Source organism: Miscanthus floridulus, chromosome 15, assembly GCF_019320115.1.
Source record: "Miscanthus floridulus cultivar M001 chromosome 15, ASM1932011v1, whole genome shotgun sequence".
NCBI classification, from domain to species: domain Eukaryota; kingdom Viridiplantae; phylum Streptophyta; class Magnoliopsida; order Poales; family Poaceae; genus Miscanthus; species Miscanthus floridulus.
The window spans coordinates 51,698,889-51,759,836 of record NC_089594.1 but is presented as its reverse complement, the minus strand read 5'-3'; the positions used below and the strand labels follow the sequence as shown (position 1 = coordinate 51,759,836).

The 60,948-nt window shown below is 44.5% G+C and overlaps 1 protein-coding gene and 1 non-coding gene across 2 annotated transcripts; both read right to left on the bottom strand.

Annotated features, from left to right (window-relative positions):
• Positions 1-2,774: 2,774 nt before the first annotated feature.
• LOC136508773 (E3 ubiquitin-protein ligase RGLG2-like) lies at positions 2,775-29,338 on the bottom strand. The gene is made up of 12 exons (XM_066503553.1): positions 29,208-29,338; positions 28,510-29,022; positions 14,682-14,766; positions 14,465-14,605; positions 14,277-14,390; positions 14,020-14,117; positions 13,812-13,891; positions 6,283-6,388; positions 6,073-6,200; positions 5,762-5,966; positions 3,229-3,285; positions 2,775-3,133 (listed from the first exon to the last, which is right to left on the bottom strand). The coding sequence occupies exons 1-12, from the start codon at positions 29,220-29,222 to the stop codon at positions 3,053-3,055; spliced, it is 1,623 nt and encodes a 540-aa protein (XP_066359650.1). The 5' UTR covers positions 29,223-29,338; the 3' UTR covers positions 2,775-3,052.
• Positions 29,339-50,381: 21,043 nt separating this feature from the next.
• LOC136509682 (small nucleolar RNA R71) lies at positions 50,382-50,490 on the bottom strand. Its single transcript, XR_010772432.1, has one exon. It is a non-coding gene; the product is annotated as a small nucleolar RNA R71 (small nucleolar RNA).
• Positions 50,491-60,948: the final 10,458 nt, after the last annotated feature.

The following is a 60,948-nucleotide window of genomic DNA, read 5'->3' as shown; positions in this document are numbered from 1 at the left end:
TAGCAAAAAGAGAGTAGCAAGTGTGCATCCATCCTTCTCATTAGGATTGTTGTGGTTAAGTGAGAGTTCTTGCTTGTTACTCTTGGTGATCGCCATTACCTAGATGACTTGGTGGTGATTGGGAGGTTGGTGATCATCCAGCGGAGCTTGTGGATGACCCAACTCAAGTTGTGAGCGGTTGTGGGTGATTCACCGCGATGGAGTGTTGAAGAATCAACCCGTAGAGAGCACTTGATCCTTGCGTGGATCAAGGGGGAGCTACACCCTTGCGCGGGTGCTCTATTGAGGACTAGTGGGGAGTGGCGACCCTCCGATACCTTGGCAAAACATCGCCGCATTCCTCCTTCTCTCTTTACTTTGAGCAATTCAATTCTTATCTTTACATCCATAGAATTGCCATGCTAGAGTAGGATTGGAATTTAGGGTGCAAAACTTTTGTGCGGTAGAACATTAGAAACACTTTCTAGGCACAAGGGGTGAAGTGGGCTAAGTGTAGGGTTTAATTATTGTAAAGAATTTTAAAATTAGCCCAATTCACCCCTCTCTTAGGCATCTTGATCCTTTCACTAAGCTAGTACTGGTTTGCCAAAACCGGCCAAGCCGGTTCTACTGCTGTGGTTGCAGGTGTGCAGGATGAATCGGCTATGCTGGTTCTGGAGGCTGGCTAGGCTAGTGTTCTAGGGGATTCTCCAAATCGTCTCAAATTTTTCTCTGGTGAGCTTAGGGTCGATTTGGATGATTAGAAGACTTGCATTATAAATTATCCATGATCCAAGTGTCGAGGTTGAGAGTATTCGACGAAGTATATTTAAGTTCTTGCACATGAGCTACATCAAAGAGCTGCCGAAAACTTGTTGCTTAAGTGCTTGGATTTTGATGAAGCAAAGGTTTTGCTATGGGAGACATTCATGTCATCAAAGGGGTACTGCTTTATGCTGGGAGTTGCAAATTACTTTACAAAGGACGTTGCAAGGTGATCGTCTATCGAGAAAAGTCCAAGTGATGCCCAAGCAAAATGGCCGATATACACATATCGCTCTTAGAATAATATGGCCGATGTATACATCACCCTTAGATGCTGGATAGCCGATGAGTTGGACATCGTTTCTATTTGTTGCTTTTACGTTTTCATGTTTACATAGACCTCACCTAAAAACTAGGAGGGATATGTTGTCAACCAAAAGTGGCCAAAGTATATCATGGATTCTGTCATCATGTTTCTATCGTCGAGACAGTCAGAAAACATATTTGGATCATCTCATTTGAAGCTCAGATGAAGAAAACAACGTTTTAGGGGCTGACTTAGCCGAAACCGGCCTAGCCGGTTCCCAAAAAGAGGGCCAGGCTGGAGTTTCTAGCTTTGTCAAATGTAAGAATGGATTGCACCATTGTGTTTCTTCATTGAGCTAATTAAAAAACATATATGGATTGCTCCGTTTGGAGTCCGAATGAATTAATTAAAATTTTCGGAAGATTTTCTGCATTGGACGCCTGTCTGGCCCCTTGAAAACCGGCCTGGCTGGTTTGAGACCCAGCCAGAGTGGTTTTCCTGTCCTATTCCAAATCGATTGGTTTCCAAATCAGGTTTAGATCTATTTTTGGCGTGGGACACTTGAGATTACGTGTTGGATTGTTTCCTATTGAGAGAAGACCCCTTTATATAAACGAGAGGATCACACGGTCGATTGAGACATCCAACATCCAATTACTTTTTTTAATTCTACTACTCTTTTTGCCCTCTTCCAACCCTATGTTGTTGTTCATCACTTGGTTCGATGATCAAGGATGGCGCTCTAGACTTGCTGGTCGATCTAAAGCAACCCAGCGATGTTCTTATCCCTACGGGGTCCCTCCTGGACGACAACTTCGGTTCCTTTACTAGTTTGCCTAGAAACTAGCTATTCTTTGTCACACATGCACGACTGGTGACCCTATGTTGGTTTGTTCGCAAAGCTTGCGTGCTTCACCCCGTAAGTGTGATATCCTTACTGCATTCTTCGGTCCGTGACGACCTGAACGATCTAGCCCTAGTTAGTATGTGATCCAATTCGACATTAACAGGGCTCACGATATTGGGTGTCATAAAGTTAACCACAATACCGACGATGTTGGGTGTCAAAAGTTTAACCAAAATAGAGCAGTGTTGTTGGGGTTATTCCTTGATGTTTGCATCAGCTTGTGCACCCGATTAAAATGACTCAAATCAAGCTTCTGCACCCGATTAAAGAATTGCACGATATATAGAATATATTATATGTCAGTTATATACTCGTATGATATCGATTCAATGTTGAATATTATTGTTTTCCGGACTACTTCTATACGTTGCTCGCTGCAGTTGAATTGTATTAATTGTAAATTATGTGTTATAATTCATTACAAATTATGTGTTACAAGTGTGGTTTATAAATGTGAGTTACAAATTAAATCTTACCAAAAATTGTTAGATTGCTTAATAGTGATCTATAGTTTCAATGATGGCTGTATATCATGGAATTCTTTTTGCTTGTGTGTTCATACGTCATGAGATTCTACATATGTTTTGCCCGTAACAACGCATGACACTGAATTAGTACTTCCATAAAGGCAGCCTCACTTATGTTTACCATACAATTACTAACTTTTTATGCAAAATATCCACATGAACAAGTCATATCCACTAATATGTATTTAGTTGTCGACATTAGCAGTCCACATCATCCACTGATTCATTTATGATTGTCTCTCTTTATACAAGCTAAGTTATCCATACTAACAAGTAAAATACCATCCAATTTCCAGCCAAACCATATCCATCCTTCAACATTATCTGTGATCCACGCAGCAAAGTAGGACATCTGTTCAATAATTCGATAATGGAAGGAACCTCCCATCTACCAACGCACAATGTAGGAACAAGATACAAGCAAACAACAATTATCCTCCATTTTTTCTACGGCTGATTTATTAAATTAATTCACACTACATCATTAACAGTCTAATAGAGTTTTATTTCAAAGGATTCTACTCCTAGCATGTGCTTCCGTTAAACCTAGTTTCACCCCAAAAATAATTAGTACAATTTTACTCTCGTGTCAATGGGCCTTCGACAGATGGGGCAATCTGCGACTTGCGGTCCACATTCCGAACATGTCTGCATGAAAAGAGAAACAAAAAATCAATTAAAAATCTTGAAGAAAGAATTATGTATGAAGCAGCAAATATACAGTGAAGTGTTGCACGTTTCACCTGGTGACCACAACCAAATGCCATGTCCCGGGGTTTGGAAAGGCAAACTGGGCACATCTACAGAGAGTAAGACCAAGAATTTGTAATTAGATACTGTATTAGTTAAATAACAATAAGTCGACCCATGCACCTGTAATGTAGCAGAAAATCTACACCGTTCCTTATTACAGCTCATTATAGTACCAACATGTGGGCCCTAAAGATAATTGGTTAAATAAATTCCAGTGGCACTTGAGGAATTTATCGAAGAATAAAACATAGGAAGTGCTAAGCGGAACTTACAGCAAATAAAACAAAGTATAAAATAAATCCATAGGAGGAAATTACCAAGGAGCCAAAACATAGAGTACACATAGGACGTGTGGCACACCCTACTTTTGATGGCTCAATTAGCAAGGGCGGTTAGGGCACTCTCAATGGAGTATTAATGATAGTTTCTATCCCTATTAAATCACTTCAACTAAACAAAATGCTGATGTGGCAGTCTAATAAACGAGGAAAGTGAAGGAGAACAAAAGAAATCGTTTCTCAGGAGAGAAATCACGTCTTCCCTCGCAACGAGGCAGGATGAAACGATGATTTCGCCATTGGGAACAAACCGGTAGTTTCTATGCGAGTCGCTCGTGTCGCGCGCTTCTATCCCTATTAAATAACTTGCCAACAACAATAACAACAAAGCATTTAAGTCCCAAACAAGTTAGGGTAGGCTAGAGTTAAAACCCAACAGAAGCAAAGGTTCAGGCGCGTGAATAGTTATCTTCCAAGCACTCCTATCTAAGCCTAAGTCTTTAGGTATATTCCATCGTTTCAAGTCTCATTTTATTGCCTCTACCCAAGTCAACTTCGGTCTTCCTCTGCCTCTCTTCACGTTACTATCCTGGCTTAGGATTCCACTACGCACCGGTACCTCTGGAGGTCTCCGTTGGACATGTCCAAGCCAACTCAATCAGTGTTGAACAAGCTTTTCTTCAATTGGTGCTACCCCTAATCTATCACGTATATCATCGTTCTGAACTCGATCCCTTCTTGTATGACCGCAAATTCAACGCAACATACGCATTTCCGCGACACTTATCTGTTGAACATGTCGTCTTTTCGTAGACCAACATTCTGCACCATACAATATAGTAGGTCTAATCACCGTCCTATAAAACTTGCTTTTTAGCTTCTGTGATACCCTTTTGTCACATAGAACACCAGATGCTTGCCGCCACTTCATCCACCCTGCTTTGATTCTATGGCTAACATCTTCATCAATATCCCCGTCTCTCTGTAGCATTGATCCTAAATATCGAAAGATACCCTTCCTAGGCACTACTTGACCTTCTAAACTAATATCTTTCTTCTCTCGAGTAGTAGTGCCGAAGTCACATCTCATATACTCAGTTTTAGTTCTACTGAGTCTAAAACCTTTGGACTCCAAAGTCTCCCGCCATAACTCCAGTTTCTGATTCACTCCTATCCGGCTTTCATCAACTAGCACTACATCGTCCGCGAAAAGCATACACCAAAGGATGTCCCCTTGTATGTCCCTTGTAACCTCATCCATCACTAAGGCAAACAAATAAGGACTCAAAGCTGACCCTTGATGTAGTCATATCCTAATCGGGAAGTCATCCGTGTCTCTATCACCGAACTCTAGTCACAACATTGTCGTACATGTCCTTAATGAGCCCGACGTACTTCGTTGGGACTTTATGTTTGTCCAAAGCCCACCACATAACATTCCTTGGTATTTTATCATAAGCCTTCTCCAATTCAATAAAAACCATGTATTGATCCTTCTTCTTCTCCCTAGACCGCTCCATAACTTGTCTTATTAAGAAAATGACTTCCATGGTTGACCTTCCGGGCATGAAACCAAATTGGTTCATAGAGACCCGCGTTATTGTTCTCAAGCGATGCTCGATAACTCTCTCCTATAGCTTCATAGTATGGCTCATCAACTTAATTCTCTGGTAATTAATACAACTTTGAATATCCCCTTTATTCTTGTAGATCGGTACCAATATACTTCTCCTCCACTCATCAGGCATCTTGTTCGATCGAAAAATATGGTTGAACAGCTTGGTTAGTCATATTATAGCTATGTCCCCGAGGCATCTCCACACCTCGATTGGGATACCATCCGGTCCCATCGCCTTACCTCCTTTCATCCTTTTCAACGCCTCTCTGACCTCAGATTCTTAGATTCTTCCGCACAAAGCGCCTATTGGTGTCATATGGATTTTTCAGTGCTCGGAGCAATGCACGGGCATAGACCTAGTTAATCTAATAATTTGCACCAATAAAGTGAACATGTTACTGCTCTAAAAATCACAACTAAGTTTCTTCCTCTAGGCTAGATTCCACTGTAACCCAAGGTTTAAATTCTACATTATCAAACAAAAATTGTTCTAGTTTCCATACTAATAACGAATCAGAAATTTCAAATATTATGGAACAATTTTCTCATATGTTACTAGAAAAAATGGACAATTTTCCCTTTTTGTGATTTAACAAAACTACCCTACAAGGTTGAAGGAAGTTGTACCTGGGGTTCTAAAACTCTACTTTCGGCAGCTGACGGGGATGTAACTGATGCTGTGATAGTTGAATCTACAGTTGGCTCCTCCCTAGGATGAGAAGGCACACTTCGATAGCTATTTGCCTGAGATGGTTCTGCTCTTGAAACTGTGCTATAACTTGCAAAGGGGGGAGGAAGTGGAATCCGCTCAGATGACTCTCCAATTCGACGTCTGATTAGAGAAAAACAAAGATAAAAGAGTGAATTAGGCCCACATTAACTGGGAAACAAATATGAAATATGTGAATGTAAATGGTCTTCCTCATGTTTCTCCATACCCTAAAATTCCAAGCTCTAATGTTGCCTTGTATTGCAATGGAATTTCCATTAGTGCTGAAAGGGCGAACTCTGTCTCCTTTTTGCTATGACTTATCTTTTTCGACATGATCGCAGTGAAGTTGACAAACTACGAGAGCAAGTGTTGAAAATACTATTACTTATTTTGGTTAACAAGCCAAAAATAATATTCATGCAGTTCTGGGACCTACCTGGAAATTGTCAAAAGACCTAGCTGGTATGTTGTCATCAAATTCCTTCATCATATCCCATGGACCATCTCCAACTCCAACAAGAATTATAGACAATGGGAATTCGCTATGAAAAAAAGGAACAAAAAAATTCAAGGTGTTGATGCAATGTAAACGTGACCAGTGTTGTTGAAATACAGTATGAAAAAATGGATCATGTTCTTGGAGCCACTCATAAGAAAGGTCTAAGATGTCTTGCTGAAAACTAATAAACCACGGAATCAACTATAAAACCACTTTCTCATAGCATTGTGACTGCACTATCAACTTGGTATAGCATTACAACAAATACTTTTAGTGCCAAACATGTTGGGGTAGGCTAGAGATGAATCCCAATAATCTAGTCAACTTTCATCTATTCTCAACATCTTGTTACTCTATTAGTGACTCCAAGAAATGCTGAGTAACACAACAAACAAATCTGACTAAATCCTGAGAGCATTATTATTGTCGTTTCAAAGTCAGTAGTTGAGTAACAAAACAAAGAAATCTGATTAAACCCAGAGCCTTTTAGCATCATAATATGTAGTCATAGTCAGAGTTAGATGCTCCAAAACTAAGAAATCCCAATGATATCTTGATTAGATTATAACAAGTTTCATGTAAACATGTGTTGTGTAATATTCTAGTATTTAATCATAAGCTAATTAGGCAAGAAGCTATCCAAGGCGGTAGGACCGAGCGCTCCCAAGACCACCGCCGCCGCCGCCCTCCTGCTCGCAAGAGGCCTCATGGCCCCAGACCCAGCCCCAGCCCTGCGCGCCCACGACCTAGCAGCGGCCTCCTGGCCGCCTCTGCAGCAACCTCCGCACACCTCCGCAACGACCTCCACCGCGGCCACATGCCCCTGTGTCCTGCGCTTGTGCCGCTAGACGTAGGCCCACACGGCCGCATGCCTCTTCCCCAGCCCCTGCGCACAGCTTGCGCGGCCCCACACGCCCACACTCGTCCCTCGACGCGGCCCCGCGTGCTTCTCCTCTGCCCTCGAGTACCTACGCAAATATGAGTCCCCTGATGGTCTGCACCTCCTGTCGCTGCTGAAGGACTGGGATTTCTCTCTAGGTAAGAGATTCCAAGCTGAAGTCCCTCAAGTTCTATTCTTAGGTGCATCACCCATCGTCATCTCCAAATGGCTCCTTCCTCATGTTTGTGGTTTTCTGAAAATACCCGTTTCGTTTGACTGAAGAGTCAGTTGCTATGGCTCTTCATTGTTGCCTGGGTGGCTCTCCTGCTTGATTTCATGTTTCCTATCTGCAAGATCGGCTTTTCCGCTTTTTTGTTGCCACACAAGCATGTTGGCTTGTTGGTTCGTGCTCTTAACAGGACTACCACTGATCACTTTGACATCTACTTCCACATGTGGCGTGATGTTGGTGAAAACTGGGAACTCCAACAGAAAAAATGGGAAAAAGAATAGAAGGATAGCTGGTCAACTGTGATCAGCCGTAAAAACAAACGCAAGATGTCTTCCAAGAGTGTTTCCTTCCATAAAAAGCTTCTTCAAGATTCTTCGGTTCATAAACCTCGTCCGAGGGAGCTTTTGGTGGTCATCAAGATTGGTGCTATCTTGTTATCTTCTACCCTGTTATAAGGGACTCCTGCAATGTTTATGGGAAAGCTTCAGTTTCTTCAGATGCTCCTGTCGAGCATGCCTTCTTCTCCTACTCTTCGACGGCAAGGCTGACTGATGTCCCAATCCAGGAGCTTTTTCAAAATCTCAAAAGAGATCTCCACGTTAACCTCAATCTTGATCATTTCAAAATCTCAAAAGAGATCTCCACGTTAACCTCAATCTTGATCATGTCGCCAACACCCAACCATCAGCAAGGTTTAATGACAGGCCTCCTCTACAAGGTGAACACTTCAGTTTTTTATCAAGTCATGCAACCCGCCTTTGTTTTAGATAGAGTCCGGCTCATCTTGTTAAAGATTGCTCAGGGCAAATTAGATGTTGGTTCTGCTTCAGTTATGGGCATCGAGCCAAATCCTGCTTTAAGAGGCTTAGTGGCACTAGAGTTACATGGGTCCCTAAGCTCAAACAACAAGATAGACTACAGAATGAAGACAATCAGTTAGTTAACATTAGTAACCCACACTATTTTGAGGGGCCTACCTTCTCAATTGAACCTCAAAGGTTTCAAAATACTACTCAACTGGCTTGGCCTCAAGGTTCTGTTCAGTACTCAGAGCAAGCTCAGCAACAAAATCAGGCCTCTAACCTCTGCAAGGGGACAAGGATCATCATCTGCATCTACTATGCAAGTACAACAATTTGACAACCAAATGTTTGCGCAAATTGAAGCCGCATGGAGGGAAATCTGTTGATTCTTGGAGTATGAAAAAAGCTCTAGAAAGCGTGACTGCAGGCTCTCCCTTCCCAAAGGTCATGCCATAAAAAACAAGATACTCCATCTTGCAAAGAGACCATTGCTATACCTTTAAACTGATTTTGGAGCTTTAAAATGTCACACCACCAGAAGGAGCCTCTGAAGGTGCCACGAGGAAAGGGCAAACGACCTCTTGTGTAATACTTATCCCACACTAGCTCCACCCAGGGAACTTGAACTCTGTTGTAGAATTTATGAAGGTGCTTTAATAAAAGACTTTCATTCTGAACTTTCAGATTTAGAATGAAAGTTTGGTGACAGTTCAGAATCTACTTATCCCACACAGCAGCATGGCCACCTTCTTATTTATGGACGACCATTTGCCATGCTGCCTTTGGTGGCTTTTTGTTGTTAACATCTGAACCTCCATAGACAATGTTTTCTGAATTTGTCAATTTGTTTTATCACAATTTTAGAAACTGCACATTGCAAAAGTTGGAAGTACTGTAAGGACAGCATTGGTAAGCTCCTCCTGCCTTACTCAAAAAGGAGAAAGCCACAAGCCTTCTTTAACATTTGCAGAATAGAGGCCAAAGATCAGCAATTGTAGGCTTGGTTAGACTTAAGGGAAGGCTTAGTTAGGTAAAGAACAGGCTGCCTTTTGAGCAACCAAGTGTGCTAGCTAAAACATCCAATCTGTCATCCGGCACATTGATGAGGCATGATGGATTTATCGAAGTTTACCCTCAGACCAGCAGATTGAGCAAAAGAAGTGAGTAGCTCTTTCAGGTCATTTAGCTCATAAATATCTCCCTTCATGAAAATAAAATATCTCTCTTCATGAAAATAAGGGTGTCATCTGCATATTGTAAGATTGGAAAATCTTCATCACTTGCCAGGGGTATTGGAAGAGTCAACAGACCACTGCTTCTAGCCGAGCTAAACTCTAACCACCTAGGAGGAGGGCAGTCAAGAATGATATAGCCCTTGAGCTCCCGCCATAGACAACAGACGGCGCTCCTCGCCAGCTATGATTAGGGCGCTAGCTAATTTTGGAGCTACTCCATCAAAGACACACCCATTACGATGGTTCCATAGAGTCCAAGCTCCAAGCATAACGAGAGAGTTAATTCCTTGCCTCCTCAACCCATCAGCGGTGTTGCTAGCTTTCCCCCACCAAGCAAGAAAAAGGATACTTCTAAGGGGACAAGGACTGAAGAAAGCCACATTGCTCTTCGATGAATATAAACAAAGAATGGGCCACAATACCCCTGTGATGCAATGCAACCTTGAACAGCTGGTCAAACCTAGAGAGGGGTTGGAGCACTTGTCAAGATCCTTCACCACTGAGGACATTGACACAATTATCAAACAAATGCCTGCTGATAAAGCTCTAGGCCCAGATGGTTTTAATGGCCATTTTATCAAGAGTTGTTGGGATATTATAAAAGAAGATTTCTACACTCTCTGCTTTGACTTCTTTAATGGTTCCCTAGACCTGGAAACTATAAATTGTTCCTTCATTACTTTGATTCCCAAAATGAACAACCCAGATGGACGTGGGCGAACAGGGGAACCATGTGCGTGCAAGGCAGAGGACAAGAAGAGGAGAAGGTGTCTGCGCGACACAGAGGAAGACAGGGGGTGCACGGTCGAGTATCGGCGGCACAGGGAATGAGCAAAGGAGAAGGGGTTGGGTGCCGTCGAGCGCGGGAGGAGATGGACCCTCGGCCGAGGGTCGACGGCACGGGGAGGCGAGCGGATGCGGCCGGGGAGGCGGCGGCCCAGTGAAGAGTTGAAGCAGAGGAAGAGGAGCTAGGAAAAAACCTAGCCGTCCGATACCATGTAGAAAGTTACAGGGAGAACACCTCACACCCATTAGGGAGGGGTGACTTTCATATATATATAGCCACAAGGCCGTCAATACATTTACAATTAGACCCCTAGATATATACATATCTAACAGTTCAATATGCTGATGACACTATTACGAACCATGGGGATAAGAGAGCATAAGCACTCCATAGTGGAGATGGCTATAGATAGAGAGCCTCATGTGCCATATGGGCCCATAGTATAAGAGCCTTCAAACACATAACACCCCCCTCCCCCTTGAAACTCAAGGTGGAAGCAGAGGATTGGAAGCATTGAGTTTGATGAAGTGAAGCTGATGCTGCTCTCGGGTTTGTGCTTTAGTCAAAAAGTCAGCCAATTGCAACTCTGGAGGCACATACTGGAGAGCAATAGTTTTCTAATTACAATGTAACCGACTAAAGAAGGCATCCACACCAATATGCTTTGTAAGTTCACGCTTCATAGGATCATTGGCAATTTGTATGGCTCCTGTATTATCAGAGAGAAGAGGTGTGACAACATCACAAGAAATGCCAAAATCAGCCAACAACCATCAAAGCCATACAATCTTTGCAGTAGTAGTAGCAAGGGCTTGAAGTTCAGCCTCCGTACTAGAATGAGATACAGCTGCTTGCTTCTTGGACTTCCATGCAATAAGAGAAGAGCCAAGAAGAATGCACTAACCAGTGATGGAATGTCGATCTGTTGGGTCACTCGCCCAAGTGGAATCCGAGTAAGCATGAAGCTGAAGTGTACTATCACGAGCATAGAATAAACTTTGAGATGATACCCCCCCCCCCCCCCCCCGGTAAGTAACGCAGTACGCGAAGTAATGTCCAAAATGAACAGAAGTTGGGGGGCACACAAACTGACTCAAAATATGGACTGAATGGGCAATGAGGCCTGGTGACTGAGATAAACAAGGCTGCCTACAATATGCCGAAATCGAGAAGGATCCTCAAGAAGTACCCCATCAGTGGATGGCTGCCTTTAGTGTTGGGCGTCACCTTGGTTCCTCCCCTAGCTGCCACCCTCTTTATGGTCTCCACTAGCTCTAGTTATCTTCTATATATACTCTGTAACCTTGTCATCAATCAATGAATCCAGGCAAATGTTCATCTTCTCTCAAAAACCAGGAGCCTTTATCACAGAGACAAACCTCTCAAACCAAGCACGAGGAACGACGAAGACGATAGACATATCTTTGGCGGAGCATCAACACCTGGATGTGGTTGCATATAAACTTCCTTATTCAAATCACCATGAAGAAAGGCATTCATCACCATGAAGAAAGGCATTCTTGACATCCAGCTGAGAGATAGTCTAGGAAAAAGCAACAGCTACTGCAATCAAAGTACGGACAGTAATTATATAGATCGTGGGTGAATTAGATTAGTCTAATCCTAACCCTAATCCATGGCTTTGATACCATGTTACGACCTTAGGGATCTGAGAGCATAAGCACTCCATAGGTGGAGATGGGTACATATAGAGTCTCATGGGCCATATGAGCCTATAGTATAAGAGCCTTCATACACATAACAGACACCATCTTAATCATGAAAGCATCTCAACGGGAGCTCTTCACCTTGAAGGGATTGTTGGAATCATTCTCTCAATCAACTAGGCTCCGGGTTAATTATAAGAAGCTTGTTTGGTCCCTACAAATCTTTCCTCTAAGAGAGCCCAATGAGTTTTTTGCTGCAAACTTGAGTTTGTCCCATTCACCTACCTAGAACTGTCGATGGGTACTACCAAACCCAGGTTTGATCATTTTGGCTTCATCAGAACAAAACAGAAAGAAGGCTTACAGCTACATCAAATCTTCTAACACATGCAGGAAGGCTGGAATTGCTCTTCTTTGCCAACATACACAATGTGCAATCTGCATGTGCCAGTAACAGTTCTTGAGTACATTGATAGAGCTAGAAGGCATTGTTTATGGAGAGGGTCAGACAGCAATGCCAAGATGAAGTCTCTGGTTGCGCAGAAAAAATGTTGTAAACCCAAAAGGAAAGGAGGCCTTGGCATCATTAATCTAAGAAGTCAAAACACAACCCTTCTGCTTAAGCATTTGAAAAAATTCTATGACAAGAAGAAGATCCCTTGGGTGAAACTTGTCTGACATGCGCATTATTCCAATGGTGAAATCCCACATGCAACAAGTGACAAAGGCTCTTTTTGATGGAGAGACATCTTCAAACGTTGAAATCTCTTCAGAGGAATTGCTAACTGCAACATTGGAAATGGCACCACTGTATTATTCTAGCCTGATATGTGGAATGATAATATCATGCAAATCAAGTAGCCCAGGCTTTTCTGTTTTGCTAAGCGCAGGTAGCTTAATTCTTGCTGAATAACAATTTTGAGTCACAGTTCCACCTTCCTCTATCTGAACAAGCCTATCGGGAGTATCAAAATCTTCAAGATTATATTCAAACAATACAAGTGCAACATGGCACAAAAGATTATTGGCGCTTTATTTGGGGGAGTAATATCTACACATCTTCTAAATTCTACAACTTCCCATACAGAAATGCCCAGCCACCTGCCCCGTTTATTTGGATTTGGGATTCTAAGTGCTCCAATAAACTCAGAGTCTTCTCCTAGTTACTTCTTATGGATAGGCTAAATACAAGGAACATTTTAAGGAAGGAAAAACATAAGCTGGAAGAAAACAATTACAACTATGTTCTCTGCAATACCAATGTGGAAGAAACTGCTTTTCACTTGTTCTTCAGCTGAACCTTCAGTCGAGCTTGTTGGTAGCACCTAGGCATCCAATGGGATTTTGCATGTGATTTTTTCTAGATGTTGATACAAGCCAAGCAACAATTTCCAAATCCTTGCTTTATGGAGATCTTCAACATTGCTGCTTGGCAGATTTGGAAACAAAGAAATAACTTCATCTTTGATAAGGGCCGCCCTTCCTTAGATTCTTGGAAGTTCAACTTTTGTGAGGAAGTGCCACTTCAGGCCCATAGAATCTGTGATGCTAAGCGTCCTGATTCTGTATAGATTCCCTAGCCTAGTTTACTTGCCTCTCTCAGGGTTCTAGTTTTCGCCTTTTGTTGTTTGCTTGTACAGCTTTGTGTGCCTTGTACAGCTTCTTTTCTTTTTCTAAATAAAAGCTTACAGTGGGGGCTTCCCCTGCTGTACTACTTCTAAAAAAAATTCTAGTATTTGGCCAAAAAAAAAAATGCAGCACTGCCTTATAAATTCATGTCTTCTGTTGTCAAGCACTATTGAAACATAAAACCCACGTACATATTCATTGCTACATAACATAAATCATTATTTCATTATTACCTTGCTTGTACAATAGCATCAACTGTCATTTGCTCCTGGGTGCTTAACTGACCAAATTCAGTATCTACACTTCTTGTGACCTGTACAATGATAGCTTCAGAAAAAGCCATAATAATAGACAAATATGTTTCATTTTTTCCTCATTCACAATAATCAATAATCTGAAACAGAAATATCAGTAAAAAAGGAGGAATGTACCAGGGCATACCTGCCCATCAGCAATAATTACTAAAACATGGTATTGGCCACAACTTTGCTCCACAATGGTTGTGGCCATTTCAACTATTGGGGCGAATGATGTAGGACCTTGAAAATGCCAAAAATTACATGTTGGAGAGTCGGTATTAGTTACTATAAATAAAGGTGGTGAGGATCCTATGGGACTACACACAACTGTTCCCAGATTCAAATTATATCCATGATTCAACTGGTCACTACATATTTCCAAATTAACAAGAAACATACCAGAAAGGCGAAGGTGAGGTACAATCTCTCTGTATCGAGCTAAAGCTTCTTGAAAACCATTGCATGGTCTTTCGTCAGGATAGAAGGCAAATACATCTTGGTCATGAGTAGACGCTGCATTATTCAAACTGAAAACTATTAGACATGTACAAATTCACCTTATACTAATAAAAGTAGCAGCCCATTACCATCTCCAAAACCAAAGCAAGGAATTAAATTATCCTCGTCAAAAGCAGATAAGGTTTTCCCAATGATGGATATTGCCTGTTCATAAGGATTTGGGTTGTCACTGATATTGTGTAGGCTCATGCCATTGAAGGATTTCTTTCCTGTAAATAAAGATAGTCATGAATCAAGATTCAATAACAAATGTTCTCTCTTTGCACACAAGTGCAGACAAACTACCTGTCCATTCATTACTCTTTGTGAAATCAATTCCTATGATTAAATTAGAAGACTCAAGACCAGCTTGTGCTAATGCTTCAATAACCTGCATTTTCAGTACAACATGTTAGGACTTAATGACCTTGTCTTTCACACATCAGATATGGATTTATGTATACATGTGGTAAGTGGTTGACAGATGATAACACATGAGCATGGACTGGGACATTTACATAATACTCTACAAGTCATAAATAAGTTATGTTTTACGCATCCATATGGTCAACACAGCACTGAATACAAATTGTTGTAGTATATTCAAACATATTAATGTTATACAAGTAGAAACTACTAATCGACACCAATGTACTCATATTATTTTCCAAATATTCAAACACAACAAACTCCGCCTATGGTGGGGCGCCTTTGGTGTCCCAGCATAGCAGGTCCCAAGCCCTGGTAAAGGAGGAGGGTTGTGTTAGGCGTGGCGAGCCAATGTAAAAACTTAGCCACTTAAATGGAGATGAAACCCGAAAGAAAATCGTTGGGGCGTAACCCTCTTAGCGACGCGCCATATCGGAACCCGGGTATGGTGTTAAATGGGCAAGGGCCGGGTCGTCACCCCCGTGACGCGCCGTGTCGTGATCTGGGCATGGTGTCAAGTAACCAAGGATCGGATCGTCGCTTCCTTAGTGGCGCGCTACATCGACGCCCGGGTGTAGTGAAAAATGAGCAATGGTCTTTGCATCAGAGTCGATGGGTGCGAAGGATAAGGAAGCTAGTCGAACCAACTAGGATCCATTTAGGTAGTTGGAATGTAGGGTCACTTACAGGTAAGTTAAGAGAATTAGTTGATACCGCGACTAGGAGGCGTGTAAATATATTATGCGTTCAAGAGACTAAATGGAAGGGTCAGAAGGCGAAGGAGGTGGACAATACAGGTTTCAAGCTTTGGTACACAGGGACAGTCGTGAATAGAAATGGAGTAGGAGTTTTGATTGATAAGAGCCTCAAGAATGGTGTGGTGGGAGTGAGAAGGCAAGGAGATAGGATTATCTTAGTCAAGCTTGTCGTGGGTGATATGGTCTTGAACGTAATTAGTGCGTATGCCCCCCAAGTAGGCCTCGACGAGAGTGCTAAGAGACAGTTCTGGGAAGACTTAGATGGCCTGGTTAGAGCTATACCTAGTAGTGAGAAGCTTTTTATAGGAGTAGATCTTAATGGGCATGTAGGTACTACAAGCGCAGGTTTTGAGGCAGTTCATGGAGGTTTTGGGTATGGTAGTAGGAATCAGGAGGGGGAGGAAGTTCTGGACTTCGCGGTAGCTTTTGACCTGATGATAGCCAACACTTTCTTTAGAAAGAGAGAATCTCATCTAGTGACCTTCAGTAGCGGACAACACTGTAGCCAGATTGACTTTGTTCCTCGCAAGAAGAAAGGACAAACGAGCATGCTTGGATTGCAAGGTGATACCAGGGGAGTGTGTTGTTTCTCAACATAAGCTTTTGGTGGTAGATTTTCGTTTTCAGGTGCGTGCCCGTAGGGATAAACAAGCTAAGATTGAAAGAACAAAGTGGTGGAAACTGAAAGGGGAGACGTCAGAGGTATTTAGGGAAAGGGCTATCAAAGAGGGCTCTTGGAAGGAAGAAGACGACATAAACAATATGTGGGACAAGATGGCAACCAACATTCGGAAGGTAGCCTCAGAGGTGTGTGGAGTAACCAAAGGAAGGGGACACGAGGCCTAAAGATACTTGGTGGTGGAACGAGGAAGTCCAAAGGGCTATTAAGGAGAAGAAAAAATGCTATAGACGCTTGTACCATGACAGGAGTGTGGACAACATAGAGAAGTATAAGGTGGCAAAGAAGACTGCAAAGCGAGCTGTAAGTGTGGCAAAGGGTAGAGCGTATGAGGATCTTTACCAACATTTAAGTACGAATGAAGGAGAGAAGGACATTTATAGGATGGCTAGGGTTCGTGAGAGAGACACGGGACTTCAACCAAGTTAAGTGCATTAAGGATGAAAGGGAGCATCTCTTGGTAAAGGAGGATGAGATCCGACATCGATGGCAAGAATATTTTGACAAATTGTTCAATGGTGAGAATATGGACACAACCTTTCAGTTGGATGACTCTTTTGATGACATCAATAGGCGCTTTGTGCGGAGAATCCAAGAATCTGATGTCAGAGAGGCGTTGAAAAGGATGAAAGGAGGTAAGACGATAGGACCGGATGGTATCCCAATCGAGGTGTGGAGATGCCTCGGGGACATAGCTGTAGTATGGTTAACCAAGCTGTTCAACCATATTTTTCGATCGAACAAGATGCCTGATGAGTGGAGGAGAAGTATATTGGTACCGATCTACAAGAATAAAGGGGATATTCAAAGTTGTACAAATTACCGGGGAATTAAGTTGATGAGCCATACTATGAAGCTATGGGAGAGAGTTATCGAGCATCGCTTGAGAGCAATAACGCGGGTCTCTATGAACCAATTTGGTTTCCTGTCCGGAAGGTCAACCATGGAAGCCATTTTCTTAATAAGACAAGTTATGGAGCGGTATAGGGAGAAGAAGAAGGACCTACACATGGTTTTTATTGACTTGGAGAAGGCTTATGATAAAATACCAAGGAATGTTATGTGGTGGGCTTTGGACAAACATAAAGTCCCAACGAAGTACGTCGGGCTCATTAAGGACATGTACAGCAATGTTATGACTAGAGTTCGAACAAGTGATGGAGACACGGATGACTTTCCGATTAGGATAGGACTACATCAAGGGTCAGCTTTGAGCCCTTATTTGTTTGCTTTAGTGATGGATGAGGTCACAAGGGACATACAAGGGGACATCCCTTGGTGTATGCTTTTCGCGGACGATGTAGTGCTAGTTGATGAAAGCCGGACAGGAGTGAATCAGAAACTGGAGTTATGGCGGGAGACTTTGGAGTCCAAAGGTTTTAGACTTAGTAGAACTAAAACTGAGTATATGAGATGTGACTTCGGCACTACTACTCGGGAGGAGGAAGATGTTAGTTTGGAAGGTCAAGTAGTGCCTAGGAAGGATACCTTTCGATATTTAGGATCAATGCTACAGAGGGACGGGGATATTGATGAAGATGTTAGCCATAGAATTAAAGCAGGGTGGATGAAGTGGCGACAAGCGTCTGGTGTTCTATGTGACAAAAGGGTACCACAGAAGCTAAAAGGCAAGTTTTATAGGACGGCGATTAGACCTGCTATATTGTATGGTGCAGAATGTTGGCCTACGAAAAGACGACATATTCAACAGCTAAGTGTCGCGGAAATGCGTATGTTGCGTTGGATTTGCGGTCATACAAGAAGGGATCGAGTTCGGAACGATGATATACGTGAGAGATTAGGGGTAGCGCCAATTGAAGAAAAGCTTGTCCAACACCGATTGAGATGGTTTGGACATGTGCAACGGAGACCTCCAGATATACCGGTGCGTAGTGGAATCCTAAGTCAGGATAGTAACGTGAAGAGAGGCAGAGGAAGACCGAAGTTGACTTGGGTAGAGGCAATAAAAGGAGACTTGAAATGATGGAATATACCCAAAGACTTAGCCTTAGATAGGAGTGCTTGGAAGATAGCTATTCACGTGCCTGAACCTTGATTGCTTCTGTTGGGTTTCAACTCTAGCCTACTCTAACTTGTTTGGGACTTAAAGGCTTTGTTGTTGTTGTTGTTGTCGTCAAACACAACACATAAAACATGGCGCGTCCGCAGCCGATCCTGTGCTCCAGCATCTCCACCGCCATGGATGACCAAGTGCTCGACGACGAATGTGCCTCCAACGTCACTGGCTTCCCCCGTGGCCGGATCCTCCCAATCCTAATTCCTAGGCTACCATTTTGTCGAACACTACATCCCGAGAGACCACCATATTACCTCCACGCGGATCGTAGAGCCAATACGCCTTGCTACCCTCCACGTGGCCTAGGAGCACCATCGGTGTGCTCCTATCTTCAATCTTGGTGAGGTTCAGCTTCGTCTTCTTGACATGACCGACACACCCGAACGTCCGCATGAAGGAAACGCCGGGCTTCCTTCCGAACCAAGCTTCGAATGGCGCCATGCCCTTCAAGCTCTTCGTGGGCGTGCGGTTGAGGATGAACACCACCGGCATGCGCTTAGCCTTCATCATGCTGAGCGCCATGCCTACCACCACCTAGTTTTGCCACTCCATGACTCCATTCTGCTACGGCGAATAGTGAGATGGCGTGCCATAACGTGATTCGTGTAGTACGCAGCAAACTCCACCGAGGTGAACTCGCCGCCGCGATCGGTCCACAAAACCCGCAGCTTCTTCCTAGACTCCGCCTTAGCCCGAGCCTGGAACCGCTTGATCGCCTCCGCCGCCTCGTCCTTGCTCATCAGGAGCTGCAGCCACATGTAGCGGCTATAGTCGTCCACGAGCAGCAGGAAATAGCGCTGCCCGCCCTCCGTAGCCGGCACGATTGGCCCGTAGAGATCGTCGTGGACGAGCTCTAGCACATCCCCCGCGCAATACTTGGCCGCCTTTCCCCGCCAGGCAGTTGTCACACAGCACACCGGCGTGCTCGATGTGTGGCAGCCCGCGCACCATCTTCTCCAAACACCCAAGTGCGTCGAAGCTCAGATGGCCAAACCGGGCGTGCCACGCCACCGGGCACAACGGTTGCTCTACTTTCAAATCGAGCATGTAGAAACCATTTCATGAGTGTTGTACCTTGGCGAGAAACCGGCGCTCTCGATCCCAAATCTGCAACACGCCGCTATTGACAAGCACCTCGCAGTCGCGCTCGTCTAGCTTGCCGATGCTAACGATGATCGAGCACAACTGAGGGATGTAGTAGACGTCTGTCAGCGCGCGGTGTTCTCCGTTCTGGAACCAGAAGATGATGGTGCCACGGCCACGGATGTCCACTTTCGACCCATCGCCGAACTTGACCGAGCCTGTCATGTCGCCGTCCAACGCCGAGCCCTGAAGCTCGTCATGTGGTTGCTGGCAACGAAGTCCAAGTACCACCTATGCTCCGTGCCACCGCCCAAACGTCCGAGATGGACTTGGGAACATGACTCGTCGAGGAGGACGCTCTGCTTCCTTTGCTCCATAGTCCTCAATTCCTCTCTCGACACCGGCTCTACCGCGACGTCGTTCAGCGCACAGAACTCTACCATCAGGAGGGTGGGCTCCTCGTCATCCACCTGCGTGAGGTGCGCCTCCGCCTTCTCCTTGGGATTCTTGCAATTTCGAGCCCAATGCCCTGTCTTCTCACAGCGCCGACAAGTATCCTAGTTAAAGATAGCAATGGGTACCCGAAACCCGAGTGCCTGATCGGTTTTACCCGATAAGAAGGCGGGTATGGGATGATATCGTCACTTGTAGGTTTTGTAATGGGCAAAAACCTCTACCCATCGGGTATGCGGGTGTGGGTACAGCTGCATACTACCCGTACCCGCATACCCGCGGGCAAATTTTACCCGACAACTCTATAAACATTTCATGTCGTTTCAGCCCAAAAACACACTCTCGGCCCAGCCCATCTACCAAAACAAGCAATATATATTCCATGCCGATGGGAAACCGAACCCTAATCTCATTCGCATCTTCCCTTCCTCCCACTCCCCCTGGTAGCCACTACCACTTGACACCACCAGTCAGGAATCATGACTCGCGCCGCCTGTTGCCTCATTCTATTTCCATCCGTAGGCGCATGGCCTTGAGGGCGTCCCAAGCAGCCTTGGCAAAGTCCTTGGTGCCGAGGGACTCCACATACTCGTGAGGCACAGCGGAAGAGGATCACCTCCATCGCCGAGCAATCTTCCTCATCTGCAGTGCCCTCCTAGATGGCCCGCCACAGCTTCTGTGCTCTGAGCTTGACCTTCATGAGCACTGCCCACTCGTCGTAGTTGGTGCAGGTGAGGACCGACCAGTTGGCCCCACCAACCTCCCGCACGGTCCTCTGCACGACGATCTCCTGGCGCACAGGTGAACGGGACCACCATGGCAGAATCCAGTCTCCACCACCGTGTGTTGTCCCTGTTTCGTCATCTTGCACCATCGCCGGCGATCAACCTGGCTCCGATACCACTCGTTGGCACAGAAATCCACTGCATAAAGGGCGTACCCAGTGCAGAGAGCTCCTGCTCTGTGCGGGGTCTGGGAAAAGGTGTCAGTGGCAAGACTTACCCTCGCTTGTGCAATGCGAGGAGACCACGACTCGAACCCGGGACCTTCCGGTCACAGAAATCCACTGCATAGGTGAGCAATAAGCTCACCAGCACACTCACGCACGACACAGCTAGAGGTAGAAGAACGGGTGACAACATAGCACACAAGCACAGCACTTGCACAAGTCTGAAACTCTGAATTTTCATTTCTATGACTTAAGAGTATATATACAACTCTTGTACCAGCTATAAGGTACATAAGAGTATGGCTGAGACTGATGGATAAGTCTCATGTGTGGCTAGTCTTTGTGGGGCTATGATGCTCACATGGTCATGGTCCTTGTGGCTGTTTTTCTATTTTTAGGACAGCATCTTAGACTAAAGGACAGCATCTTAGCTAGGACAGCATCTTAGCATCTTAGACTAGCATCTTGGCATATGCTTGGCTGGCTAGCAGCCTATAAATATGTAACCCCAACCCCTCAGGTTGGTATGGCATTTGTGTGAGCTTGTGTGAGAAATAGACAAGAAAATTGCCCCAACTCCTAGTGTCATCCTCTCTCGATGAGAGTAAGAATTCTCCTACTACCAAGAGTGAGAATTCAGCGACTAACAACTGGTATCAGAGCCGTATTATCCTGTAGCCTAAGCATCTCTTGCTCATCTTCTCTCCCAGCCCCACAACAGCCCCAGCTGTTGGCAGCAGCAGCTCCTCCGGCCGCTCCTGTTCACTCCTCTCCTAGCTCATCTGAAGCAGCCCTCTCCCCACGCAGCAGCCCTCCGGTAGCGCGTCATGTCCGCAGGGCAGTCTCAGCGCTCGGTTGCCTCGAGCACGCGGCGTCGGCAGGAGGCCGAACTTGCCGTGGCAGAGGAACGCGAGCGAGCGGCGGCAGAGACCGCTGCGGCGGCGGCAAGGGCGTCGAGGCTGGCAGCGGCGGAGCTGGCAGCAGCCAGAGCGGAGGCGGAGGCAGCGGCGGCGGCGAATGCAGCGCGTGCGGCGGCAGCGGAGGTCGAGGCTCTGCGCGGCAGCATCGGCAGCTCCATTTCCGCTGACGACACCGCCGACGCGGACCTCGAGCTGCTAGGGAGGGAGGCAGCGCGAGCGCGGGCGGCGCAGTGGGCAGCCGCGCACGTCCACGAGCGTGACGGTAGCCCAGACAGGCGCGGACGCGCCGGCGGCGCTCCTGGAGGAGGCGTGCACGGCAACGGTGGCGGACGGGTCGATGGAGAGCGTGGCCTTCACAGGCAGCGTGGCTCTCTCTCCCCGGATCGGTACCGACGGGTCGATGGAGAGCGCGGCCTTCACAGGCAGCGTGGCTCTCTCTCCCCGGATCGGTACCATGGTTACCACGGGCTCCAGGCTGTTGTCAGGGACGTCGGTCCCGGCGGTGGGTGGCCTACCCTCACCAAGACCAACTACGTCGAGTGGGCTGCGGTGATGAGGGTAAAGCTCCAGGTGCGGCACATGTGGGAGGCAGTCCGGTATGGCGACGTCGACTACGACCTAGATCGACAGGCGCTGGATGCTCTCATCGCTGCAGTCCCGCCCGAGATGCAGTTCTCGCTTACCAGCAAGCGGACTGCCAAGGAGGCTTGGGACGCCATCGCTGCGGCACGCATCGGCAGCGACCGCGCCCGCAAGTCCACACTGCAGGCACTTCGCAAGGAGTGGGAGAACCTGGCCTTCAAGCCAGGTGAGGACGTTGATGACTTTGCTCTCCGTCTCAACACTCTGTTGCAGAAGATGGTGCAGTTCGGCGACGACACTTACGGCGAGGAGAGAGCTGTCGAAAAGCTCTTCCGCTGCGTCCCCGAGAAGTACAAGCAGATGGCTCGCTCGATCGAGTCTCTGCTGGATCTCTCCACGATGTCGATCGAGGAGGCGATAGGTCGTCTCAAGGTCGTCGACAGCGATGAGCCACAGTCCCTCTCGGGGCCCATCACCACTAGCGGGAAGCTCCTCACTCGGGAGCAATGGCTTGCCAGCCAAGGTGACCGGAGGAAGGGGGAGCCTTCTTCCGCGACAGGCGGCCGCAAGCGTGGCAAGCCACGCAAGGCGCGCAGAGACGCCCAGGCCAGGGCGCGAGGACGTGCCGAGGGTGATGCCCGCGGAGGCGTCCAGGGCGGCGCCGCCGGCAGGCACAAGCCGGCACGAGACGACGCCTGCCGCAACTGCGGCCAGCTTGGCCATTGGGCCAAGGACTGTCGACAGCCACGACGCGGCCAGGCCCACGTCGCACAGGCGGAGGAGCCGGCTCTGTTCATGGCACATGCCAGCATCGAGCTACCTCCAGCGGCACCGGCCGCAGCGGCTCTCCTCCACCTTGACGAGCCAAAAGCACACGTCCTCCTCGGCGACAGCTCCGGCAACGACAAGACTGACGGGTGGTGCCTCGACACCGGCGCCACCCATCACATGACCGGTCGACGGGAGTTCTTCACCGAGCTTACTCTAGCGTCCGAGGCTCCGTCAAGTTTGGGGATGCCTCCGGCGTGGAGATCAAGGGCGTCGGCTCCATCATCTTCACCGCCGTGTCTGGTGAGCACAGGCTGCTCACCGGAGTCTACTACATCCCCGCGTTGAGGAACTCCATCATCAGCTTGGGACAGCTGGATGAGAACGGTTCGCGCGTGGTGGTTGAGGACGGAGTCATGAGGATTTGGGATCGTCGTCGTCGCCTTCTTGCCAAGGTATCCAGAAGCGCAAATCGACTCTACGTCCTTAACGTGCAGGTGGCACAACCCCTCTGTCTCGCTCCTCGTCGGGACGACGAGGCGTGGCAATGGCACGAGCGTTTCGGGCACCTTCACTTTGAGGCCCTGAAGCGGCTCAGTGCCACGGAGATGGTGCGAGGCCTGCCGTGCCTCGACCATGTGGAGCAGCTCTGCGACGTCTGCGTGTTGACGAAGCAGAGGCGACTCCCTTTTCCCCAGCGGGCGAGCTTTCGAGCCAAGGAGAGGCTCGAGCTCGTGCACGGGGACTTGTGTGGCCCGGTGACACCGGCCACACCGGGAGGACGACGCTACTTCCTGCTGCTCGTCGACGACCTCTCCCGCTACATGTGGGTGATGGTCCTCAGCAGCAAGGGAGAGGCTGCGGACGCCATCAGACGCGCGCAGGCTGCTGCAGAGGCGGAGTGCGGCCGCAAGCTGCGCGTGCTGCGCACCGACAACGGCGGCGAATTCACGGCGGCTAAATTCGCGTCGTAATGCGCTGACGAGGGCATTCAGCGCCACTACTCCGCGCCGTACAGCCCGCAGCAGAACGGCGTCGTCGAGCGGCGCAACCAGACAGTTGTGGGGATGGCTCGGGCCCTCCTCAAGCAGAGGGGGATGCCGGCTGTCTTCTGGGGAGAGGCGGTGGTGACGGCCGTCTACATCCTCAACCGCTCGCCTACCAAGGCGCTCAACGGCAGGACGCCGTAAGAGGCTTGGCATGGGCGCAAGCCGGTAGTCTCCCACTTGCGGGTCTTCGGCTGCCTCGCGTTCGCCAAGGAGCTTGGCCACATCAGCAAGCTCGACGACAGAAGCACTCCGGGAGTGTTCATCGGCTACGCGGAGGGCTCGAAGGCCTACCGCATCCTCGACCCGAAGACACAGCGTGTGCGCACGGCGCGCGACGTTGTGTTCGACGAAGGGCGAGGATGGGCGTGGGACAAGGCAGTGGACGACGGCTCAGCTCCGACGTACAACGACTTCACTGTCGAGTACGTCCACTTCGAGGGAGCTGGGGGAGTAGGCAGTTCTTCTTCGGCGAGCGCGTCTACCCCTGTCTCCGAGCCTCCACCGACCCCGGCACCTGCTACTCCGACAGCACCACGCTCTCCAGCCAGGACCTCGGCTGCGATGAGCTCTTCGCCGGCTCCACCACAGCCGGCAACGCCACGCACTCCAGCACCGACAGGCACCACTCCGGGCACGTCTACTCCACCACCAGCTCGTGTCGAGCACGGCCCGGTTGAGCTCGCTACTCTGCTCTCATGACGAGGAGCGCGTCGACGCGTACCACGACGGCGAGCCGTTGCGGTACCGTACGGTGGAGAACCTTCTCAGCGACCAGCCGGTGCCGGGACCGGTGCCTCACGACCTGGAGGCGCAGTTGCACCTTGCGTGTGACGACGGCGAGCCTCGGTCGTTTGCAGAGGCCCACGCGGCATGGCGCGCCGCGATGCAGTTGGAGATGGATGCGGTTGAGAAGAACCGTACCTGGGAGCTTGCTGACCTTCCTCGTGGTCACCGCGCGATCACCCTTAAGTGGGTGTACAAGTTGAAGAGGGATGAAGCCGGCGCCATCGTCAAGCACAAGGCTCGCTTGGTGGCACGAGGTTTCGTGTAGCAGGAGGGGGTCGACTTCGACGACGCCTTTGCTCCCGTGGCACGGATGGAGTCCGTGCGACTCCTCCTTGCGCTAGCTGCCCAGGAGGGCTGGCGTGTTCATCACATGGACGTCAAGTCGACGTTCCTTAACGGCGACTTGAAGGAGGAGGTCTACGTGCACCAGCCGCCGGGATTTGCGATCCCCGGCAAGGAGGGCAAGGTGCTCCGCCTGCGCAAGGCCCTCTATGGCTTGCGGCAGGCACCAAGGGCGTGGAATGCCAAGCTGGATTCCACGCTAAAGGGGATGGGCTTCGAGCAAAGCCCGCACGAGGCGACCATCTACCGACGGGGCAATGGAGGTAATGCCCTGCTGGTGGGTGTCTACGTCGACGACTTGGTGATCACCGGCACCAAGGATGCGGAGGTGGCGGCATTCAAGGAAGAGATGAAGGCCACCTTCCAGATGAGTGACCTGGGGCCTCTCTCCTTCTACCTAGGAATCGAGGTACACCAGGATGACTCTGGGATCACGCTTCGACAGACCGCCTACGCCAAGCGCGTCGTTGAGCTAGCTGGGCTCACCGACTGCAACCCAGCTCTCACTCTGATGGAGGAGAGGCTGAAGCTGAGCCGCGACAGCACGACGGAGGAGGTGGACGCTACGCAGTACCGGCGTCTTGTGGGGAGCCTTCGCTACCTCGCCCACACACGGCCGGACTTGGCATTCTCCGTCGGTTACGTTAGTCGGTTCATGCAGCGACCGACTGACGGAGCACCAGCAGGCTGTGAAGAGGATCATCCGCTACGTTGCGGGGACTCTCGACCACGGCCTCTACTACCCGAGGTGCCCTGGGGCGGCACACTTCGTCGGGTACAGCGATAGCGACCACGCCGGCGACATCGACACCAGCAAGAGCACGAGCGGGATCCTCTTCTTCCTCGGCAAGTGCCTCGTTAGCTGGCAGTCGGTCAAGCAGCAGGTGGTGGCCCTGTCCAGCTGCGAGGCCGAGTACATAGCGGCCTCCACCGCTTCGACTCAGGCGCTCTGGCTCGCTCGACTGCTTGGTGATCTCCTCGGCAGAGACACTAGAGCGGTGGAGCTCAGGGTGGACAGCAAGTCCGCTCTGGCCCTGGCAAAGAACCCCGTGTTCCACGAACGCAGCAAGCACATCCGGGTGATGTACCACTTCATCCGAGGCTGTTTGGAGGAAGGGAGTATCAAGGCGAGCTACATCAACACCAAGGACCAGCTTGCGGACCTGCTCACCAAGTCCCTTGGGAGGATCAAGTTCCTTGAGCTCTGCTCCAGGACCGGGATGGTTCAACTCTCCCACAAGACGACGCACAAGACTTAGGGGGAGAATGATGGATAAGTCTCATGTGTGGCTGGTCTTTGTGGGGCTATAATGCTCACATGGTCATGGTCCTTGTGGCTGTTTTTCTGTTTTTAGGACAGCATCTTAGACTAGAGGACAACATCTTAGAGGACAGCATTTTAGACTAGAGGACAGCATCTTAGCTAGGACAGCATATTAGCATCTTAGACTAGCATCTTGGCATATGCTTGGCTGGCTAGCAGCCTATAAATATGTAACCCTAACCCTTCAGGTTGGTATGGCATTTGTGTGAGCTTGTGTGAGAAATAGACAAGAAAATTGCCCCAACTCCTAGTGTCATCCTCTCTCGATGAGAGTAAGAATTCTCCTACTACCAAGAGTGAGAATTCAGCGACTAACAGAGACAGCCCCAACTACTCCTACATGGCTGAGATCAGCCACTACAACTCTTGGCCTACTGCCATACATCTACTTGTACTAACTAGTACATGAAGTAGTTGGCCTATTGCCATACTTCACCAGTAGTCAGCAGAGCTAATCGAATGCCAACTCTGCTGCTGCAGCAAAACAGAAGAGCAGTAGTCGGGGTAGATGTCGTCGCCGCTGTCAATGTCAGCAACAGATGCATTGCCATCTAGACGAGGCAGGGTGGCACGAGCCTGAGCAGAGACAGCTTCGCGCTCAAGGGACTCAGTGGCGGCATGTTCATCTTCAAGAGCAGCGAGAGCTGCACGGACACGGTCCTAGGCGGCAGCGGCTATGCGGGTGGCAGCCGCAGCTGCGTCCTCCAAGTCGGCCTGGTCCTTGGCCATGGCGGTGGCGGCAGGCATCGCGTTCGTGGGCAGTGGCAGCGGATTTCATGGGAGACTGTGGAACGAGGAGATCGTAGGATCTAGTCTCTTGATACCATATTAGAGCATGAACACGCTTCTGTATTTCTTGATAATCTGAAGAAGAGTATGGCTACAGATATATAGACAAGGCTAAGCTAGAGAATTAAGAGGGGGGAAGTCCCAGGCAACACGCCTAGAGTCCCTAGGCAGCACTCTGGGCAGAATCCCAGGAGGCAGTCCATACACAATAATAGCAGATATTAATCATGCTAACAGTCCAATTACTCAAAAAACTGTGCATGCCTTAAAGTCAATTATGGCTGGCACACCGATTACATCCTTGTGTAAATTCTTGTTTCACTATGGAATAGCATGAAGTCTTCCACAATGTCTGGTAAGCGCATTTTCAATGTTCAATGTTTTAAGAAATACTTCTTGCAGAAATGCCCACTGAAACACAGGGAGCCTATCTACTGTAGTAAGTTCAAATACAAGCACCAAAGAAACTTGAAAACAAATACTTTATCCAAACAGCCATATCCCAATATAGCATTTCCTGCTTGGAAGTTTCTTCTCTAGCTAACTCTGAGCTTACATACTCCAATCTTTATGTGTAATCACTAATCAGTCATTTTAAAAAATAAAGTTACGTATGTGGATGTATCAGCTATCTTATCCGAATAAGGTATCACTACAACACTCAGAATCTTCCTACAGACTTTATGACCAGTTAAACAGTAAACAGAATACAGATGTTGATATTTATGACCCACTTAAAAACTAGAGCTACTGTCCAATGGCAACGACATGCACCAGCCTCAGGGCTTTTGTTGGGACTTCTCCAACGGTTTACCAAACGAGTACACACAAGAATGGCTTCTAAAGCCAAAACCAAGCCAAAAAAACAGTGAAGCCGAAGCCGTTTTGGGTGGATTTGTCTGGCTTCTCTGTTTTTTTGGAAGCCCAAGCCCACCAGAGAGGGCCTCAATTATCCAAGAATTTATGATAGCTAGTTCGACATATCCAACATCTCAATTGGAATGAAGTTCCAAATCCATGCTCATTTGAAGCAGCATGTAGTTTATCAAGCAATCAAAGATCCGAAAGCTCGTCCCCTTATTTTCAACATTTGATCGTCACTGCATCACGAAGGAAACATAACACTAGGGCATTATGCGTACATACCTCATCCAAGGATCGGTACTGGTCAACAATCTTGGAGTACTTCCTCTCGAGCCTCGGCCGCTTACCCCCGGCTGTCGCCAGCCTCGATGGCATCGCCCGCGTCTCGATTGTCCTCAGTGGTGTCGCTGACACAGAATTTGTATGAGCCATCGCCACCGTGGGACGCGAGTAAGCGCTCGATGACACCACAGCGTCTTCATCCGCTCGGGGCAGCGGCGCACTGGCTCGCCGCCGGAAGCTAGAGGACGAGTTCTCATCCGCAGCGGGAGCAAAAGCAAGGTACGGAAGCGGCGGCGGGTCCAATAGCTGCGCCGGCGGCGCAGACGCCGGTTCGTAAAGTTCGCGATGTGGGGAGGCTGGCGGCGACCTGTGCCGTCCCGCCGCCGACTCCTGATGGTGGTCCTCATGCTGCTCAGCTGGGCTGGCAAGGAGGCTGCCGACGATCCTGGTGGCGGTCTGCAAGACCAGGAACAGCACCCACAGCAGGAAAGTGCCGATCTTGCCGACCACCGCCTAGCGAATCGCGACAGCAACAAAAACCGCACACAGTCAGAGTCAAACTGAAAATTTTCATCTGAAATCAAAGGTCAGCTCGGCTTGGCTGCCAAGAGCAAGAACCAATCGAAGCCTAGCTTCCAAGAGCAAGAGCCGTGTCTTGCGCCCTCGGGGAAGCAAGCCAAAAGCATAGCTATGCTTACCAAGAAGCCGCTCATGCCGATGAGGAGAAAGAGGACCGTGGTGAACTCAGATCGGATAGCTGACCGACGGGTCAGGGGAATTTGGAATAAGGCAGGTTGGTGGCTGTGCGGGGTTGAGTCAGTGCCGTGGATTTGACAAGGCATTAGGTAGACAAGGAAGATTTTTTTTATTTTTATAACTTTTTAAAACTATTTCTAAAATTAACACGGTTATAATTTTTATTTCTAAAACTGACCTGTTTGACCGCACCAATCTCCCTATGTCTCCCTTATAGTGACCACATCATAAGCAGTCCTCTCTCAGGCTGTGTCTCTCTCTGGTAGGGACAGCATTGTAGACATGGGCGATGGCATCGTCTTCAGACTCATCCTCAATTGTTGCGTCGGTGCAGGGGGCATGATGTGGATCCTCGTCTTACCTATGCAACCAAGTCATGTACCTATCCAAGTTTTGCTGATCATGTGGGGAGCTTTCCACGCGTCATATGTTTCTATCATGTTAAGTCATATCACTAAGATGGTAGTCATCCAGCTCCTCTCGTGCCAAGGCATCCACTCTACCTAGCAGTGGAAATGATGTCATATTTTATGGAAAACAAAAGCGACAAGTATGACAATAAGCACACTTTTGTTACCTGATGCTGTGTCAGGATGTCCAGGAGGTCCATGTATTGCCTGTAATATCGATGCCGGTTGCCTCTCCCACATTTTTGACCTCCTTCTAGAGGTACAAACCCACCGTCCGAATGCGTCTTGGTGATGACAGACCTGCAAGCAACACACCCAATTTGTTAGTCTAAAGATCCAAATTGTTCACGTGATTCAAACTCAATGACATTGAGAAATACTTACAAGTAAAACACTAAGGTTTGGCCTCCCTATGGGTCAACGCTCCGAGCACCACACATGAGGGAAGTAAGAACAACCACCTAGGCTGGTGTTCGCCAAGTCTTGAGGGCAGGCTATGCACAGCTGTTGGTAGGTCCATGCTAGGACTACGCTGCCCTAGTTGTACTATATCCTATGTTCTTCCACAGTTAGTTCAGTATTTGCAAGACCGCCCAACTGATCAGTGTTGCTAGAGGAGTCGTGGAACAGGAAAGCAGCGACAAAGTGCCACAGCCAGACCCTGGCGTGCGTCTCGACCTCAGCTTCGATAGCTCCTAGGGGACAAATAATGAAGTGGTGGGAGATCCAACCCGAGGATACTCCTGAAGTTTTCCTGTGATTTAACAAAAACAATGTCAGAATAAAAAATGTTTTGGAACTATGGAAAATAGTAGAGGTAAGTGGTACTCAGACCTTATTGACGGTCATTAATATCAATTATAAACCATTATTATAATGTGCATATATACTTAATTCCATCACTAAACATAGGACTAAGGGTTTAAACTAACAAATTCCACGAGTTTTGGTGAATCTGTGTTTTCAGCAGGATTTAATCAGAAAACCATCAAGATAGACCTATTCGACAAAGTAAATCATGTTTATCCGCGATAGAACCGACTTGGGAAGACTCTAGAAGACTCAAGAGGGCAAACCACCGAAGATGGGGCCCACCTATCACTAAGACACGTCGGTCACCCCTACCACTAGGTCGACCAACCTATGGGGCCCACCAGTCATCCCCCACTTCGCATGTCAGTTTCCCACCGCCTTAAAGATCAAATCTACATCGTTCTTTTAAATCGGTTTGATTCGAGGGTGCAGAATTGATGTTACGAGCCCTGTACCCCCTCCAGGAGAGCCATTATGAAACCCTAATTCATATCCTCCTCATCAGGATTAGAGCTAGCTATCAAGAGAAGATTATTCCTTCATAAGATCTAGTCTTGTATTAGAAATAGAGAGATAGAGTGTGAGGGAAGAGTTTGGAGGAAGTACCCGTCCTGTCGGTGCTCTCTCTACGGCTTGTACCCTAGCGGAATCAAGTTCTTTATGAGCTTGCTTCTGAGATTTATCTGGTAATCAACTTCTAATTCAAGTAAGTAACGTGTTTATATTGTTCTTTAGGTTTTGTGACTCTTTTCGAGTACTTCAATCTTTGTCATTCCTAGGTTAAATTAGTATTCGTAGTGTAAGCGTGGTGCTTAGACTCGTTCACTCGTAAATGTACCCTACATTTCGGATCGGTGGTAGTTCGCGAGGGTGGCTCTTATAGCCTCGTTGAATCCTCTATAGTCCACCTCCCATTTGTAGGCCTAGCAGGATATAGTTATTATGGGAAACATACTCTAGTTATGTTTTCCTTAGTAATATCTCCAGAATTGAACAATAGAAGATATAGTTTACCGAAGTTAGAACTAGAAGACCATAGTGATCTCCTTTATATTCCTGTTATCTTAAGTCTTGTTGCAACTCCGGGTTAAGTTAGACGTAGTTAATCTCACACGTTTTCCTGTGGATATGATACTTGGAATACTTCCGGGTGAAAGCTACAGCGGTATCTGTGCACTTGCGAATTTTTCTGTGTCCGTTAATAAATACCAACAAGCTTTTCAAGCACCATTGCCGGGAAAACGGCTGTTGAATTATCTACGAACCTAGCTTAACCTTGTATCTTTATTTTTATATCTTTTATCTTTTATCTTCTTCTTTTCACTATGGATTCCACACCTATCCATCAATACGTTGCACCTACGAGCACACGCCTAGAGCCACTAAAATCTTCAAAGCCTATCTTAACACCTAGCTATGAGTTGCGCCCGGATTTAATAAAATTAATTCGAGAACAATCCTTCTCGGAAGAAGGTGATGAAAACCCATACTCACACCTATAGGAGTTTGGACAAACCTGTGCATGCTTGCATATTGCTGGCATGTTTGACGAGACCTTAAGATGGAAGTTGTTTCTGTTCTCTTTGACGGGAAGAGCTAAACATGGGTACAATCGAACCATAGGAAGTATGCAAGGAGATTGAAAAACGCTATGCTCTAAATTTTGTTTATGTTTTTTCCATCTCTAAAGTAGTCAGCCTTCGAAAAGAGGTTCTAAATTTTAGACAACTAGAAAAAGAATCTCTTGGCACGTCATGAGCTCGTTTTACTAGGCCTCATCACCACCGGTCCTGACCTTGCCATTCAAGACTCTGTACTTCTTCAACACTTTTATATGGGTCTTAGCAAGGATTCCATGAAATCCCTTAATGCAGCCTCTAGAGGAGCTTTTCTTCATTTGTCTGCTAGTAAGGCAAGGACTATCCTTGATAACATTATTGGAAAGATTCCTTGCATTAGCATTCATGATAAACTCCCTGAGGAAGAGAAGAAATCATCTCCCGATCAAGAAGAGGGAAGTTTTGATAGCCAAATGACAACCACTCCAATCCCAAAATATAGCTATCAATCCTGAACCATCAATACCCCAAAATTCTCCAAGGGAAGAAGAAATTCCACCTTTGGAAAGCCCTGATGAAATGAAAGATGATCTTTTTTATGCTGATTTTAGGAAAAGCTTAAACTTTCTATTACATAAGAGGTCTTCGAGTGAATATAATTCAAATCCTCTTAAAAAGGGATCTCTTGGGAAGCGTCCTTATTACCATGTAGGACATTGGGAAGAACTCAAGGGTGGCATGTCAAGTGATGCTATAGAAGGAGAGCCAAGCCATTTAGAAGCCAATCCTATCTTTTCCCCTTTTATGCCCACACGACACTCTCAAGTCTCTCAATATATATGGTATTTGTGGATCCTTACCAAGGCAAAAAAAATAATGATGTTGTGCCTTTTCTCTCTTCCTACAACTAAGGCTTATGTGGAGCTCATAGGTGTGGAGACAGCGTGTACATACTTGCAAAGCATATATTGTAAAGTCAAACCTTAGATTCAATGAGAAATGAGTCATACAATCAAATCAAGATGTACATGTGTGTGGATATATGTCACTACTATAGATTGACTTATCAGTATCGCCACTTTTACTACTGTAGCGATCAAAGCATTGATGTGATACTTCCACCGTCGGTTGAACCGATAGGGAGGCCTCCTAAGGATGGAAACCAATAGTTGAAAACCATCAATGTAGCGGTGGTAGTGGGGTTGAATTCCACCATCGTTTGGAACGCCAAGCCGATTAGGATAGGCGTTATGGCCATCGACCCTACATGACTGTTTGGTGTACCGACAGTAGTAAATTCAACGTGAGTTATTTCCCCATTTCCCTACTACCCACAACACAGTTGCATCACGATTACTTTGTTTACCTTGATGCTTATATTAACTGCTCCTCTCTGCTTACCCATCTTCAAGGTTGGCCTATTTAAGCTAAGGTTGGATGCGCTTCTTGGCAATCCACACACTCCTTCCTCCTTATATATAGATAGATAGATACAGACAAAGCTCTTAAGCCAACCATCTATATTTTTTTCATCGCCATGGTGCTCCTTCTCCAACTCTTCTAGCGGCAATAGTGGCGTTGGGAGAAGGCCTTCAAGATTGGTTACTACCGGCATCTAGGCCCAGCGGGGGCTGCTTGATCTAGGTGCTAGTGGAAGTTTTGCAATTAAGGGGGTTTGCTTATTTGGGCAAGCCAAGGGGTACACAATACACTTTGGTATCCCTAGTTTGCCCTATGCATTTCTTGTGCCGATTCACCATCCCAGCGCCCTGGCGATCCTCCTTCCTCTAGAGCAGCAGTGATGATGGCGACGCTTCTCTTCCATGCCCTCCTCATGACCATGAGACATGAGCACCATCATATCTTACTGCTAAACTTACATGTTGATAATTAGTCATCCTATGTAGGGATGCACATGCTCACAACCATGAGAGGTGGAGATGATCCTCTCTCTCTCTCTCGACCATGAGAGGTGCAGCAGGGAAGGTAAAGCACCTCACTAAGATGCTCCTCTTCTTGCTCTCTCTCTCTCGACCGTGAGAGGTGCAGATGCTAGTGGAAATTTTGTGAGGTGCTGCCTCATCCTTAGCTCACACTACCTATCTCTAGACTCGACTATGGGATGTACTAGTACTCCACAGGTCTTTGTTATTATACACCCAGTAGTTTTCGATAGGTCTTTGTTATTGTAAAACTATGGAATATACTCCCTCCGTCTATAAAAGAATGCAACTATGAGGTGCGTGCCGGTAAAAGTTGTTCACTTTTGACCAAGTTTCTAGTGAATAGTATTCATATTTATGGCTTCAAAACAATTTATTATAAAAATACATTTCATAATTAATCTAATGGTATTTATTTGATATCATACATATTAATGCATTTTTATCTATAATTGGTCAAACTCAAGATACTAAAACGTGACACTGTGCTAAAATTGTATTCTTTCTTGGACAAAGGGATTAACTAAAGTTATGAATGAAGTTGCTGTGATGGTTGTTACTTTGTCATTTATATATAGTTTTTTGCCTTAAAAATAATTAATAACTGAATGGCGATGCTTGTTACTCTATTTTTTAAGTGTCGTAGTATTTGCCTTGGCTACATAGACGTGAGATAAAGCATCTCACTGAGATGGTGCTAGGATGGAAGTATTTGCCTTGGTTAATTTGCAAATTAGTTTGCTATGTTTGCAAATTGTCATTATTGTAGCTCTCGTCGTCGTTTCATACGGTGATTCAGTGTTAGTGTTAGATCGCATAGTGCATGGAATCTAATGGTTGGCATTGTCTTCCCTGCTCCAGTCAGCCCGTGACTCACGTGGGTGGCCGTGGATGTCATGGACCTTGACTGTTGCCTTCCCACTCATGTTTATTAGTGGAGATGACTTGAATAACTTGTATTAAGAAATTGGAAACATGTGCAAGGGAATCTGAACCGCATCATATGAGAAGGAAGGTAACTGTAAGGAGAATGAAGAGTTTATCATACAAATCCCCATCATCTAGATACATACATATCAACATTGATCTACACAGAATCTACCACATTGATATGAAGAACCTATCACACTCATTGTAGATCCTACACTCCACGCTGCGGAACATAGCCCACTCCTCCCAACCTTCCCATCCTGCATGGATGCCAGCAGCCCCCGCCTTCGCACTGATGTCTGTCTTAGTGACGCACCAATATGACCAGAGGAGGCAGAGGACTAGTCTCACCCAGCGCTAGCCGACCAGCCAAGTCCTACAACATGAACATGGCCTATTGGAGGCATCGTGTACATATCTTGTTCTTCCATGTCACATTCGCCATCGAGTCCGCTTCATCACCTTCGACCTTCCTCAGCCACCACCGGGCAATGTCATCGTTGCTGGCATCACTATTGGACCTATGGAGCACAAGGGAGAGAACAAATGCAGCAACATCATGGCCTGCTGTGGCGGAGCTGCTCAAGCATGTCAAGCCATGGCATGAGCGCGCTATGGTCTTCCACGAAGACAGCGTGCATCCCAGCTTAGAAACAAGCCTTCGGGTTGCTGATGCTAGCAAGCCTAGCGATGAGCTTGGCGCGATACTCATGGTCGTAGAACTGGTTCTAGGTCCCAAGGTGTATCCCATGCAGGCAGCACCCGCCATAGTGGTATGCTTCATCCCACTATGGCATCGCTGTACACCCTACGCATTTGCGAATAGGTTGCTCGTAGGTTGCCAAGATTTTTCATGGGATCCGCTGCAGTCGTAGCGATGCGGCTAGCAATCTCAATAGCCATATCCGTTGGGAGCTTCTCCATGGAATGAGGACACACATAGCGGCTGCAAAAGATGAATCCTTGGGTTAGGGAGCTGATGTCACGGTAGAGCAGAGCACTGGGGAGGTGGATCAAAGCAAAGCAAGGTGAGTTCCAAAAAACCCTCTTGGGATTTTCTGATCGCTCCATTCTTGAAGGTTTCACGACGTGAGGATGTCGAACATCTCAGGGAAGTCAATCGCCGTCCTCCATGTGAATCATGTAAACCATGTATAAAAATGTGAAAAAAATTTAAATGAAAGAATCTTTTATCTTAGTATCTTATGATTATGAATTAGAGGCCACAACGGTGTTAACCATGTGAATCACGTAAACCGTGTATGTAAATGGTGTGAACCCCCTAATTTTGCATGTAAATTACCCACCTCTACCAATACAAAAGATAATTCAAAGCAATTTCTAAGAATAAAATAGGCTAGTTGTTCATTGCTTTGTCTCCCCTAAGATCGTGGTTAGTGTTAGAGGGGCTGAGCCGTGTGGTCGAGTAAATTTTCTCCATCCAACTTCCAACACCGTTCCATCACCATTACTACCGCCAGGAGAAGCGGGCTCCACTAAGATCGTGCGAGATGTGGCCTCGCCTTAACTCATGCTCTCACTCTGTGCAATCAAAGGAAACTCCAATGGGTGCCTATCTCGCCCATCCTTCTATAAAAGTGGAGGCTAAGGCGGGGAAGCAAGTACACAATTCTTTTTCTCTCAAACTTCTATCTTCTTCGTCTGGTGCTCTGCGTCGACACCCCATCTTTCACATCTCATCTAATGGCGGATCAAGCAATGAAGCGCCCAAGGGAAGAGTCGCTGGAGGTTGTCCCTGCTTGTCCCCACTTTCATGCGATGCTACGACGAGACGGGGAGGGTAGCTCGGTGGCGTCGCCACAGGAGAGCCGATCCCCGCTTCTGGCTATTTTCAACGATGATGACGGGGGGTGGGGATGATGTACTCACGTTGGTGGAGCAGCTAGATGTGGCCACCTCCACCCTCTATGAGGAGAGCCAGGAGGCAGACCTCGCTGGTAAGGCATTTGGCACGATATGATCTTGCTCTTTCACTATGTGCGACGTCATGTCTTTAGTTGTAGCATTTTCTTGTCTCTTTTTCAGCCGTGCAGGAGCAGCTGATCACCGCATAGGGTGAGACGGTGGAGGCAATCCACCTTCGCTAGGTAGCCGAGGACAATGCCTATGTCTCCTCCCGGATGGTGGCCGAGAGCAATAGGCACTACCAGGACCTCCACGTGGCAGCACGCAACGCTGTCCGCCTGCTTTCGCCTCCTACGCCAGCGGGGATGACCCTAGCGGATAGCCTCCACACCATGCTACCATAGGTTGTGGAGGTGGCCACTGTACTGCATTCGCCTAGGGGCAACTTTAGCCATGGCCGCCGCCTAGCTTCGGCTGGGTGAGGACCTGACCGTGGTGGAGCTAGGGTTCCTAGGAGAGATGAGCTATCGGTAGCGCCAGAACCTGTTCGGTGAGTTCTCCGCCATGGGTGATGGTGTCTTAGCCATGATGGATGTAGAGGACATTGTTCGTAATGCTCCCCATGAGTAGTTCGATTGTAACATGCCTCTGCATTCTGAATAAAAATGTTCATAATATTAGTAGTTATTACTTTGAGTTCATCTCTATTTGCTGTGACTTGAATGTTCCATTTGTGCGCCTTAGAGTTCATAGACCATATGACATGTCCGTCGTTAGTAGGTGCTAACATCTCCCAATCATCACTACCGGTAGTCTTCACCGCCACTTTTGTCAATTTCTAAGCCCACAGCGTGAGTCCTACATGTCACTCCCACACAGTATTTACAAAGTTTTTCAAAAATTTGCATTCCTGCATATGATGTAGTTGCTTATAAAGGATGCTCCCTACCATATCTTTCTCTTCCTTAGTGCTGTTGTTCCTCATGACCACTGTTGATGGTAGTTAACAACCATTATAAACAGTCAATAAAACATGTATAAGGGCACAAATGAGATCACCAACAAAGGTTTAGGGGTTTAAACTAACAAATTCCATGAGTTTTGGTAAATCTATGAATTCTATAGGGTTTATCTAGAAAACCATCAAGGTGGACCTACATGTCAGATTTAATTGCGCTTATCCATCATGAAACGGTCACTAGAAGGTTCTAGAGGATACCAGAGGACACCACTGAAAGCTCTAGTTTGGTTTTGGTTAATTGATGAAACCCTAAGTGCTAACCTAGTTTATCAAGATGATTATGAGATAGGTAGCACTACTCCAAGTGATGAAGCAATGGCGAAGATCATGACAATGGTGATGGTCAAATGCTTAAACTTGGAAAAGAAGAAAGAGAAAAACAAAAGGCTCAAGGCAAAGGTATAAAATGTAGGAGCCATTTTGTTTTAGTGATCATGACACTTAGTGAGTGTGATCACATTTAGGATAGATAGCCTACTATTAAGAGGAGTGAAACTCATATCGGAATGCGGTTATCAAAGTGTCACTAGATGCTCTAACTCATTGCATATGCATTTAGGATCTAGTGGAGTGCTAACACCCTTGAAAATGTTTGTGAAAATATGCTAACACTTGTGCACAAGGTGATACACTTGGTGGTGTTGGCACATCTACAAAGGAGGTGGTGTTTGCAGGGTTGAGATGGATTTGGCACTTTTGGGAAAATGGAATGCCTATTTTCTATTGCGCCAGATGCAAATTCTTGTGGTTGGCTCATTGGAGCATGGGTGAAGAAGTTAGAAGTGAAAACGAGTTGATCGCGAAGATGCTGGCATCGGTCAACTGACCGAACGCTGGACCTAAGATGCACCGGACGCTGGTTTCTATGTCTGGTCAAACTGACATGGCGACACAGTGACTAGGGTTTAGCGCCGGACGCTGGTCTGTGTCCGGTCAAGGTGGACCGGACGCGTCCGATCGAAGAAATACGCCTCGGGGAGCTTACTAGAAACGATCGGACGCTGAGATCTAGCATTCGGTCACTTTGTAACTGATGTGTCCGGTCATGTCATGACCGTTAAGATCAGATGACTCCTATTAAACGCAGGATGACATGTGGCTTACATCGGTTGACCAGACGCTGGGTCTAGAGTCCGGTTAGTATGACCGAAGCGTCCGGTCAGAGCATGTTTTGCCCAATGAAGGGGTATAACGGCTCTATTTGATTGGGGCTCTATTTATAGCCCCATGGCCGGCTCAAGGGAGTTCTCTTGCACATTTTCATTGACATAGCAACCTTGTGAGCTTAGCAAAAGTCCTCCCACTCATCTCCATCATTGATTCATCATCTTTGTGAGATTGGGAGAGAATCCAAGTGCATTGCTTGAGTGATTGCATCTAGAGGCACTTGGTATTCGTGTTGCGCTGCGGATTTCGCTTGTTACTCTTGGTGGTTGCCACCACCTAGACGGTTGGAGCAGCGGTGGAGGATCGGCACGAGTTGGTGATTGTTCGTGGCCGCCTTCGGTGATTGTAAGGGGAGTTGTACCTTCCCCGGCGGAGTGCCGAAGGTAACTCTAGTAAATTGCTTATGTCATTGAGTTACCTCACTTGTGGGTCAGTTCTTGCAGTGTCCTATCATGTGGACGAGGTTTGTGAAACACCTCTTAGCCGCCGAACCACCAAGTGTTGGTCGACACAACGGGGATATAGCGTGTTGGCAAACACGTGAACCTCGGGAGAAAATCGATTGTCTCTTGTCTTTGGCATTCTCCTAGTGATTGGCTATATATTCATCTTGTGATTGGTTCATCCCCTACATGTCGGTATAATCACCTTACTCACTTATTTACATTCTTGCAAACTAGTTGACACAAGCTCTTTAGTGTAATTAGAATTGAGAGCTTGCTTTATTATTTATATTCATCTAGTTGAGCTCTTTAGAGTAGCAAGGTTGAGAGCTCTTAGTGAGTAATTACATAGCAAGATTGTGTGCCTAAGTAATCATTGCAACTAGAATTGTTGGATAGGTGGCTTGCAACCCTTGTAGAGCTAGAGCAAGTTTGCATTACGCTATTTGTCATACTAATCAAATTGCTCTAGCTGATTTGTAGATTTTTAAAGAGGCTATTCACCCCCCTCTAGCCATATTAGGACCTTTCAAGTGGTATCGAAGTTGTGGTCACCATTTGATTAAAGGCTTAACAACCTCGGTGTCAAATTATGGCTCAAGTTGTGTTCAACCTTGTGGGGGGCAAACCACCGTTCTTTGATGGCACATGCTATGGTTATTGGAAGAGAAAGATGAGGATGTATCTTGGTTCAATCAATGATCAAGTATGGGAAGTGACTGAGAATGACTATGCTATCATTGATCTCGATGATCCAACAAGTCAAGATAAGATCAACAAGCAATGCAATACAATGGCTCTCAACACCATATACAATGCCATTGATTCCAAGGTGTTTGAGCAAATCAAGGATTGTGATAGAGCAAATGAGGTGTGGAAGAGATTAGAGGAAACATATGAGGGCACATCGGCGGTGAAGAGTGCTAAGTTATACATTCTCAAGAACAAGTTAACAAGTTTCAAGATGAAGGAAGATGAGAGCATTCCGGAGATGTTCTATCGATTGCAAGTCATTGTCAATGACTTGAAGGTATTAGGAGAGAAGATCAAGGATAATGATGTCTCCCACCGATTCTTGATGTGCTTACCTCCAAGATTTGAGATGTTAAGATTGCTCATCATAAGAGGATGATTGAAGGACATTACCCCCAACCAAGTACTAGGTGATGTCATGACACAAGAGACATACCGTGTGGAAAGGGAGGGGGTGACAAGGAGGACAAGAAGGAAGAAGAGGACAAGAAGAAGAAAAGCATAGCATTCAAGGCTAGTTCATCATCATACAAGAACAAGGGCAAGTCCAAGAAAGAATCAAGTGATGATGAAGATCTAAGTGATATTGATGATGCAGCTATGGCTCTCTTTGTGCGCAAGATGGGTAAGTTCATGAAGAAGAAGGGCTATGGTGCAAGAAAGAGAAGAGATCACACCAAGAAGAAAGAGTATGTGAGAAGATGCTACAATTGCAAGAGCCCCGATCATGTAGTAGCAAATTGTCCATACAATAGTGACAATGATGAGGATGAGAAGAAGAAGCACAAGGAGGATAAGAAAGAAAAGAAGGAGAAGAGAATGACCTTCCAAAAGAAGAAGAAGGGTGGAGGCTATGTAGTCACTTGGGATAGTGATGGCTCATCGGATAGTGATGATTCTAGTGATGATGGCAAGAAGTCTATCAAGAGAGCACTAGCAAGCATCGCCATCAATGACAAGCCCTCCATCTTCGACACTCCATCAACATGCCTCATGGCAAAGCCTACCAAGGTAAAATATGATGAGAGTGATGATGATGAATGTGAAAGTGACTCTTATAGGAGTGATAATGATGATGAGGAGGAGTACTCCAAGGAGGAGCTCTTGGACATGTGTGAGCAAGTGCATGCTTGCAATGAGATGAAGAGAAAGGAGTGCAAAGAATTGCGCAAGAAAGTAAAATTTCTTGAGCAATCCTTTGATGAGCTCAATGCCACTCATGAGGGGCTAGTGGATGCCCATGAGAAGCTTGGCAAAGCTCACTCTAAGCTTGAAAAGGCTCACTCCTCTCTCATTGAGCAAGTCAAGAAGGAGGAAGCCAAGAAGGAGCAAGTGATAGTAACATGTGATGTGGGACTAACATGTGATCTTATTGATGAATCTATTTTTGTTGCTCCCACTAATACTTCTTGTAGCACAACCATTACCACTCCATCTATGAATGATACATCACTAATGGTGGAAAATGAAACCCTCAAGAAGAAGGTGAATGAGCTCACTCGTGCCTTAGGCAATGCCTATGGTGGAGATGCCCGCTTGCTAAAGTGCTTGGGTAGCCAAAGGTTTTCTCTCAATAAAGAGGGATTAGGCTATACCCTCAAGAAAGGCAAGGCAGCCTTTGTCACTCCCAAAGCTAGCTTTGTGAAGGGCAATGATCGATTTTGCAATAGATGCAAGCAAGTTGGGCATATAGAGCAAAATTGCAAGACTAACAAGAACAAGCTACCTAATGTATCCTCAATTAAATTTGATTCTTGTTACATGCTTTATAAGGGTGCTAATGGTGTGAAGGCTAAGTTCATTGGTATACCAATTGTGGGCCCAAAGAATAAGGCCATTTGGGTACCAAAGACCTTGGTGACTAACCTACAAGGACCCAAGCAAGTTTGGGTACCTAAAAAGAATTGATCTTCTTTTGTAGGTAAATTATAAAGCCAAAGGAAGGCATTGGGTGCTTGATAGTGGGTGCACACAACATATGACTAGTGATTCAAGAATGTTCAATTCAATCAATGAAAGCAAGAGCAATGGGATTGATAGTATCACATTTGGTGACAATGGCAAAGGCAAGGTCAAAGGGCTGGGTAAGATTGCAATATCCAATGACTTGAGCATTTCCAATGTGCTACTAGTAGAGAGCTTGAACTTCAACTTATTATCGGTAGCTCAATTGTGTGATCTTGGTTTCAAGTGCATATTTGGTGTGGATGATGTAGAGATCATAAGTGTAGATGGCTCTAACTTGATATTCAAAGGATTTAGATATGAGAATCTATACTTAGTTGATTTCAATGCTAGAGAAGCTCAATTGTCAACATGTTTGATCACTAAGTCTAGCATGGGTTGGTTATGGTATAGAAGGCTTGGTCATGTTGGAATGAAACAATTGAACAAATTGATTAAGCATGACTTAGTTAGAGGCTTGAAAGATGTCACATTTGAGAAGGATAAGCTATGTAGTGCATGTCAAGCCGGAAAATAAGTTGGTAATACGCATCCTAAGAAGAGCATAATGAGCACATCTAAGGCATCTGAGTTGATGCACATGGACTTGTTTGGACCAACCACATACACTAGCATTAGTGGAAATAAATATGGATTTGTGATTGTGGATGATTTCACTAGATACACATGGGTGTTCTTTCTTGTTGATAAGAGTGATGTGTTTGCAACATTCAAATCATTTGTCAAAGGCATTCACAATGAGTTTGAAACCACTAATCAAGAAAGTTAGAAGTGACAATGGTAGTGAATTCAAGAACACTAGAGTTGATGAGTTATGTAATGAATTTGGAATTAGACATCAATTCTCGGTCAAGTATACTCCTCAATCAAATGGGCTAGTTGAAAGAAAGAATAGAACCTTGATTGATATGGCAAGATCAATGTTGAGTGAGTACAATGTGAGTCATTCATTTTGGGTCGAAGCAATCAACGCGGCTTGCTACTATAGCAACCGACTCTATTGTCACCCCATAATGGAGAAGACACCTTATGAGCTATTGAATGGAAGAAAGCCCAACATAGCATACTTTCAGGGTTTTTGGTTGTAAATGCTATATATTGAAGAAAGGCACTAGATTGAGCAAGTTTGAAAAGAAATGTGATGAAGGTTTCTTGCTTGGTTACTCCACTACTAGCAAGGCTTATAGAGTTTGGAATTTGGCTAGTGGTACTCTTGAGGAGGTTCATGATATGGAGTTTGATGAAACAAATGGTTCCCAAGAGGAAGATGAGAATCTAGATGATGTAAGAGGCACTCAATTGATCAATGCAATGAATAAAATGGACATTGGTGAGTTAAGGCCTAGAGAGGTGATTGATATTGAAGATGACAAGAATCAAGTGCTCTCTAACTCAAATGTGCAAGCTAGTGGTTCTCATAATCAAATCCAAGCAAGCACTAGTGATGGCAGTGTGCAAAATCAACAAATGGCTAGTTCATCATCTCAACCAAGTGATCAATCTAATGCAAGCAATCAAGTGCAAGTGCTTCAACCAACCAATGTTGCAAGAGATCATCCATTGGACACTATCATTGGTGATATTTCAAGAGGTGTGCAAACAAGATCAAGATTGGCCTCATTTTATGAGCACTTCTCATTTGTGTCATCCATTGAGCCTAAGAAGATAGATGAAGCTTTGAATGATGTTGATTGGGTCAATGCTATGCATGAAGAGCTAAACAACTTCATAAGAAACCAAGTATGGGAGTTAGTTGAGAGGCCTAAGGGTCATAATATGATTGGAACCAAGTGGGTCTTTCGAAACAAGCAAGATCAAGATGGGATAGTGATAAGGAACAAAGCAAGATTAGTGGCTCAAGGTTACACTCAAGTTGAAGGTCTTGACTTTGGAGAAACATATGCCCCAGTTACAAGATTGGAAGCAATTAGGATCTTGCTAGCTTATGCTTGTGCCCACAACATCAAGTTGTATCAAATGGATGTGAAGAGTGCATTTCTCAATGGGTACATCAATGAGCTTGTGTATGTTGAGCAACCTCCCGGTTTTGAGGATGAAAAGAAACCCAACCATGTTTACAAGTTGAGAAAGGCTTTGTATGGATTGAAACAAGCACCAAGAGTATGGTATGAGAGATTGAGGGATTTCCTACTCTCTAAGGGATTCAAGATAGGAAAGGTTGACACCACTCTCTTCACCAAGAAGCTTGGGAATGACTTGTTTGTAATACAAATCTATGTTGATGATATCATCTTTGGATCAACAAATCAAGAATTTTGTGAGGAGTTTGGCAAGATGATGGCAAGTGAGTTTGAGATGTCTATGATTGGAGAGCTTAGTTACTTCCTTGGTCTTCAAATCAAGCAAATGAAGAATGGCACATTTGTGAGTCAAGGCAAGTATATCAAGGACATGCTCAAGAAGTTTGAAATGGATGAGAGTAAAGCTATTAGTACACCAATGGGGACAAGTGGAAGCTTGGATAGTGATGCTAGTGGCAACATGGTGGATCAAAAGATGTATCGGTCTATGATTGGAAGTCTACTCTATGTGACCGCATCAAGACCAGATGTGATGTTTAGTATATGCATGTGTGCAAGATTTCAAGCCTCACCAAGAGAAAGCCATTTGAAGGCAACAAAGAGAATATTGAGGTACTTGAAGCATACACAACATGTTGGATTATGGTATCCCAAAGGAGCAAGATTTGAGTTGATTGGATATTCGGATTCCGATTATATGGGATGCAAAGTTGAGAGAAAGAGCACATCAGGCACATGTCAACTATTGGGAAGATCACTTGTGTCTTGGTCATCAAAGAAGCAAAATAGTGTAGCACTTTCAACTGCCAAAGCGGAGTACATTTCGGCTGGTAGTTGTTGTGCTCAATTACTTTGGATGAAGGCTACTTTGAGTGACTTTGGGATCAAGTTCAAGCAAGTGCCATTGCTATGTGACAATGAAAGTGCCGTGAAGCTCACCAACAACCTGATTCAACACTCAATAACAAAACATATAGATGTCTGTCATCACTTCATAAGAGATCACCAACAAAAAGGGGACATTTGCATAGAGAGTGTGGGCACCAAAGATCAACTTGCCGACATATTCACCAAGCCACTTGATGAGAAGAGGTTTTGCAAGCTAAGGAATGAATTGAACATACTTGACTTCTCCAATATGTGTTGATGCACCCCCATTATATGACATGCCTCTCCTTCGAGCAAAGCAAGGTAAAATTGATTGACATGTCATCCATCCATTACTAAGGACTTGTATAGTGCATCTAGTCATTCCTATCATGTCCAAGGCTCATTTATGAAAATCAAATGAATTTGATGCTTATATGGTACCACTATTGCTTGTATGTTTGAGATGATCTAGTGGTAGCATATGACATGTTTGTGGGCTTGTAAACCTAGTGCTTGATTTAGAAAATGAGCTATAAGTGTTTAACTCAACATGGTATAAGATAACCCTTATTTGGAGGTGTGAAGAAGCTTGTCCTTGGATCAAATCGAGTTAAATATCCTTTGCAAGTAGTCTAGATTGAACCAAATTGGGAAAATGATCCTTATTTCACATGGTTTCACCATAACCTATCGATAATTTGAGCTCACCTTTTGTGCTAATTGTTGACAAAGGGGAGAGAGAAACAAAGATATGAGTGATAGGGGAGAAATAGTGGGGAGAGAAAATATATGACAAAGGAAGGGGATTAATTAAAATTTTAAGCATACAAATAGGGGGAGCAAGCTCATAAACTTGTATGGTGCATTTGAATGAGCATTACATATGTTTGTTTGCATGGCATAAGTTTTTAATTTCAAATATCCATGCTTGTGTGGTGTATGCTAGTTGTAGGTTTGAATGTTGAAATGAAAAACTAGCATGCATAGGCTAAGTAACTAGACTTATGTTCTTTCTATAGAAACTAGACCCTTGCATGTAATGTTGATCTCACAGGGTATTCTAGTTTTTATATATGTCTAGTTACTAATGGTGCTAAGAATGGTATATTGGTGCACTCCGATTGGTATCACGCTTCAAAGGTCCATCTCTTATACCTTAGCATCATTTGGTAGAAATTGACTCCTATATTTCCTATCTAAGCATATGTGCAAGCTACAATCCAAACTCTTAACACATATGTAGGGGGAGCAATTGCTATCATATGGAGTTCATGAAACTTGTCCATATCCTTTACACATGGTAAATATGCTTGGGCAAGCAACATGGATTCAAATGAACTTTAATTCATATCTTTGTATAAGGGTTGTCATCAATTACCAAAAAGGGGGAGATTGAAAGCTCTAGTTTGGTTTTGGTTAATTGATGAAACCCTAAGTGCTAACCTAGTTTATCAAGATGATTATGAGATAGGTAGCACTACTCCAAGTGATGAAGCAATGGCGAAGATCATGACAATGGTGATGGTCAAATGCTTAAACTTGGAAAAGAAGAAAGAGAAAAACAAAAGGCTCAAGGCAAAGGTATAAAATGTAGGAGCCATTTTGTTTTAGTGATCATGACACTTAGTGAGTGTGATCACATTTAGGATAGATAGCGATACTATTAAGAGGAGTGAAACTCGTATCGGAATGCAGTTATCAAAGTGCCACTAGATGCTCTAACTCATTGCATATGCATTTAGGATCTAGTGGAGTGCTAACACCCTTGAAAATGTTTGTGAAAATATGCTAACACTTGTGCACAAGGTGATACACTTGGTGGTGTTGGCACATCTACAAAGGAGGTGGTGTTTGTAGGGTTGAGATGGATTCGGCACTTTCGGGAAAATGGAATGCCTATTTTCTATTGCGCCGGATGCAAATTCTTGTGGTTGGCTCATTGGAGCAAGGGTGAAGAAGTTAGAAGTGAAAATGAGTTGATCGCGAAGATGCTGGCGTCGGTCAACTGACTGGACACTGGACCTGAGATGCACCGGACGCTGGTTTCTACGTTCGGTCAAACTGACATGGCAACACAGTGACTAGGGTTTAGCACCGGACGCTGGTCTGTGTCCGGTCAAGGTGGACCGGACGCGTCTGGTCGAAGAAATACGCCTCGGGGAGCTTACTGGAAATAACCGGACGCTAAGATCCAGTGTCCGATCACTTTGTAACTAACGCGTCCGGTCATGTCATGACCATTAAGATCAGATGACTCCTGTTGAACGCTGGATGACATGTGGCTTACATCGGTTGACCGGACGCTGGGTCTTGAGTCCGGTCAGTATGACCGGAGCAGTCCGGTCAGAGCGTGTTTTGCCCAGTGAAGGGGTATAACAGCTCTATTTGATTGGGGCTCTATTTATAGCCCCATGGCCGGCTCAAGGGAGTTCTCTTGCACATTTTCATTGACATAGCAACCTTGTGAGCTTAGCAAAAGTCCTCCCACTCATCTCCATCATTGATTCATCATCTTTGTGAGATTGGGAGAGAATTCAAGTGCATTGCTTGAGTGATTGCATCTAGAGGCACTTGGTATTCGTGTTGCGCTACGGATTTCGCTTGTTACTCTTGGTGGTTGCCACCACCTAGATGGTTGGAGCAGCGGTGGAGGATCGGCACGAGTTGGTGATTGTTCGTGGCCGCCTTCGGTGATTGTAAGGGGAGTTGTACCTTCCCCGGCAGAGTGCCGAAAGGTAACTCTAGTAAATTGCTTGTGTCATTGAGTTACCTCACTTGTGGGTCAGTTCTTGTGGTGTCCTATTGTGTGGACGAGGTTTGTGAAACACCTCTTAGTCGCCAAACCACCAAGTGTTGGTCGACACAACGGGGACGTAGCGTGTTGGCAAACACGTGAACCTCGGGAGAAAATCGATTGTCTCTTGTCTTTGGCATTCTCCTGGTGATTGGCTATATATTCATCTTGTGATTGGTTCATCCCCTACATGTCGGTATAATCACCTTACTCACTTATTTACATTCTTGCAAACTAGTTGACACAAGCTCTTTAGTGTAATTAGAATTGAGAGCTTGCTTTATTATTTATATTCATCTAGTTGAGCTCTTTAGAGTAACAAGGTTGAGAGCTCTTAGTGAGTAATTACATAGCAAGTTTGTGTGCCTAAGTAATCATTGTAACTAGAATTGTTGGATAGGTGGCTTGCAACCCTTGTAGAGCTAGAGCAAGTTTGCATTACACTATTTGTCATACTAATCAAATTGCTCTAGCTGATTTGTAGATTTTTAAATAGGCTATTCACCCCCCTCTAGCCATATTAGGACCTTTCAACCACGCCGAGGTCGAAAGGTAGAGGCTGCTAGGTGGGATCAGCCGGCCCCACCTATAGGCCGCTCGGCCCTTGGGCCCACCTATCAGCCTCCGTGTTACAATGTTGGTTCTCCATAGCCTCCTAAGTTGCATCTATGCCGTTCCTTAAGTCGGTTTGATCCAAGGACTCACGTTGGATGCTCCGACCTATATATATCAGCCCCTGCCCCTCTTGAAGGCATCAAGTCATTTGAGAAGACTAGAAACCCTAGTCTTCCTTAGAGCTCCATCATATTCTAGGGCATAGCTAGTTAGGCTAGGTCTAGAGGGAGGCAAGCAGGCCTCACTTGGATTTCCCATCATGTTAAGAGCGTGGCTCGGTATAATCTTTGTACCCCCACTCTATTTTGTATCTCTATTACTTTTATATGCTTGCTACAATTGTTATGACAATATTAGTATTCATCTTATTCATGTTCTTCGTTATAATAGTTCATTGTCTACTTTGATTATATACCTAGTATAGTTGGATTATCATCATATTCATGCATATGTTCGTATAGCGCTCACCCTAAGGATCCATGGGTGGGTGGTCAACATTGTGTAAGCGTGGTGCTTATATGCTGTTTACCTGCAAATACACCCTATATTCCGGGTCATGTGGTAGATCACGGATGTGACACTCCCGTTGAGTCCTTTGTATTCCACTCCCCAATGTAGGTAGCACGTAGGATCTGGTTATGAAGGGGGACAAGCTCTATTCTTAATCTCCCTTAGTAATATCCCTTATGTGTAGATATGAAGATGATCTTAGCAATGACTATTAGGTGTAATTGCACTAATCAATGTTTGCTTTGACTTATAATTAAAATGACTTAGGAATTATTCCTCTAATATTCTACCTGACCATGCTAATGCCATAGAAAGGAGTACTCTAAGTGATTTATCATTGTCATTGATCAATACTTATCATATATATATCTTATCCTATGACTTACCCCTGTTATGAGTAGAATATTGGTTATGGTTTACTTCTCCATCAATAGTATAAGTTATCAATACTTGTCCATGCTAGATGTTCCCTGTGGTAAAAATATAAATAACGATACCTAGAATACTCCCGGGTGAAGTGCTACAATGGTATATTATCTGTGCGCTTATAGATCCCTTTTCATTCATATATATTCTTTCTAGTCACATAAATTAATAAAGAATTACTTAGAGTTATTCTAATAGTAATGCTAAGTAGTACCAACAATTATCTCTGGCATCATCACTAGGGATGACAACCTAGTAAAGTAATGTTAGGAGATATAGGTTTATAATATGTGGCTACTAAAACAAGTGATAAGTTAATAAATACCAACAAGCATTTCTAGCGCTGTAGCTGGGGAAGGTAGCTAGGCAAAGGAAGTATTGATAAACTTATACTTATTGATGTGATGGAAATAACCATTGACCTCTGCTCTAAGAGGCTTACCTTTGTTTTGTCTACTTGTGTATCTTATGTAGGGTAATGTATGACCAGTGTTGACCTTTCGACAAACTACGTTGATGATCCAGAAGCACTACTTAAGAGGACTAAGGCTAAACTCAAAAAAGTTTTAGCTTTAGAGTCAAAAGATAACCATATAAGGCGAAGCTTAATACCAGAATTTGAAGCCATGGCTGATAGGACTCTTCGTGAATTCTCTACTCCAACCACTACCAACATCTAGACTGGACCCATAGTCAATGAGGGAGACAATGGATTCAAGCTCAAGTCAGCTCTCATCAACATGGTGCAAGCAAGCCTAATTTTGTGGAAAGGCACATGAAGATGCTAGTGTTCATCTCCAACACTTTCTGGAGATCTACATCACTTTCACCATCAAGGGAGTAACCAAGGACGCCATACTACTTTGCCTCTTCCCATTCTCACTTTTGGGGAAGGAGAAGCAGGTTCTATGCCAATAAAGATAGAAACACTACATGGGATAACTGCTCCATTGCCTTCCTAGCAAAGTTCTTTCCCATGGGCAAGACCAATGCTCTATGTGGGAAAATTTTAAGTTTTCAATAGCAACATGATGAATCTGTCCTTGAGGTATGGGAACGCTTTCAAGACTATATATTAGAATGTCCTCATCATGGGATGGAGAATTGGCTACTCATGTAGACATTCTACCATGGGTTGACCAACAATACCCATGAGACCATGGATGCTGCTGCTAGAGGTGCATTCTTGTCACTTACACTTCTATCTACGACCACTCTTGTGGAGAAGTTGTCCTCCAACCAAGGCTGGAATGAAGATTGTGTTCAGACCCACAAGAGAGGTGGAGGTATGATGAACTCAAGGAGGTAGACATGCTATCTACCAAGATGGACCTACTAATGAAGAAGATCGAAGACCGAGCTAATGAAAAGCAAGAAGTCATGCCCATTCATAATTCACACATGACGTGTGAAGTATGTGGCAACACTGGGCATTCAGGGAACAGCTGACCTGAATCCTAAGAGGATGTGAACTTTGTCAACAACAACTACTATCGTCCTCAACAGAATTAAGGATGGAACTAGCAACAAAGGTCAAACTACCAAGGTAACTACCAAGGTAACCCTCAAGGTAATAATTATAATAACTTCAATCAACTACCCTAGAGAGAATTAATTGCTAGCCAATCTAGACTTATGGAAGGATTATCTAAGAAGATAGCTACCAATGTTAAAATTCTAGAAAATATAAGTAACAAAATAGATAGCTTTGCTTCTGCCATTAAGAACCAACATAGCTTTAATAAAAGATAGAATCATAAATAGCTTAGCTAGTGGCTGTTGTTCCTCCGTCCGACAAAGGTAAGATTCTAGGGCAGCCGAAAGATTTAGAAACTGCAAATCTTGTCGATATTCACAATGCAGCTTTCTACTACACGCAACCATCAAAGGGAATGTTGATAGATTACACCCTACCCAACAAGAAAGGTGATCCAGGGAGACCTGTCATCCCTATTGCTATTGTACCTTACATCTTCTAGGAAGCTATTTGTGATTTTGGAGCAAGTGTCAACATCATGCCTAAGGTAATCTATGATAAAATTAATGAAGATACTTTATTGTACACAAATATATGTTTGTAGCTTGCAGATCAGTCACTCTGCTACCCCAAGGGAGTTCTTGAAGATGCCATTATATGAGTGGGACAATCATATGTTCTCGTATACTTTATGGTTTTGGAAACATGTGGAGATGAAATGGCACCCATCATCCTAGGCTAACCTTTCTTGAGCACCAGCAAAAGCCATCATCTACATAGATAGTGCCAAGATCTATTTCACAATCAAGGATAAAAAGGAGAAGTTCTCATTCTAGAATCGCATCGTACAATCTCCTAGTCATCTAAAAAAGGCATACCTACTCGAAGAGACAACAGTGACCAAGAAGAAGAATAACCAAAGAAGGAGGAAGAACAAGACTAGTCAACCACAAGAAGAAATGGTCAACTGATCAACACACTCTGATCTAAGTATGACCACCTCCTCGCTTCACCATTCCTTGCTAAGAAGGATGATCTAGTTGTTCCGATGATCGAGTGTACCATTGGAAAAAGAATCTTCTGTAAGACCTTCTACGACATTGGATCGAGAGTCAATATAATGTCAAGGTAACATATGAATATTTATTCGGTAATGAACCTTTGTTCCTATAACACCCCTATGTTAAGCTTTGCATTTGGCACTTGAATTTCATGAGCACAAGCATCATCCAAGCATTCATGAACATGAGCATAAGAAATTTCATCTCAGTTCTTATACCTTATCACATGAAATGTTGATTATATATATATGCTTATGCTTGTAATCATATGTGACCAATGTATGAGATTGTTGTGTGGTCATGAAAACACCTTAGACACATCTAGAATGATAATTGGAATAATGTTTATATTCATGACATAGACCAAATTTGCTTCTAAGTGTTGGTTTCATTTGAAATGCCATTTTCATGATACTAGTTTGACCAAAGTTGAACAGTATCTTAGAGTGTTTGCATGGCTATGTGACTTGAATAAAAGTTGTAGTTCTTGTCATGGGTAACAAACTTTATTTAAGGGTCATGAGCTAATTCAATGTCTAACATAGACAAATAGAGCTCACAAGTATCAACAAAATGCTGTTTTCAAAACTTGAAAATTTTCTAAGTGTTGAAGCTGTTTTGAGTTTCAAAGTACCTCACTTTAGAGCTTTGTAGTTTGAAAACCATTGAGAATTAGATAATGGTTCCTAAAGCAAAGTTGGAGATCTCACATAGCTCTACAACTTTCACTAATACCAATTTTGCTAACTCAAATTGGATTAGGAGATATAGAGGAACAAAGTAGCGTTGTCAGTCAATGGGATCAGCGCTTAGCCGATTTGAATCGGCTGGCCGTCGTGGCCGACCGTGCTAGGCCACGCGCACTGCATGGTGGTAGGATGCTAGCATCGACCCAGCTAGTTCGGGCCAACAGGGGGAGATAAGGGAGGCGAAGCCACCATGCTCACTCACTCTTGCTCTCTCACCCTCACTCTGCCTCTTCTTCACATGCTAGAGTAAGCCAAGCACCGCCAGTCGCCATTGTCGAGTTCCGCCGTGTTCGCATGCAACCACCACCACACCACCATCCAATCCATCTTGCTTACAGCTTCGCCATCATCTCCTCTACCTCCCTAAGCCACCATTGCCACTGTTAGAGCCTAGGTAATGCGACATTTTACGTCGTCGTCACTGTCATGGTCATGGAGCGCCGTGGAGCTTTGAGCTCGTCGTGGCCGGCCCTATCCACCGCTCCTCCCATATCTCTCTCTCTCTTGATTCATCTTCATTGTAGGTCATAGAAGCTATAGCAATAGCTTGTTGAGCCACTACTATGTCACCGGTGCTGAAACACGAGTCGCACCGTTGTGAGTCAAGAGAACCACCGCCATGCACGCCGCCATGGCTAGTGCATGCCTGGTTCTATTCCTTGTGCGCTTCTAGATGTTAGTTAGGTTAGAGCTAGGTCTAGCTCGAGGCAAGAGCCTAAGGCTAATGCCGGCCTCATCAGAGCGGGATGTCATCGTGTCGTCGTTGCGCTCATGCCGCCGTGCCGCCATGCACATGACCAAGCTTTGTCGCCGCTCCACCCTAACCTAATCCATGCCATAAAGCTTTGCTAGGGTTTGTAGATGCCATAGCCATGCTTGCTTAGCCATGCTATCGCTAGGGATGGCTAGAGCACCACCTCGTGCCGCCGCCGACCCACCATGCTTGCTAGCGAGCTAGCTCCAGTGATCCTCCGAAATAACCGAGGGTACCTATAGGTGCAGGTTGACTTAGGGTAACACGTCGGTGGTGACGCTACCACCGATAATCTCGCCATCGGTGAGCTTTTCATCAGTCAAGCCATGCCCCTGCTCTATGTGTCACTGACATGTGGGTCCCATTGACTCGCGGGTCCTAGTTGTCAGTCGGTTTTTGAAATGTTTTTCCTGATTTTTTTCACAAATTTGAATGCAAACTTGCAAAAATTATATCTAGAGGTAGGAGTATCCAAATGGGATGAACTAAATTTTGTTGGATTCATCATGAAGTGTAATATTTGATAAAAATATGAAATCTACTGTTTAGGGTATTTTCTAGGAGAATTAAATTGAGCAAGATAAGTGCTTTTAAAATAGTTTCTAGCTTGTAAATTACATAACTTGAGCTAGGAAGGTGATAAAAATGTGATTCTAATTTTGCTGATCTTGTGTTGACATGCTCTAGCTAATAAAAATATTAAACCTACAATAAACATAATTGTAGTATGGTCTTCATGTTTAATCCTAATTAATTTCTAGTTTCTAGTGAAATTAATTCGGATAAAAATACAAAACATATGATCATACAAATTTTTATATAGTATTATCATGCTAGGAGGAAAGTACAAAAAATATGAAATCTATTGCTTAACACTTTTTACCATGCTAAACTATTTTTGCTAAAATAAGCATATGTAAATTGTCATTTTTGTAGAGGTAGCTATACTTATCCAAATGACATAAAATTTATATAGTAGACTACTAGTGTCATTTATAGGCTATTATAATTTTCTCAGAATTTATTGAGCATGGAAAATATTTATCCTTTAAATCCCCTTATTATCTAAGGAAATTAATAAATGAATATAAATAAATTAGTTATGTTTAACCATGATATTTTTTGTGATGCTTGTGATGCATATGATTTGTTGATGTTATTAGTTAGGCTTAGAAGTAATTGGTTGTATGCAACTAGTTAATTATTGCTTTATAATTCAACTAGATGACTGTATATATAGTTTCTATTGTGATGATAATTTCTTGATGATAATGACCTTTTCTATGAAACTTGTTAATAAGAAAGTTATAGATAACTTACTTATCTACCTTGTGTTAAATTTTCATAATCATAGGCCTTGTGGTCTAAGAATTATAGATGTTAGAAGTTTGCTATCAAAATGCTTGCTCTCTGGATTGATCTAAAAGATTGAATTGTTTGACCTAGATAACTGCTAAATCACATTGAGACTGATTAAAAGAAAGTTGTAGGCAATTTTATAAGATTTCCAGAATGTCATAACTATATTATTTTGATCTATATAACTCTAGTTATGGTCAAAACAAGTGGCTGCTGTCTTGCAGTCCATGAAATGTTTTACATGAGTGTTTGTTCAGTTACTAGAGAAGAGATATGCATCTACTCAGTAAATTAAAATGTAACTTGTTACCACCATAATGCAATGCTACTGAGAACACTTATGAGGATGTATTCATCACATCATATCATATCATACATATCATTATATATGCATCCATGATATCTTATTTCATGCACATGCATATAGGATCGTCTGAAGGGATAACTCTTTTGGAGTTTGACAAAGAAGAAGAGGAGGAACAATAGGAGACACCTCAGGCCATAGCTCTAGGAGGAGAGGAGCAAACTCTTAAGGACCTCCCTGAGTGCTGGATCATAGGCCAACCTCTTTCCTTAAAGGCAAGCCCTGGAGCATTTTAAGCCTCCCATGCTTTACAAAATATCACTTGAGTCCTCTATGTTTGATGCATTAGGTTATAAGAGTTTATTGGAAACACTTCATGCATAGAACTACCTTATCCAGATACATATATCTTTAACCCTATGTAGGTCCAGGATTGAATATATGCTTAGCCATGCTTAGATCGGTAGAAGTCGAGTGATTTTCTATCACTTGTGAGATATAGGTGGATACCGAAGCATGGTTGGCTATATTTGCTATCGTAGAAACAAACCATGGGATATTGTAACTAGAGGTGGGGCAGAGTCTAAGTGTAGGTTGACTTATGTGATTCCATCTGTGCTGATTAAGGATCGTACCATTGTTGGCGCTTCTATCGAGATTGAACACATGCCTCTCACTTAGTTGGCCGGATAACTCATTTCGACCACAAAGCCAAGCAACTCAACTCAGGATGGCCCCATTCAATAAAAGTGTGCACTCTAGATGGTAGTAAGGATGTGTGGGGAGCCAGATAAGAGCCCATGGGTAGGGTAGTCCTAATTATCCTGGCAGCGGTTGTCCCTGATTGTGTGGCGCTGGTCAAACCTGTGAAATATGTACCTGAGTTGTACCAAAGGTGACCTAAGGTGACCGTTGATCTGGTTTGCTTGGGTTTGTGTTAGGAATAAATTCCTAGCTGGTTGAAATCAATTCGAATCATCGTCTCTCCTAGACAGTGAGAAACTTGGCTAGTCCCAACATCGTAGTAACTATGTTATGAAATATGATGGTTCGAATGAACATGGAATTATTATACCGGCTATGGTTACTACTGTATGCTACTAAATGATATACCACATGTTTGGTATAGGTTAGTTGATAATCTATAGATGAATAGCTATAATTAACCTGATGACTAAATTATAACTATATACTTAAATTGGTAAGCTTTTTTATGCAAAATGTTGTCAAGCTATCTCCACTTATAAAGCCTTGCATAATCCTTAGAGTCACTTTATTTTTGGTTTATGACGGGTAAGTCTAGCTGAGTAGCTTCTCGTACTTAGGGTTTTATTCCCATTATTGTAGATGATACAATTTATCAAGGCTATTGGAAGAACTACTTCTGTGTCGCCATGGACGAGGAGTAAGCCCTGGGCAGGCATATCTTATTAATCCCTCTCTTATGCTTTTGTGGAAGTGTGATTGTGAGCTGACACTATATTTAAACAATGTTGTAGGTGTTGGTTTTAAACTTTTAATTTGCTTCCGCTACTATCTTACCTGAACAGTGGTTTGTAATAACTTTAATTTGTACTTTGATGGATGAACTGTATTTATGAACTTTATGTAACATGTGACATGTATGTTGAATCATGTATGATCTTGGTAGTATGTTGATGGTTAATCGAGACCCTTTGTGGTACTCGACGGACTATCAGGGTTTATATGGGCTCAAGTATGATAGTGCAACCGCTTAGCGAGCTGCCATTGTACTTGTGCTCTTATAAATTAGTTGGTTTGCTACAGTTGGCATCAGAGCAAGATTCAACATTAATTGCCACATGTGTATTTAAAACAAAGATTTTTGTTTTTCCAAAACTAGTTTTTAGAAACTTATAGCTATATATAGGTGTTTAAACCTAAAGTTTGAATCTAAAGTGTGCCAGTGATCACTTCCTTTATGCCTAGTTAAGTATTTCAGGTGGCTTACCAAGTATTAACTTGGGGGTTTTTATTTTCATCATCCATATGGCGTGCTAATGTATGGATGCCATTCACTTGAGTGGTAATGTATGGATCAAATGCCTCTACGCCCAAGGTAAGATGCCACTCATCATCACAGTGGAATGACCACAAGTTGTGAGCGTGCAGTCTAATGGGGAGAGTTAGCTTTGATACTAAAGTATATGTATGTATCATATATATATGGAAGTATTTAATTGTGGGTTAGCTTTGATATGGCTGTATATGCATAATTATATGTATATATAGGATGTATTTACTCTCGGGTAGCTTTGCTTTGATATGGAAGTATATATATATATGGGTGTATATATATGGAAGTATTTAGCTTGCAATCTAGACCCAGATTTATATTCTACATATATAATTATGGGGTTGGGCTGAAATGAAATTCTTGTGTAGGTACACTAACAACGAAACATGTAGCCCAACTAGTTATGTTATATATGAGAGAACATATGTATGACACCATGAATGTCGTTAGAAGTTTAATTTTCCTAAGTTTGTGAGGACATACGAAACTGTTTACACCAAAATTTGGAAGAAGAGTCACAGGGACTCGAAAGCTCCCAAGATCATGTCAGTAGGGAATCAATTGCGTGCGGATCAGGATCAACTGATTTGAATGCAGCACTAGAATCGACTTTCTTCAGGTAGCGCTAGTAGATAATGACAGGCTACGATCGCTGCCAAGATGAAACATGATGGACTCTACAAAAGGGAAACGATTAGAGTCCAAGTTATCTTAAATTAGGAATGTTTTCTCTAGGGTCAAAAATTATGTTGAGTCGTGCTTAGATAGGAATTATACATAGGTCCCGGGTATAAATACCGAACCCCAGCTATTGTAAAAACAACAATCAATCCAATATACAAGTCATTTACTTTTTTGGCTCCGGCCACCCCTTAGGAGTAGGAGTAGAGTAGATCTCGGTGAGTTCTTCAGTAAGTATGGCTGCATCGATCCAGGTCAACCTCCACTGCTTGTTGTAAGTACCGTTATGGCTTATACCTCTGTTCGTACGGCTACATCAATCCAGTCGACCTCCACTATGACTCTAGTATAAGTTAGTTATCGATTCTTACCTAGTTCAAGTATGGTTGCATCGATCCAGTTGACCCCCACTGCATGAACTAGATCAAGGTCAAGTTATCGGCTCTACCTTAGAATGACAGTCTTTGATAGATTCATTATGTTACCGATATTGCTTATTGCTTTCATTATTCATCTAAATTATAGTAATATCACTCTACCCGATTGGGATTGATCTAGATCGGCCTTATATCTTATTTAGCCCATCATTTGTTAATCTAAACCTGATCTAATCTATACATTAAACGATGAGTTATGTTTTATCAGGCTGTTTTACATCAATCTTGATCTTGTATAGTGTGCAGTTAAAGCATGTTGTGTCTTGAGTAGATTTATTAGCTAGCAAAAACCATTCCATGGCCCATTATCATGGCCTGTGTGATTCTGCCTCACACCCCACTATTAGCACCATGAAGTGGGGATCATTATTCAGTAGATCTATTCCTAATAAGGCATGACTTTAACTGTGCACTTGCCTGAATCGGCTGTTTTAGCTGATATCGAGTGCTTTCAAGAGCAGTTCGTATCACTGAGATCGTTGAAGTAAAGATAGATTGAAAGATGTGTTTGCCCCATGATCTTATTATTGTATTACGACCTGCATGATTCTTCCTTGTGCCCCACTGATATTAGTAATGAGTTAGGGTCGTTGAGTCTATTGTTATTTCTACGGCCTGTATGATTCTGCCTCATGCCCCACTGGTCATAGCGATAGATAAGATCTAACATGTTTATTAGATTTATCTTTATTAAATAGTTAAATGGTGTTGAATTGTTTCTTTATATAAAAAGGGGTTCAGGTTGCTTATAATCATTGGCTCAGCATAAACAAATCATTGTTGACATCTTATTGCCATTGATTAATATCTGCTCAAATAACGACATTTATCTTGAATGATAACCAATTCTTCTTATACAACCCAATGAGCTTTAACCAATTTATTCTCATGAATATGCTGGAATTGACTATTTAGTTGATCTCCTTTCATATCGGCTCTCAGAGCCAGCACATTCAGGACTATCTAGCAACACCAGCAAGTTCTACCCTTAATTACTGATAAGCTTTCTCTCCTTATCAATTACAGGGTCAAATTGACTGGCATGTCTCGGGAGGAGTGCATAGGATCGACCATCCCTGCGCTGAAGCTAGGCAGATCTACAACTCTATCAAGCAGACCCTTCTGGCTTGCTGTGTGTGTCCTCAGCACAGGACAAAAATTCTATGTCGACATATAGTTTCTAGCGTGCCCAATGGGCCCCACTATCATCATGGTGGTTCATAACAACAACGACATCCTTATGCTGCATTATGAAGATCTACCTGATGGGGATAAGGGTATCATCAGCAAAGCTACAAAAGAGTTTTAGAACAAATATTTGTTGTCCTACACCAAAACATATGACAACACAATTATTCAGAAATTTCTAGCTACCAAGAGTTCTACTACATGGGCAGATAGATACGACTGAAGATGAAGACAGACATTTCTTTAAGAAAGTTGTAGACAAATCTGTTAGTGATGCCATATCAAGCCATAATGAAGCTTTTATGGACATATTCCACAACGCCATGAGAGAGGCGAATTCATGGATTTCTAGTTGGTCAAGGCAGACCGACTTATTACAACATTCTAGATCTATCGACCCAAGGGACTAATCAAGTTGGTACCAGCCATCAAGAAGCAGCACCAACTAGTAATGGTGATGTCCAAACAGTTTAGGGTTCATCTGAACAGGCTCAAGGAACTACTATGAATCAGATACAGTACAATCCTAGACCGTCAATGTAGCATGTGCAACAGCCGATGAGGCAAAGTTAGAACTAGGTGATCAATTTTGGCACATCAGGCCACATATCATCGTCGGCTCAAAAAATAGCACCATCAATTCAAAGGATTCGTAGGGATATAGATCCTTATGTCTACAATAAGAGACTTCAAGCAGCCAGCTAGCAAAGGACCCAATAGATCAAGATTCCACAAGGGTATCACTATGTCATGGTTTATAACACCAAGATTCCACAAGGGTATCACTATGGCATGGTTTATAACACCCTTCACATAATACCAAATCTAGGATACCAAGGCACATGGGATTTCAATCCATAGATGGGTCAGCAGGTGCAAAGAAATCCAAATCCATAGGCTGATGAATTATTGCTGAGGGTGACCGAGATGATGAAGAATCAGTTCGGTCTAAAGCAAAAAGGACTGACCTTTTCGTATAAACACCCGTATCCAAAATGGTATGATTTAGTCGCTCTTCCCATAAATTACAGGCTCCTAGGGTTTGCTAAGTTTAAGTTTACTAGCCAAGACAGTACAAGCATGATAGAACATATCAGTCGGTATCTTACACAATTAGGCAAAGCATCAGTTGAGGATGCCCATCGAGTTCATTTCTTCTCCTTGTCCTTATTAGGGCTAGCCTTCACTTGGTTTTCATCATTGCCAGTCAATTCCATTATCAATTGGGCTGACCTAGAAAAAATTTCATACATATTTGTACACTAGGACTAGAGAAAAGAAGATTACCAATCTAACAACTATAAGACAGAAGACTAATAAATCAGGCACTAAATTTCTTCAGAGGTTCCGAGAAACCATGAACTTGTGCTTCTCCTTAAACTTGGCCAATGATCAACTAGCTGCTTGAGCTATTCAAGGAATGTTGCCGATGTGGAAAGAAAAGCTGCTGGGACAAGAATTTGATAACTTGGGTCAATTGGCTCAATGAGTAGCAGCGCTTAATAGCC

Bases quoted from the DNA above. Each gene is read 5' to 3' on its own strand.
- LOC136508773 (XM_066503553.1), bottom strand. The intron at 14,118-14,276 runs GTATGTTTCTTG...GGCATTTTCAAG, and splicing joins ACCTCACCTTCGCCTTTCTG to GTCCTACATCATTCGCCCCA. The intron at 3,286-5,761 runs GTACAACTTCCT...TACTCTCTGTAG, and splicing joins GTAGAGTTTTAGAACCCCAG to ATGTGCCCAGTTTGCCTTTC.